The 72,089-nt window shown below is 30.6% G+C and overlaps 1 protein-coding gene across 22 annotated transcripts; it reads left to right on the top strand.

Annotated features, from left to right (window-relative positions):
* The first annotated feature begins 17,076 nt into the window (after positions 1 to 17,076).
* On the top strand, positions 17,077 to 62,196 carry LOC118205801 (uncharacterized). Of its 22 annotated transcripts, none has more exons than XM_085825666.1 (21): positions 17,079 to 20,672; positions 22,528 to 22,647; positions 24,517 to 24,636; positions 34,550 to 34,622; positions 34,732 to 34,847; positions 35,872 to 35,991; positions 37,861 to 37,980; positions 40,350 to 40,418; positions 44,343 to 44,462; positions 45,483 to 45,602; positions 47,575 to 47,694; positions 50,074 to 50,142; positions 50,252 to 50,371; positions 51,396 to 51,515; positions 52,871 to 52,939; positions 53,049 to 53,168; positions 54,193 to 54,312; positions 56,182 to 56,301; positions 58,662 to 58,730; positions 58,840 to 58,960; positions 59,985 to 60,104. In XM_085825666.1, the coding sequence occupies exons 2-20, from the start codon at positions 22,564 to 22,566 to the stop codon at positions 58,861 to 58,863; spliced, it is 1,893 nt and encodes a 630-aa protein (XP_085681792.1). In that variant the 5' UTR covers positions 17,079 to 20,672; positions 22,528 to 22,563; the 3' UTR covers positions 58,864 to 58,960; positions 59,985 to 60,104. The 22 variants fall into 22 exon arrangements, with proteins under 22 accessions (XP_085681801.1, XP_085681800.1, XP_085681802.1 ...); XM_085825665.1 differs by lacking the exon at positions 59,985 to 60,104 and adding an exon at positions 62,077 to 62,196 and having other exon boundaries at positions 17,080 to 20,672; positions 34,550 to 34,618; positions 34,728 to 34,847; XM_085825664.1 differs by lacking the exon at positions 40,350 to 40,418 and adding an exon at positions 44,165 to 44,233 and having other exon boundaries at positions 17,080 to 20,672; positions 34,550 to 34,618; positions 34,728 to 34,847.
* Positions 62,197 to 72,089: the final 9,893 nt, after the last annotated feature.

The following is a 72,089-nucleotide window of genomic DNA, read 5'->3' as shown; positions in this document are numbered from 1 at the left end:
CATGAAGAATGTGACAGAGAGGTTAGTGAAAACGAAAAAATTTCGATTGACAAGTTAGTCGGCATTCTCGGCACAGCAATTAACGGGATTTGAACAGCGAAACTTTGTAACTGAACAAGAAATTATGTCTGTTTATAGAATTAAAGAGAAAGTATTATCACATAAAACGAAGCAACTTAAACAACTTACATTGAAAGAAATGTTTAATAAAGTAAACAAATAAATATTAAGCTCTTTTTTTTTTTTTTTTTTTTTTTTTTTTTGTAAATTTTGATGCTCTTTATAATAATTATCATAATTGTTCTTTATTTCATAAATTGCGGTTTCATATTTTTAATTTTAGAATTTCTGCGTGCCATCTTACGAGATTTAAACTGATGATCTATAATCCGGAATCATCGAAGTCCCGACGAGTCCGGATTAACGACTTTTGACTGTATATGAATTTCTGGAATAATGTAACATATTAAAAGAAGATAAATTATGTATTGAAGTGAATTATGCATTCAGTATTTCAATAAATTTTCCATTTTATACATTCTTAAATCAATATAAGAATTATCAGTATTTTTAAAATCATTAGTGTAGTTGTTTTAAGAAAACTTTGGTTTAAATTCAGGCTTAGATACTAAGAGTTCTGTTTTATGAAGCAAAAGTATCTATATTTGTTTTGCAATTAAGTTGAGCTCAAATCATTAAATGTGAATGACATAATAGAAAAAAAAATCAGAGTTATTTTAATGACTGTGATGATGATATGTTATCCCTTATCACAGGAAAATACTTGGTATTTTATTTCAAGAAAAAAAAAAAACCAGCTGGGATGTTCTGTGGAGCAAGGTTTTTAAATTTTTAAATCCTGTTCCTAGAGCAGACTTGCTAGTTCTTGGTTGTAGGTAAAGTTCAAATGGTATTTTAAGAACCTGAGGCTTAAAAAAAGTGGGGAATAAATAAAGGTTAGTTTTTTATAGAAAAATTCATTTATATTTCAGTAGTTGTTATTATATTGTGTGGCTATTCAATTTCTTCACTAAAACATTCTCCAGTACTTACGTATTATCTCATCGACTGTGAAAGTTAGGGAGATGCTACCAAATTTCTGTTAGTTGTTCCTGTGGAACTGAAAACCTGACGCATCTTTATTTAACAAAAAATCAGTGTTCAACCTGCTTTGTAAAAAAGCTTTCATCAATTTCTGTTAGTTTGTTTTGCCTTCCTGATTTTACTTGAAGCTCTGTTTAGAATGCTATGAGTGCAGACTTTCTGCAGGTAGTTTACTGTTTTGTTGAACATATTGTATAGGTTACACTTTTTTATGTCAGATTTCATAACTTTGAAAGCAATCTGCTGCTTGCTGTTCCGTAGAAATGTTTCCTAATTAAATTTTTTTTAGCTTAAAATCTTACTGCATACTATCAGGGTCGAATTTATGTATAAGCTACACGAGCTATAGCTGAGAGCCCCCACTTTCTTGGGGGGGGGCCCAAAAATTAAGATATAGTATAAATAATATTAAAATATATTACAGTACAAAGTCCATAATCCGGACCTCAAAGCCACAAACTTACGCATGCGCTTAAAGCCAGTAAAGCGTTTACCCATGCGCAACTTCCGATAGCGAAGAAAGTAACAAAGAACGTTATTGAAAATGAAAAAATTTCGATTGACAAGTTAGTCGGTATTCTCGACACAGCAATTACAGGACTTAAACAATGGAACTTTGTATCTGAACAAGAAGTTATGTCTGTTTATAGAATTATAGAGAAAGTATTAGCACAAAAAAACAAAGCAACTTAAACAACTTACATTGAAAGAAATGTTTACTAAACAAATAAATATTAAGCTTTTTTTTTTTTTGTAAATTTTGATATGGATTAGATCATAATTGCTCTTTATTCCATAAATTACGGTTTCATATTTTTAATTGTATAATTTCTGCATGCCATCATGCCAGATTTAAATTGATGATCTATAATCCGGAATAACCAAAGTCCCGATGAGTCCAGATTACGGATTTTGTACTGTATAACAGACTTATAAAGGGCCCCATATCTCAAATAGCTTAGAACCTTATTAAGTCTAAATATGGTTCTGCATACTGTTAAGCACGAAGTTGGAAGCAAAATGGTTTGTATATTTCTCGCTGCTCCTGGAATGGGAAATTTACTTTTGTAGGGTTTTTTTTTTTTTTTTTTTTTTTTTAAATTTTAAACAGCTTTCCTGTATTTTCTTGTTTTCCACCTACAACTCCCTACCAAAATGATTTTTCAAAATCCCGTTTTATATAAACGAGGTGGAACCAGTATTTAATAAGAAGTCTCAGGGAAAAATAATGACCACATCAATTTTTTTTCTTCTACGGAAGTACGGAAGTTACTTCCATAGAGTTAGTTAGCATTAGTTTCTTATTTTCTATCTTAAGTTAAAGCCCAAGTGGAGACTTCATGTAAGCCCAGGATTGGCCAACTGTAAATGGTCTCAAGTTAAATAAAAGGATATTTAAACCCTACTTTGGACTTGTTGCTCTAGACTTTTAGAAGTCAATGAATAGTCGCTACACAATTCTCAAGTATTCTAGATACCAAAGGCAACCAATTCTACTAGAATCTTGTATCATTTATAGTGGAAAATTATATAGATCAGTATATAACTATTATGAAAATTTGAAAGCATCTGCAAGAAAATTGGAATGCAAAATACATTCATGTTTTATCAGGATAACGATTCTAAACATGCAGCCCTAAATGTTCACATGTGGTTTTAACTGTCCAGAAGTTATCACAACTTCTTCCTTCATTTAGTCTTCAGACTTAAATCAAATTGAACATGTATTGAGTGAGTTGGAGAAAAGAATAAGTAAAGTAACATTTCTTCAAAAGTTCTATTTAAAGCTATTCTTGTGAAGGAATGGAACAACAGTTACTCAAAAAATATAGATAAATGCATGTGAAAAGTGTAACTTTAGCTAAAAGATATCTAACCATTATGAGTATTGAATGTCCCATTATTTTATTATTTTATTTTATTTTTTTATTGACTCTTTCTTCAAAGTATTCGAATACTTATATGAGTTCAATTTCAAAACATTTTGAATATCTTTTCTTAACCAAAAACGCTTAGACCTTTTTTTTTTTTTTTTTTTTTTTTTTCAAAATAAGGAACAATAGTACATGTGAAAGAAAAGACATTTTACTTATTATTATTAACTGATATTTGGAAATAAAATCAAAGAATGCAAGTGTTACAAAATTAATTTCATAGGTTTTATAATTTCATGAGTTAAAACTGATATTTTAAATTTAAAAATACAAAAACATGAATATTTGTCTTATTCAAAACATGTTTGTAAGTGCAAGTATGTATGTCTAAATGGCTGGCAGTTACATAAGGCATAAGAACTTTTAAAGACATACGATATGTTAAACTTCATATCTTAAAATAATTTACATTAATGTCATAGTAGAAAGACAATTTGACTGCACTATATGTGATTTCTTTAGGGTAATTAAAGAAAATTACACCACATGTGCTCTTTCCCACCTTTCCATCTTATTTTGCAAATAAATTGAGCAGAACGTAATTTTTTTAGCCATATGATACCTTCGGTATGACATACCAGGCTCTATCTAGTAATGCAGAAGTGGCACTTGTAGTAGTTCATTCAGGAGAAGGAAAATCTCGTAGAAGATTGAAGGGGGAAAATTGATCGCAATCAGGCATACTGGTGGTCCTGGTACGTACGATGAGACAACAGTTCAGTGATTCTTAACACAAGTTGATTTTTATGTTATAATGTAACCTGCTTGTAAACAAGATTTTTCTGAAACACAAAATAAATATAACAGCACAGAAGGGCTATTTAAGTCCCAGAAGTATGTTGATAAGTATGTTTTTCATTCAATCTTAGCCATTTGGTTAGGTGAACGGATCAACATAATATCATGGAGAGAGAGGAGGCTTTTAGAAGGACCGAGCAATGGTGTTTAAATCATACTATAGAATTACATCCATCTAATCTTATGCTTATTATGCAAAAACTAGAGGAAGAATATTACTCACTTAGAGATGTTCCCAATCAGTCCGAGGAATAATTAGCTTATCTTAATGATCTCAAAAATCAAATCGCAGCACTAAGCCAGTACGTTATTGAACTCAAACTGAGGATGAACCCACTAATTACTCCCAGCTACTATGGAAACTCAATCTACCGAATCTCATCAATAAATCTACCGAATCTACTAACGCTAAAATTAAGCGTAAGAAAAACATAACGGATAAAGAAGGTTTTACTACACCTCGCATAACACATAAACGCACTCTTTCAAAAGCAGAGATTAATGAACCAGCACAGAAAAACAAATTCCAGAAATTAAATCTCGAAGACAATATGTATTCTACTAACGAGCAGGGTGATTTTATAGCCCCAACAAAAACGACAGGGCATATCCCCCTCCCACTGTCCTAGCCGATTTCAGGCGACTGGGACAAATTAAAAGATGCTATTGAAGAAAAGTTACGAATCAAAAATTTCCGCGGAAATTTATCCGGTGGAACTCTTACCATCAGAGTTTACGACTCTGAACATTACAGAATGCTCACTGATAATTTTTAGATAAACTTGAACTCCCCTACTATACTTTTAAAATGAACATCGAGAAACCGATTAAAGCTATAATCGAGAAACTGCCAAAGACTGCTAATATTGAACGTATCAAATCTGAAATAAAAGAAATGGAAATACCCATCCTAAAAAACCGTCAAATCACTCATGTTATTGAGGGGAAAATTATCCATTTACCTGTATACTTAGCTGAATGCACCCGCAATAAAGAAAGTAAAGCTATATATGACATAAAGAAATTAAGAGGACTCGACGTGTTCGTGGAAACCTTACAAATCTCGCCCTGGCCCCATGCAATGCCATAAGTGCCAGCGGTACGGACATACGCGGGATCGCCGCAAATACAAAGCATGCTGTTTAAAATGTACAAAACCTCACGAGACCTATACTTGCTCCCAAACAAAAAATGATGAAGATAAACCTCCAGTCTGTGTCCTCTGCGGAGCAGATCACATTTCTTCTTTTAAAGGTTGCCCTAAGCACCCACTTAATATACAGAAACAGATTGAAGAAATTAAAGCCAAAATAGAAGCGACGAAGAATCAATTCCATTACGACAAAAATGAATTCCCGGCCTCAATCCGAAGGAGATCCCTAAACGTAGTCCTGCCTGGCAACAGCCATCCAGAGATGAAAGCCAACCGAAAGGATCAAAAACTAGCCAATTAGGATTTTATGAGAGGTTAAAGTTACAAATTAAAGATTTCTTCTAAAAATTTTAAAATGCTAAAGGAATATTTGAAAAATTAGAGGTCGGCATGGCCGTTTTTGATTATCTGTCAAATATTGATTATGAATTTTAAGCCGATTCATAATATTCCTAATCTTATTTCAGCTACCAAAAGCTTTATAAAAATTAATTTCTTCAGTGCTAACGGTATCCGTAAGCAACAACCTCAGCTCATCTCTTATTAGGGTATGGATAAACATGTAGTGGTAAAGGCTATCGGGTTGAACATCACTTAACGAATGATGATCTCCGATCTCCGACTTCCAAAAACATGACATTGATGTCATGTTAGTCAATGAAACACATCTTCGAGCTTGTGACAGATTCAGAATTCATGGCTATCAGAGAGGATAGACCCCCACAACAGAGGAGGCGAAAATGCTATCATAATTAAAAGCCATAATAAAGCCACTAAATTATCAACAACGTAAAGCCAAGGCTTTGATAATATCTCAAATGAAGGGCTACAAGCACTGCCTAACAGATGTATAGTACTTATCACTAATATTTTCAACGCATGCATTCGTCACTGCTATTTTCCCTCTCAGTGGAAGCATTCAATAATTATTAACATCTTGAAACCTGGAAAAGACCTTAAATATGCCAAAAATTATAGACCCATCAGCCTGTTACCGGCTCTCTGCAAAGTTTTTGAACGTGTGATCAGTACAAGACTTACCAAATTAGTATTGATAGGAACCAATTTGGTTTCCGAAAGGGACACTGTACTACTCATCAGATACTCCACCTGGTAGAATTTATCGCCCAAGAATTTAGAAAAAAGAATGGAGTAGCAGCATGCTTTCTCGATTTTGAGAAGGCATTTGACCGAGTCTGGCATGCTTGGCTTACTCCACAAATTGTCAAATTTCCTTCTGCCTAATAGCTTCATTAAACCTACCTACTCTTATCTCTAGTGTCGCACGTTTCAAGTAAAGATGTGGAGAAATTCTCTCATCAAGAAAGAGATTTTCCGAGGCGTCCCTCAAGGGTCTGTTTTAGGACCGAAATATTTTAATATTTTTATAAATGACATGTCTTTCCCACTACACTCAAGTATTTATAAATATGCGGACAATACAGTTATCTTAACCAACTCTAGAAATCCACAAAATGGTCTTGACAAACTCCAAATGCAAGCTAATCTAATCAACAAATATTGTGAAATTTGGAAAATTAAACTTAACGCAGAAAAATGTTGTGTTGTTTTATATCGCAGATACAGAAAAAAATTTCCAGTTAATTCCAATATTAAAATAGATAATTCACCTGTTCCAGTAGCAAGCTCATATAAATACCTAGGAGTGTACGTCGACAAAGCTTTAAATTTCAAGGACCTTATCCAGTATACCATCAATAAAGCTAATGCAGCGTTTATGTCTCTTTACTCCCTGCTTGGAAGGAAATCTAAATTAAATCTGAATACTAAGAGAAATCTTTATATCACCCTCATCAGACCAATTCTACTCTATGGAGTTCCTACATGGGCAGCTGCCGGATACATTGAACTCTAGAAAAAAAACGTCTTACCTAATAAGATTCTCCGTAGCATAACAAATGCACCTTGGTTTGTGCGGAACGCGCAAATCCATAAGGGTTTAAAAATTCTCCCGATTCATGAGCAAATACTAACTACAGCACACAACTTCTTTGAAAAACTCACAATACCTAGCCATTAAAGAACCCACAGATAAAAGACCGCGAACTATACATCATAATGCATTATGGGTGGTAGTGTACAGTGTATATCTTTTATTTCTACTTATTTTACGTATCTTATTACTCTTCATTACTCAAGATCAGTTTACGTTATGGACTATGCTCTGACAAAGCTTATGGACTTTGATTGCAACTTATATTTCTTACCTTTTATTTTTATTTAACCAAGAATTTATTTAGTACTGTGTAGTGTTTTAAAGCAAAGACTTTGCTTTCAGTGAAAATTTTAGTTCGCGGTCTTATGACTCCTTCACTCGCTATTGGCCACCTCGCATCACGTGGTGTTTACTGTGCAACTTTAAAGAAATTAATTTTCTAGCATGATTACTTAATTTTACTGTACCCAAATTGTGTTTCTGAAGAATAAGGACAATTTTTTTTTTTTTTTTTTGAACTCTACAGACTTATTTGGGCTACAATGAACCTCTGGTTGAGGGGATACCCCCATTTTAATGGATAATAAAGAGCGAAATAATGAAATATATCATTATTTCGCTCTTGGAGACTCGCATGCCATGGCTGAAGCTATGGCAGCGGTATTATAAATATAACAAATAAAATACTTCACGGACATAATTGATGTTTTCTAAAATCAAAGTTTTTTAGGGTACTTGAAAAGAATCTTTATTTAACACGTGGGTGTGTAATCTTTATTTAACACAGTGCCACAGCAAAATCTGGTAAAATAGTCTGTCGGATCATTTTTTTAATTCTAGTGGTTTCGTGTCTTTTTTATCCTAAAAATCAGTTCAGCACCTAATCTGAATATATTTTTATGAATATTTAATAAATAGATAAACAAATAACAGGTTTAAAATATAAATTCTATTTATATTTTAAACAATAAATTTATTACATTTCAGTTCATTGTAAATTAACACAAGAGTTCTATGTCTCAATAGGAAAAATTGGTAAAATTAGACAAATACTGTATTACAATATAAATAATAAAACATAATACATAACCAAAAATAAATAACTTAGGGAATGTGTAAACATCTTAAAAAATATCGCTAGTCTTGTATTCTTTCAATAAACAACACAATCCCATTTAATTATAACTTCGTTGTTTTACTTCATAAATAATGATTACTTATTGCAGCAAAATCTATATTAAAATCAGATAATAATCTATGAAAAAAAGCTTCCAGAAGCCGAAACCAAGAATACGAAGAACTTTCTGAATGTAGAAATAATTTTAACCATATAAATTGATCCATTTGTGAAGCACCGATGACTCACACAGCTTCAAACAACACAAAATTTGAGTCACATTCGATGAGCATGGCTCCGAAAAGTAAGGCCTCTATGAATCATCGATGATGTACATGGCAGTCAATGTGTTAAAGTGCATGTACAAACTCAATTACTAAAATAAAATAATTTTTTAGCTAATCGTGCATAGTTTAATATTTGTACAGCTTAAAAAGAACGGTGTAAACTGTTTCATTTGACTTATGAATAATTTAATGGGCAGTTTTTTTATTACGCACATTGGTGCTACATAAACTGCCATAAAAATCAGCAAGACTAAGCTAATGTTTGGTCTTCATGACAGCTGGACGTGCTAGTCATGAGAACAGGCAAAGGCCAAATGCGATAATTCTTTATATCATGACCTGCATTCTCAAATATAATTTTTTAAAACTGTTTTCGATAATTCGAATAATGTTATATACCAAGCTCGCAATGCCAAAAATGAAAAAAGTGCCAAGCATATTAAAAAAAAGTGTTTAAATTATAGCGATTTAAAAATCTGGTTAACTGATAAATGTACGAATTATTCAAAGTTATTTAAAATTTATAAAAAGTATTGTCAGTCTGTTATTGAACAGTTACATTATTTATTATATTTTTGAGACGAAAATGCGTAGTTTCTAGAGATTCTTAGATTCAATAACGGTAACTGTTAAAAGTTAGCTGTGGATATTGTCTTTAAATATGGTTAAAAAATGGGATAACATTTGCATCATATTCAAATATCACACGAAATAATTTTTAAAAAGTTTCCCTTTATTTAATTATAATTAACAGGGCATAACATAAAATCATTCACAAATTTTCGAACGTGATGAAATCGTTCATCACCTTATTTGTGACGGAATAAAACAAAATGCAGTAAACTCTCTAGTTGCGTCCATCTCTGAAAAGAACAAAATATTTCTAAGTCTAATATCGGTACTGAAAATCACTTTCGCACAAGATCGAAATCATATGGAACCTTGAGAAGTAGAGAGGATCACCTCAAAAACAGGTAAGATCCTGAATACTGTTAATTTTTTAAAAAGTTGAAATAATTTTTTAGAACTATCCTGAAACTGAAAGCGAAACTAATGATATATTATTTCAGTTAGGTGTTGCGTTGTTTAGAATAAAGACATAAATACAAGAGAACTTCATTAATGTTTCTTAAACTTTCTATTTACACAGGAGTTCATCTGTCAAATTTATTGTAAATCACTTAAAATCGCTGAATATGAATTATTTTAAAATTACGCTATGAATATACATTTATAACAGAGAAAGGAATGTGACATTCCAAGTCATTTTATGTCTCATGATTATCAATAAAGCTCTAAATAAACATCGGTAAAATAAATTAACATCTCTCTAAGATCTAATATGAGGTATGGTCTTTTCTATAGCCAGACAGGTCGTGTAGCGTGACGGCATACTAGACAGGACGCAGATGAAGAGCCCCTATGGCAGTCGGTCTCATTCCTGCAACAAGACAGTTTTCAACTCCAGGATGGTTCTTGGAAGGGGGAAAATTGCCCTTCTAAGAGCGTCCCAGACATGCTTTATAGGGATATAATATTTCAGTTAGGTTTTGCGTTGTTTAGCCAGGTGGCGAATATCCTCACTTTCCAGGTTACTGTTCACCAGCTGAGCCCTATGTGGACGAGCTTTGTCATCCATTAACAGGAACACCGGACCAGCTGCGCTCCTGAAACATACGATCTAAGATTGCCTCTCTATACCTCATAGAAATCAGAAAGCCTTTGTCAAACACATGAAGGGGGGTGTGGGGCCGTTCAGCATAATACCTACCCAATTATTACACCTCCACCACCGTAATGATCCTTTCTCATGATGAGGGAGGGATGGTATCGTTTTCCAGGCTCTTTCCAGATGCAGGCACAATAAGAATCAATGGCCAGGCATATCTCGGCTCGTGTAAAAAGCACGCACTGAAGTCTGTGTATTGAAGTGAGCGGAACGCAAATAGCAGGTCTTTTGGCATACAGCCCTATCTCATGAAGCCTTCAGACAACTGTAAACCGTGAAATTCGGATTTCAGCGGCAGCATAGAGCTCAGGTGAGAGTTGTGAATCTGTAGCAGTTCTGTGTCGCAGCGCTGAAAGAGGCAAATAGTGAACTTCAATCGTCGTTGTGGATTTTGGTCGGCCTTGGACCTTGGTTGTGGATCTTGGTTGAACTTTTCAAAGTCCTGAAACTGTTTCCATAAATTGCTGACGACACTGGGTGTCACATTGAGCTCTTTAACTACCTGCGCTTCTGATTGATCTGGCGACAATTTACCGTTAATCGCCGAGCGTGGCTTTGAAACAGGCATGTAACTAACTGGCTTTTACCCGAATCTGGGAGAACTCTTCTAGGCCATTGGCTTTATACATACACACCGTAATCGACGAAACTCTATAGCAAATTACTGTGGCTACCATTGCATTTAACTCTTTGATTCCATCGCAAAAGTGGATGCTAGTCCGAACTGGTGATAAAAAATTTTCCAACATGCAGATAGGTGATTTACTGTAATGTGGTGCCAACTTGTGGTTATAGAACACATGAAATGGAGGGATGAAAAAATCCTCGAAGTCTCTGATATACACAGCAAAGGGGCAATGAAATAAGAATACAAATGAAGTGTAATACAATTTAGATATTAAAAAAAGAGATATCAAATATACACAAATACATACAGGTGCAATCACAGTGCAGATTAATATCCAGTATTGTTGATAACCCCTCGTGCGCTGACATTCTTTTCACGATCATAGCTCCGCAGATACGCACATGTACGGTTACGTATTCGACTCTGAATATTTGCATAATTCTTTGGCGGCATAATTAGTACCTTAGATTCAAAACTTTTCTTAAAAATAAACATAATTTGCAAATTCTCTTAATTTTGCCCACGAGTGACTTAATGAAAAGTTCATTGAATTAAATTCGGTAATTTTTTTTTTAAATTTCCTGTGCTATAGTCATTAAGTTTGTCAATTAAGGATGCAAAAATATCATTTCAAACAATTAATAGTAATCAAAGTGTGACATAATTCATGAAATTTTTCATTAAATCAGGATATTGTAGTCGAGGTTATTTTTACTTAATCATATTTTAGGAAAATGCTAAAACTTTAGTATATGTTTCCAAACTGCCCAGGTCTTTTATGCATGCAAATAAAAATATTGTTTTTCTTTTTTTATTTTAATATAAGATAAATTTTCCCGATTTCATACACTTCAGATCAAATTAATAAAATAAATTGTTAATTCAAAGTTGAAAACAGCATTCAAACTCTGGAGCTTAATGAAATGACAATTCTCTTTCAGTATTGTCAGTGTATGGTGTCTAAAACACAGGACTAGTCACCTGGTGAAGTACAGGTGACATAATTTTTAGAATTCAGGAAGTTACTTGATGGCAAAATCTTGAAGATATATAGATTACATTGGGAAGCCAGTCAGAACGTTCTCTTCCGTTTTTAAGCCTCTTGCTACTGAACAAGGACCAAAATTCTTATGCATATATGACATGTTCTTGTATTGCCTTCTTTATAGATCTTAATAAATTTTAAAACAAATTGCAGTTATATTCCTTTGAAGAATTCTATCTCTTAATTATTATAAAAATCAAAATGAAATAAAGATATAAAAAAGGATGCTCATTATTTTTGAAGTTTTAATGTGAAAGATAAATTAAATATTACACTACACTGAATTATAACTTCTGAAAACTGGCAATTACAGTCAAAAGTCGTTAATTCGGACACCCATAATCCGGAATGATCTATAATCCGAACCTCAAAGCTAAAAACTTTCTTTGTATGCGTCGCGTTCACGCATGCGCATAGGCGTTTACGCGTGCGCGTAAGACCTTTACGGCTGCGAATATACATGTGCGCATGGGTATAATACGTTTACGCATGCGCGTTTAATGTATAACGGACGGTATAAGCTAAAATTATCTAATTATCTATTTCAGTTAATGTTGCAGATTGCGTTGTTCTTTAATCTTCGAATTGGATCCTGCTTATTATTTTTTGCAGACTGTTAGAGCAATTTTATAAAAGTAAGCTTGAACTTCCGATTATGTCAAATAAAATTTCCGATATATATTTACTAATATGTAAAGGATCTACAAAGCAAAAGTATGTTTCGAAGTCCATTAAACAGAAAGTGGAATTGCTGCAAAAACTGGATAAAGACATATCCTTTGATTATCTAATCATTCCGAAATATGTTTATCAATTTCACGCTGCTCTGCGGGCGAAAGGAAACGACACGGCGCGTAATGATTTGGAAGTTGATCTGTCAGCACTATCCTTATCTTCAGGGCAGATGTTTTTATTTTATTTGGCTTATAATTCTTTACTAAATGTAGTATTTCATCTCGATGTACTCGGTCTTTGATATGATTTAAATCAAGTTCCTCGTCATTATAATTCGCTTCCGATAGTGAAGAAAGTGACTCAGAGGTTATAGAAAACGAAAAAATTTCGATTGACAAATTAGTCGGTATTCTCGACACAGCAATTATAGGACTTGAACAGCGGAACTTTGTAATTAAACAAGAAATTATGTCTGTTTAATAGCATTGAAGAGAAAGTATTATCACATGAAACGAAGCATATTAAACAACTTACATTGAAAGAAATGTTTAATAAAGTTAACAAATAAATATTTAGCTTTTTCTTTTTGTAAATTTTGATACCCTTTAGATCATAATTGCTCTTTATTTCATAAATTACGGTTTCATATTTTTAATTTTATAATTTCTGCATGCCATCTTACCAGATTTAAACTGGTGATCTATAATCCGGAAAAATCGATAATCCGGAATCGCCGAAGTCCCGACGAGTCCGGATTAACGACTTTTGACTGTATTATGCAGCAAGGATGATAAATACTTCAATAGAATAACAAAATGTAGCCCAATGAAGATTCAAGAAAAAGATTAAGAAATTCTCATGTTTTTTATTACATTGTTCCTTAAGCTAAAAAAAAATTAGAACTACCACGAGTGATTTGTTTTCTCATAAGCTCAAGATTTGATTATCTCTGAAAACAATCATCTTGCAGAGGTAAAATGGCAGTATCGAATTAAAAATTTTAGTGAATCCAAAGTAAAATGAAATAAGTTTTGTACACACACTGCGGTTAAAAAAAAAAAAAAAAAAAAGTTGTCGTTGGATAAAAATGCACTTGAGTTACATACGCGGCATTAAACTGACATTTCAAGTTTAATAATTAAATGCAAAAACAAATTTAGATGGAAAAATCAAAATTTTATGCATGCATACACACACACAGGGGGGAGGGTAAAGATGAAACTTATTTGTTTATTTTTATTAACAACAATTTATCCTTGCACTGTAATACATAAGAATTATAACTATCTATGCCATATTCACTAAATGGAAAAAAATGAATAAAAGTTTAGATTAGGATATTTGAATACAGCAAAGAACACGAGGGCTATCTGCCTCCCCTAAGGAAAAACGGCTCACATTTACGTTACACACAGAAAAAACCATACAGCCAGTACTTTCACCTATGATCAAACTTCCAGCATTCAGCAGTCTTAACTCAGCTACGTGTGGGACTAAATGAATAATCAGAATTAATATTTAGATATTCTATGACTTGAACCTAAGTATAATATATAGTGTTCATTAAAATGTTTTAAATAAATCTAATATATATATTTATATAAAAAACTTAAATGTGTCATTTACTGATATTTTATGTATGAAATATATGTCTTTTAGAAAAATTTTAATTGCTTAGATAAGGAGAAGTCTTTTGAGCAAAAAAAAAAAAAAAAATCAGTATGTTGGGGTTCTCCATCCACACATTAATAGTTCAAAGCACATTAAAATCATTAGAAATGGGCTAGCCATAAAGGTGGCTTTGTGGTTTTTCTGGATCCTAAATAGAATACCAGCCATAAAGGTAATTTTTATCTTTAGATAGTTAAGTCACTGTGTGCTTTTTCATAATCATTAAATGTTATGTTACAGAAATTTAGGTCAGTTATTTAATTTGTGATTATATTGCTCAAATGTGTAAAGCTTAGTTAAAATTTTGATGTAAGCACAATATCAAGATACCACACTATCTTGAACTTTTAATTATATCAGTCTTTGGAAGTTTTAAGGTATTTATTTTTTAAATGTGTGAGTAGTAAACTAATACATATCCATGTCATAATACATTTTAAGCTAATAATGCCTCCCCTAAGGAAAGATCATCACAAAGAAATTGGATTATTTTTATAATTTAACTCAGACACATTAAATCATTATTTAGCATTTTAATGTACATTTTTGAAAAAGAAACTTGATTGTACACAGATCTAATGCTTTTTTAGAATGAATTATAAATAATTAAGGACATCAGCATCTCCTCAGCTGGAAATGGAACCAAAATTAACGAAACCACAGCATTAACAATTCTGTTATTAAATCAGCTATTAAATAGCAAATATAATTACTAATTTTTCAATAATTTAAAGTGATTATAAAAATATTTCACATTATAATATAAATGTTTCTCCCTACAAAATGGCAAAAAGCATTAAAATTATTGACTAGCTTTTGAACAATTAAGTACTATGTGACATCATTAGATTATTTTGAAGCAGGAGGTGTGAAAAATGTGCAATGTTCTCACAGGAACCCTGAAACTCTAGAATATGCATCGAGTCTGTTTTCAATTACACCATGAAGACATGTGGAAGGACAGGAGAAAATACTTTATTTTATAACTATCTTACAAGTAAATGATCAACAAACATTTTGAAAGGAACAGAATACATCTACAAATAATATATCAGGACAAACTGGTAATATTTGAGTTGATCTTCATTACTAAAACAACCTTAAAATACAAGTTCTAGTAACCCAGTAGAAACATAAAATCATTATTTACCATCTTAATGTACATTTTTTTAAAAAGAAAATTAACTATACAAAGATCTAATGCTTCCTTAGAATGAATTATAAATAGCTAAGGATGTCAGCATTTTCTCGCCTAGCACAGGAACCCATAAATTCAAGAAATCAGTGTTACCTACTCTGCTATTAAATCAGTTGCACGTTAAAGTTTTAATCTTTAATTTGCACACATTTAATCAATATATATACTAATTTTCCAATAACTGGAATAAAATCTTTAAATCTGTTTATTTTTATAGAGTCAATCAACAGTTTATTTTTGTATTTCTTATATCAAGTGCCCAGAAAATACCCAGTATGATCATTATGTATTAGTTTCTATACTATATTAACTTATTAGTTGTATTTTGCTGTTTAACTTGAAGAGAAAAATTAAAAAATTAAAATAAATGATAATTAGCTTTCAGTTGCCTTTCATTTTTTAATTAATCTCAAATCAAACATAGTTCAGTTTGCTTTATAAATGAAGCTAGCTATTCAACAGAAAATTCTTCAGCATGTGAGTGCTATTTGTCAAAAGGGAGGAGTGCTTTTGTGGAGGACTTGCTAGAGTGGTATCCAAGTTACAGATTGGAAATTTGCAAAAATGCTCATGTAGCCAACCCTTTCGATTGGAATCCAACTCAGGTCAAACTATTAGTATTCAGTAACTTTACTGCTTGGCCACTGATGGGATCCAAATCAAACATATGTTTAATTATTAAAATGAGCTATTGAACAGAAAATTCTAAAAGAAACGATAATTACTTATCCAAAACAAAAGTAACATAAATTTATCCAAACCATTTTAATTTGCTAATTAAAGGAGATTTAAACAGTTTATTTATAATTTGAAACCATGCAATATGATTTCTTAATTTTTTACAAAGTTTAACCATATACAACATGATACACCATTTACTTATTATTAACTAGTTGTATGAGGTGCATAGAAATTTGATGAAAATCTCAATTATAAAGTATAATTTATATATCACAATGACAAGTTTACATAAGTAAGTTGAATCAAGGATATTTTGTTGTTGCAAATCTGTTACAATATAAAAACAGATCAAATTAAATTAAGATAAATTAAAATTATTAAACATTTATTATTATACTTGTTTTGTGTTATAAAAACCTCCTGAAATCGGTGTAGAGTAATAGCTATTCTGATCATTCACAATTTACGAATTTTATTTGAGAAAAGATAACGTAAGTTCAAAATTATAAAAGATCTAACTATGAGATGTTAGAAAATAAAATTACGACTAATATTTTGAAACTACATTTGTTCAAAGATTAATAAACCATGCTTCATATCGAAAGACTTTTGATGATCCTGATAAAAACTTAATTCAGGAAACACTGAAAAATATTTCAGTGATACGAATTATTGTTATAGTATTAAGTGATTAAAAAATATTTCAGAGTATATCGTAAATGCTTCTCCTTATAAAATAGCGTTTAATACGTTAAAGCATTAAAATTAGTGATTAGCTTATGGAAAATTTCTGTCTGCATACGAACAAAAAATTTCAGTAAAGAACAAAGAAAATGCTCGAAGATCCCAAAATCATGACAAATTGGCGATATTTGAGTTGCTCTTCATTACAATGACATACATAAAGTACTTCTTCTAGTAACCCGGAGCCCAAACTCTTCATCTCAACGTCATGCCTGATTGACTTTCATTATAACCAATGAGAGGGTTCCATTTAGTGGGAGGAGCGAGAAGAGGTCCGGTTAATAACGTGTCCCTTAACTTGTATGGATATTTTTTGTTGCATGAAAGGTGAGTTTAGTTGCAATACTTGTATGTTTACTTTTTTTGCTTTTCGAATTTATGTCATTTTGACAGTTAAATGTTTCACAGCTTTATGAATTGTTACCATTCTGTCGTGAATTACGTGTATCTCAATGGCTAGCTGTCTTTTCAAATATCTAATTTGCCCTGCTATCCAAATGTTTATGACTGAATTTTTTTAGTATAGTTTATGCATTCAGTTTCAAAATAATATGTGTGATCAGATTGCTTATTATTTTATTGCAGCAATAAATTTATGTTAAATAGTTTGAACAATTGTATAAAAATAAGAGTTTGCATTGTTTTGTCCAAAATATGTATGGTTGAAACATTATCTTAATCTAGTTTGTAATTCAAGTTTTTTTGGGGGTACTGTTCTGTTATTGGGACCAGAATCGGAAATGTATGAACCTGTGTTCGTAAGTATGTGCATAGATGTGTATATGTAGACACACAAACATACAAATATACAAGCATACATAAATACAATTCTGAACCCGGTCCTGATAACAGAACAGTACCTTTTTTTAATCTTTTTTGAATATTTTTTAAAAGGATTAAGCATTTTTCAAACTGCATATCATTTTAAGATTCGACTTGCAGGAAGACAAAATATGGTCATTCAATCAAATGTTTATGATTGCTTTTAACATTTTCTCATAAATATTGTTTGCATTTTTATTGTATTTTAGATACTTTAGTTATGTAAAGTGAACGTGAGAATATTAGGAAAGCTGAAGAATATGAATAGCTACCATAATACATGTATTTTTTCATCGAGCCCATCGTTTTAGAAACCAATGCACCATTATTATATGCTGGCTTATTTCATAGTTATATGCAGTTTAATTTTATGTTCATGTTACTGTAGTATTGTCATTATAATAAAAGTATTTATAATTTTTGTTGAATCTTGCAAGTTACCTAACATTCAGAATTATTACTACCGAATTTTACTGATAGGTTTTTTTCGAGTTGACATAATCTGTCTGATAAATAAAATAAACTGGTGTTTAAATTATATGCATTTCTCTTAATGTTTCATTGAAAGTGAGATGGAAATATAAATGCTATCCAGAAAAGTGAATTCTTTTTGCAGGAAATAACAAACTGTACTAAATGATTAATGTTTATATCATTTTAGAAATGTCAATATTAAAGTTTCTCCCCCTTCTCTTCTTTGATTTTAAAATAATTTATAATAAAATAATATATGCATAAGTGTAATTAATGTAAAGTGTCATTCAATAATATAATTTATTTTTACTGATATTTTTATATTTCTTTTGGTGTTAGAAGGAGGAAAAGACTGTAATGTTTTAATTAAGGAAATAATTAAAACATTACAGTCTTTTAAATAACACAGTTACAGTAATGTTTATTGAAGCAATCAGTACTGTGTGATTGCCAGTGATTGAATAATGTTAAAATGCATTGTTCATAAGGAAATTTGCTTATCTTTGTGTTATAGATTTTATTTTGACACAAGCTGAAATTTGAATTATTGGAAGCACTTTGAAAACCCGAATTATTTCCTGAATCATTAATCAGGCCAATATATAACATACAAATTTTCATACAAAATTATTTCTTTGAGCATATTATAAAGAGCTCATTTAATTTTATTATTTGTACAAATTTTAGACAAAAGTAGCATGTAACAGTTAAAGATTTATTGAAGCCTACTTGTTACTTGTGGTAACAAAGAAGTGTGAAAGATATTGCCACATTAGCGAACATGACGATCATTGATGCTTAGTTTAGTAATTTAATAATATATTGAGAAATGCTGGGAACTTTCAGAAGTAGACATTTCGGAAATGATGGCGATAAGAAATTGATGATTCTTATCAAGCGATAAGAAATTTACATGGTTTTATTATTTATTCTTTAGTTAAGAATGGATTTTAGATGTTCATGTGAAAGAATTCTGTTTAATTATATGTGAAAGAATTGTTAAAGTTCGGCATTTAAAAAAATGAATTAATAATATGCAATTATCTTTTTATTATACATATATTACTATATATTTCTAATGCGCTAGGTAAATGTCAGTGCTTAACAATTGAGATACTATTGTCAGGGCAATCTTTTCTTATACATGAAAAATTCTGATACTTTCTTATCATCTTCCCTCACAGCTTCAACTTATGCTAAACAGCAAGAGTATGCACACGATAATAGCAAACTATGAATATGCATACCACACACATGTATTTACATGCTTTATATTTAATCTTTATTTCTGAATAGTATTCCATTGGATGAAAAATATGTGAATATTGACCCAATGTGTATATTTTTGTGTGTGTGCATCCTAAAATTTCTTGTTTCTTATAAAGTGCTTATTTGAATTACTACTTGTGAACAGAGCAGTAGATATGAACCATAAACTAACCATTTTGCCAATTTTCACAGCTTTGCAGGTAGTCAGAAAGCACCAAAATTTGTAATAATGTTAAGTTTAAATGATGTTCTATACTTTTGTGTTAATTTTTCTATTCTACAGTCAAAAGTCGTTAATCCGGACTCGTCGGGACTTCGGCGATTCCGGATTATCGATTTTTCGGGATTACAGATCATCAGTTTAAATCTGGTAAGATGGCATGCAGAAATTACAAATTTAAAATATGAAACCGTAATTTATGAAATAAAGAACAATTATGAACTAAAGAGTATCAAAATTTACAAAAAGAAAAAGCTTAATATTTATTTGTTTACTTTATTAAACATTTCTTTCAATGTAAGTTGCTTCGTTTCATGTGATAATACTTTCTCTTTAATTCTATTAAGCAGACATAATTTCTTGTTTAGTTACAAAGTTCCGCTGTTTAAGTCCTATAATTGCTGTGTTGAGAATACCGACTAATTTGTCAATCGAAATGTTTTCGTTTTCAATAACCTCTGGGTCACTTTCTTCACTATCGGAAGTGAATTATAATGACGAGGAACTTGATTTAAATCATATCAAAGACGGAGTACATCGAGATGAAATACTAGACTTAGTAAGGAATTATAAGCCAAATAAAATAAAAACATCTGCTCTGAAGATAAGGATAGTGTTGACAGATCAACTTCCAATCCGCAGCGTGAAATTCATAAACAGATTTCGGATTTCAAAACATACTTTCGCTTTGTAGATACAAATTACATATTAGTAAATATATATCGGAAATTCTATTTGACATAATCGAAAGTTCAAGCTTACTTTCATGAAATTGCTCTAACAGTCTGCAAAAAATAATAAGCCGGATCCAATTCGAAGATTAAGGAACAACGCAATCTGCAACATTAAGTGAATTTTTAGCTTAGCTTATCCCGTCCGTCACACATTAAACGCGCATGCGCACAAACATATTCGCAGACGTAAAGGTCTTACGCGCACTATTAAACGCCTGTGCGCATGCGTGAACGCGATGCATGCGCAGAAAGTTTGTAGCTTTGAGGTCCGGATTATGGGTGTCCAAATTAACGACTTTTGACTGTATTAATTCTATTACTGTGTTATCAAACTTTTTGCAGGAATTTCAACTGGTTAAGATGTTATTACCATGTGGAGAAGAATTTGGTTTTCAAGCTAGAAAAAATTTCAGCTGAAGGATTTTGTAGAAGGTCAGTCAAACTGGTTTTAGTTAATTATAATTTAATTTTGGGTGAAGAATTCTCAAATTTATTTATCATAAGTGTCTAAAGGTCTTCTAAATTAAATTCTGCTTGTTTTTGAAATTTTTCATGACATTCATTCTTTGATTATTATTATTATTATTTTTTAATTTACTAACTTATATTCAGGCACATAATGTTGCATTTAATGCCATACCTTAAATATTGTAAAATGTTAAAATAATACATTTCACTTAAAAATGTGGTTGTGACAGTAAATTTTCTATTACATTTAATCATATCTATCCGGTTTTTAAACTAATCAAAGAAGTTTCCTCCGTGTTCTTTGCCATTCACCCAGAGTTGGAAAATCATTCTTGTTGAGATTAAATTTTGACTTTGGTTCATTTTCAGTGGGAGAGGGTTCGCTTCTTTTAATTTTGGGGTATATCTCACATCCCTTATACGAGGACACTTTACTTCCTCAAAAAGGGCACAGCGCGCCAGTAATTTCTTCTTGGGAACTTTTGCATGTGAAAGTTTCATGCATATTTGCACAGTTCATGCAGTGAGTTTTATAATTTACAATGTTCCCTCGCGTGACCGTAGCGCTGGCACTTGTGACATTGCACTGGCCTCGGCTTTTTTTCATAATTCCTGACTGCGATGTCTAATCCTCTTAATTTTTCAACTTTCCAAATTTTCTTTCCCGCTTCGTTTCTTTTCGTTTCTAGCAAGAACAAGGGTAGGTTGACAATGCTATTCCATAAATCTTTAATGTTTTAATAGAGAAACAAGAAATAAAATTACAAATATACTTACTAATGCATGTTTAGATAGTAGTTAAAATTAAAAAGCAAAAATCTTCCCTAAACAGGGAGAAGGCTAATAGATCTATATGAATTTAAATCTTTTGGATTTTTTCCTGGATTTACAAATATAATAATACTGGCATGTTTCAATTGTCCTGGAAAATAATTTGAACGTAGACATGCATTATTACAGGAGGGGAAAGACTACCTACTTTCTCGACGCGTAATACGTCTTGCTTGAATTTCTCAGGAAAGAGCCAGCGTTTTTGTTTTTCTTACTCGATTTAATAGGTCATTATATATAATGCCTTGAATATTCATTATATATAATGACACAGGCATTATATTTTGGTATATAATGTATTTACTTTACACATAATGCAATTATATATGTAATTTATAAATAAGTATATCTTTTTACTTTAATTAATGTAATTATATATAATGTGTAACGTGATCAGTAACGGATATCCAGCCACTGGGGGTCTTTCCTTGATCACTTTCCAGTAATCGTGGACGCTGTTTTCGATTTAGAAAAACATGAAGTTTTCTAATATACTACAGCATTGTGTACCATAAAATGCGAGCGTGCTTCATGTAAAACGAGTACAACACTTACCGACTAACCCATATTTGCTTGTTAGAATTAAACCAACTAGACCTAGACAGACACACTACAATTAAATCTCAGCCTGAGGTGCTGATGCTAGTGAAAATTAAGTTAGAGTTGGCTGGAGAGCCTAACATTTTACTTTACATTTATTCTCAATTTATCTTAACTTTCTTTTAGTACTTTTCATAAGTAACATAGACTACACTTTCATTCAAAGCACAGTTTCAAGCATACAAAATACTTTAAGTATTTAAGAATTCAAACATTTTCACATAATTAATTTCTTACTTTACTCCACTGAAAATAAGCATAGATTAATTACATACACAAATTTCTAACACTTTGAGTAACGGAGTTTGTTTTCTTGATATCATACAAACATTTTCCTACCACAGTCTCTACGGCCTACATTTAAAATTAATAGACTTATTTTTTTCAGCGAGAACAAAATAGACGAACTAAGGAAACCTGTTGTATGGAGGAAAGTAATATTCAAGGACCTGAAAGACAGTCTAGAGACCGTCTAGACCATAGAGATAGTCTAGGAAATTCCACTGTTGTAAGTTCAATATATTGTTTTGTCTTTTATATTTATAATATTATGACAGAAATTATAACAGAAAGGCACGGACTTCGTGCTTGAAAGTAATATTTGTTACATTTTTCAGGGCTATTAGATGAGACATTGATATGCCTGGAAAAAAATATCTAGTGGATTTGAAATTAAGTTTAATAATTTTAAAAACTATTTTTCTAAGACTCCAACAATTGAGCGCACAGGATAACTTGCATAAATTCGTCATAATCTGCAGAAAATTAACGCTGAATTAGAGCTATTGATCTAATTATTCATGTGAAGTAAAATCTTTTAATTAGTTCAACTTTTAAATATAAAATTGAGCTTTAATTTTTAAAAAATAATTTTTTGTTAATTTTTTACGTACAATTTTACTGAAAATTTTTTTAACGTATCTTTATAATTAAGAGTCTATTTTAATTACTGTCTTGATATTTATTTGTGCTGTAAATTTCAATGCTGTATCTTATGCGGTTTCATAGATATCTTGCGCACAAGTCTGAGGAACAGCGTTTTGAGAAAAAGCTCTTTAAAGTTAATTTTTATGATACTCATCATTACAATAGTAATAGAAGTAATTAATACTGTTCTATTAATACTATATACTAAAAGCATTCAGCAATCTTTCCAGTTTCGGTACTGTTTTATTAACATGGACGTTCCAGCTCAATTTACTATCAAACCACATGCCCAGAATTTTAATGGGATCTTTCGTAGGGATACTAATACCGTCAAGCTTCAAAAGATTCTCTTCACTATTCCTTGTCCCACCGAAAATAATCGATTTACTTTTCTCTGGGGAAATGCCCAGAGAAAGTTCCACCCTTTGCAGTCGACATCAGCCGGGATAATTTCATAGATATCATGCATGAAAATTGTGAAGAAAATAGGAGACAAAATGAGGGACACCGCTGATAAGTTCATAGCTTCTTGAAAGGACCTCTCTCCACTTTACTCTAATAGTTCTCTGGTTTAAGAAATTGGCAATCCACAGGTTACTATTTCCTTTAACTCCGAATCACATGATTTTATAGAGCAGGCCATCATGCCAAACTGAATCAAATGCAGCTTTGAGATCTAGGGCCACCAGCTGAACAACTTTCCTTTGCTTCCTGTGGTGCAGGATACTACTGAACAATTTATTAAGCAGGTCCAGGCAACTTCTATTTGGAATAGAGCCGTAATGCATGTTTGAGAGTCTTTTACTTTGCTGGATCCTCAGAAGTAATCTATTGAGAATCATCCTTTCCATTACTTATTCTGGCAAGAATTTGCGTTAAAGAAATTGGCCTGTAGCTGGAAATCAGCGCAGTGTCTCCCCCAGGTTTCAAAAACGGAATAACAATAGCTTCTTTCGAATTCTTAGGAATCAGACCCGAATTCCATGACTTGTTGCAGGCCTCAAGGAGTGTTTGCTTGCAATCATCAGCTAAAACTGTGATAGCATATCTTGTAAGGTCATCTTATCCCGGGTCGACCAGCGGCCGAGCGGTAAAGTCGCTGAACACTGGTAGTTCGGTCCAAGGTTCGAATCCCGCGAACGGGCTGGCTGCATGGGCATTTTCGTGGTTTTCCCCATGTGTAACGTGTATATGAGCCAGTTTCCCTTAGAAAGTCCTCCACGAAGGCATCCCTCCCCGTAGGCAGATAGCCCTCGAGGTTTTAAGAATTCAAACATTTTTACATAATTAATTTCTTACTTTACTCCACTGAAAATAAGCATAGATTAATTACATACACAAATTTCTAACACTTTGAGTAACGGAGTTTGTTTTCTTGATATCATACAAACATTTTCCTACCACAGTCTCTACGACCTACATTTAAAATTAATAGACTTTTTTTTTTCAGCGAGAACAAAATAGACGAAATAAGGAAACCTGTTGTATGGAGGAAAGTAATATTCAAGGACCTGAAAGACAGTCTAGAGACCGTCTAGACCATAGAGATAGTCTAGGAAATTCCGCTGTTGTAAGTTCAATATATTGTTTTGTCTTTTATATTTATAATATTATGACAGAAATTATAACAGAAAGGCACGGACTTCGTGCTTGAAAGTAATATTTGTTACATATCGTTCTAAATCTGCAAAGATTATTTGCTAAACTTTACTGCTTTACATTTAAAGCTACTTGCTTAATACAAAATTTTTAAATTACTTGCATAATGCAAAAGCAACTTTTTTTAGATTCTTTGCTAAACACAAAATTGTAAATTTTTTACTAAATATAAAATTGGAAGCTTCTTGCTAAATTAAACAAATATTGTCCTCTTCCCGAGGGAAAACTGAAATAAGTCTTTTTAACCAACTTCGTACTAGATTTTGAAATAAATTTAAATAGACTTTAATTTTGACTTTAGTTTGGCGTACTCTGTCAATCTCTTTTCCTCATGCTAATCAGTGTTTTTTAATCTATGTTCTTAGCGACGTTACAAAAATCAACGCCTTAGCAATCTAACTGCACTCTTCTCCAGACGTGAGTCTTCATGAACTCATCTTTCATCCTGTATTTATATACAACAAAACTGCACAACAAGGGGTCAGTACACCTTTAACGGAGAGAAAATACGAAATATTTAGCATATACTACACAATTTTTAAAAAACTAACTGTTGTGCCTAGTTTCATAATTTTTTCAGGGCTATTAGATGAGACATTGATATGCCTGGAAAAAAATATCTAGTGGATTTGAAATTAAGTTTAATAATTTTAAAAACTGTTTTTCTAAGACTCCAACAATTGAGCGCACAGGATAGCTTGCTTAAATTCGCCATATTCTGCAGAAAATTAACGCCAAATTAGAGCTATTGATCTAATTATTCATGTGAAGTAAAATCTTTTAATTAGTTCAACTTTTAAAAACAAAATTGAGCTTTAATTTTTAAAAAATAATTTTTTGTTAATTTTTTATGTACAATTTTACTGAAAATTTTTTAACATATCTTTATAATTAGAGTCTATTTTAATTACTGTCTTGATATTTATTTGTGCTGTAAATTTCAATGCTGTATCTTATGCGGTTTCATAGATATCCTGCGCGCAAGTCTGAAAAACAGCGTTTTGAGAAAAAGCTCTTTAAAGTTAATTTTTACTTTTGGAACATAAATTTCAATCATATAGCAATAAAATCACTTTTGGCATGATAACTTAACACTTAAAATAGTATCTTTTGATATTTATGTAGGTGAAAATAAAATAATTAATAAAATTGCATAAAATACACAATTAAACATAAAAAATTATTAAACGTAATCTTAAGATTATGATACTCATCATTACAATAGTAATAGAAGTAATTAATACTATTTGCCATATTGCAAAACTTACCTCCACATAATACTTGTGACAAGAATCTCAATAAGGTAAAATTTTATCTGACATAAAATTTATATATATTCTATAAAATTTTCATATAAACAATTTTTATTCAAAATTTTCTGCTTTCATATACCTGTACAACAGTTGAGTCGTGTCCAACATTTGCAATCTTATTTTACTGATTACAACTTCCATTTTCCTGCTGTCGACTTGATCTTCCTTAATAGTATTTCACAGTGTTTGAGGATGAAATATTTCTGAGTGTCTTTTGAAGTTTTGTGATATGTGTTGCGGTTATATTCAGTTTATTCCGTTAGCCATGGCTAAGAGACCTTACTTAAGAATTTAAAATTCTGTCCAAAAAGACGGTTTCCGAAAATTTACGCCGACGGAGGCGGTAATAAAGGTAGGAGAAGATGCGTTGTATGTGCTAAAACCATGGAAAAGCGAAAGCAAATGTTTCTTGAGTCCGAAATATGCAATGTAGGGCTGTGGTGTCGATCCTCGTTTTGAATTATTTCACACACGGCAGAATTTTTAAACTGGAATTTAATTACATGCACGTAATTCTTGTTTAGTTTTTTTTTAATTTCATATTTGTAAATTATTTTCATGTTTATATTATTTATTTCTGTGTGTATAGTTATGATTTTTGCAATTTTCCTGTTTAATTTATTACTATTAATGTGATATTCTTTATATTACTACACATTGAAAACAAGTACATTAAATACGCAACTTCAAAAATTGAAGTCATAATATCAAAATGCTGATTTTATAATTTTTTTTTTTTTTTTTTTTTGTAAAATTAGGCTTAACTGCTGAAAATGCACGGGGAGATGTAATTTGGAGAAAGTGAAAAAAAAAATAGTCTATTAAAAATAGAACTAAGTTTCTTAATATTTAATATTTTTAATGAATTTTATTTTTTTAATTTAATTAATAATATTAAAAATAATTGAGTGATTTTTCTTGGTTTCAGATGTATAATCCCAACATTTATGGTACAAGTTGCCTTTTGCAAATAGCAACCATATGCCCCAGTTTACCTGTAAGTGCAACATAATAGAAGAAAGTCTAATAATAGATTAATTTAGACTAATTTTCTTAATATTTTTAAATTTAATTCATAATAAAATTAATAGACTTATTTTTTTGAGGGAGAACGAAAACAGAACAACTAAAGAAACCTGTTGTATGGAGGAAAGTCAATTTCAAGAACCTGAAAAACCATCTAGAGACCGTCTAGACCGTAGAGATCGTCTAGGAAATTCCACTGCTGTGAGTTCAATATATTGTTTTGTCTTTTATATTTATAATATTATGACAGAAATTATAACAGAAAGGCACGGACTTTGTGCTTGAAAGTAATATTTGTAATCTTTCCTGTAAAATTTTGAGAATGTGAGGGGAAGTTGAACAGGTACTCACCTTAAAATAAATTTGTTATGCAAAATAAGGAAAACTTTACAATTTCCCTCACCAGAATTTAATTATCGCATAACAAGGCTTTAAATGCCTGAATAAGATAGCTAAGTTCTAAATTTACATGCGAGTTCACCTTTAAAATCTTAATCTACATTTTAACTAAATTTAAAATTTTATAGATAAACAAATGTAGCACATATTTACAATATCTTCCTTCTTCAGCAATTCTTGTTCTAACTTGGAAGGAGAAAAATTTAATATGTGCTTACGCATATCTAACACTTGCCACACTTTCAATATGTTTTTTTTTTCTTTTAACAGTTCAACCTTTCGTACATTTACTCAATTCAATCTTTATATCCACATTAAGACTCCTCCTTCCTCTACAGCATTGTGTACCATAAAATGCGAGCGTGCTTCATGTAAAACGAGTACAACACTTACCGACTACCCCATATTTGCTTGTTAGAATTAAACCAACTAGACCTAGACAGACACACTACAATTAAATCTCAGCCTGAGGTGCTGACGCTAGTGAAAATTAAGTTAGAGTTGGCTGGAGAGCCTAACATTTTACTTTACATTTATTCTCAATTTATCTTAACTTTCTTTTAGTACTTTTCATAAGTAACATAGACTACACTTTCATTCAAAGCACAGTTTCAAGCATACAAAATACTTTAAGTATTTAAGAATTCAAACATTTTTACATAATTAATTTCTTACTTTACTCCACTGAAAATAAGCATAGATTAATTACATACACAAATTTCTAACACTTTGAGTAACGGAGTTTGTTTTCTTGATATCATACAAACATTTTCCTACCACAGTCTCTACGACCTACATTTAAAATTAATAGACTTATTTTTTTCAGCGAGAACAAAATAGACAAACTAAGGAAACCTGTTGTATGGAGGAAAGTAATATTCAAGGACCTGAAAGATAGTCTAGAGACCGTCTAGACCATAGAGATAGTCTAGCAAATTCCACTGTTGTAAGTTCAATATATTGTTTTGTCTTTTATATTTATAATATTATGACAGAAATTATAACAGAAAGGCATGGACTTCGTGCTTGAAAGTAATATTTGTTACATATCGTTCTAAATCTGCAAAGATTATTTGCTAAACTTTACTGCTTTACATTTAAAGCTACTTGCTTAATACAAAATTTTAAAATTACTTGCATAATGCAAAAGCAACTTTTTTTAGATTCTTTGCTAAACACAAAATTGTAAATTTTTTACTAAATATAAAATTGGAAGCTTCTTGCTAAATTAAACAAATATTGTCCTCTTCCCGAGGGAAAACTGAAATAAGTCTTTTTAACCAACTTCGTACTAGATTTTGAAATAAATTTAAATAGACTTTAATTTTGACTTTAGTTTGGCGTACTCTGTCAATCTCTTTTCCTCATGCTAATCAGTGTTTTTTAATCTATGTTCTTAGCGACGTTACAAAAATCAACGCCTTAGCAATCTAACTGCACTCTTCTCCAGACGTGAGTCTTCATGAACTCATCTTTCATCCTGTATTTATATACAACAAAACTGCACAACAAGGGGTCAGTACACCTTTAACGGAGAGAAAATACGAAATATTTAGCATATACTACACAATTTTTAAAAAACTAACTGTTGTGCCTAGTTTCATAATTTTTTCAGGGCTATTAGATGAGACATTGATATGCCTGGAAAAAAATATCTAGTGGATTTGAAATTAAGTTTAATAATTTTAAAAACTGTTTTTCTAAGACTCCAACAATTGAGCGCACAGGATAGCTTGCTTAAATTCGCCATATTCTGCAGAAAATTAACGCCAAATTAGAGCTATTGATCTAATTATTCATGTGAAGTAAAATCTTTTAATTAGTTCAACTTTTAAAAACAAAATTGAGCTTTAATTTTTAAAAAATAATTTTTTGTTAATTTTTTATGTACAATTTTACTGAAAATTTTTTAACATATCTTTATAATTAGAGTCTATTTTAATTACTGTCTTGATATTTATTTGTGCTGTAAATTTCAATGCTGTATCTTATGCGGTTTCATAGATATCCTGCGCGCAAGTCTGAAAAACAGCGTTTTGAGAAAAAGCTCTTTAAAGTTAATTTTTACTTTTGGAACATAAATTTCAATCATATAGCAATAAAATCACTTTTGGCATGATAACTTAACACTTAAAATAGTATCTTTTGATATTTATGTAGGTGAAAATAAAATAATTAATAAAATTGCATAAAATACACAATTAAACATAAAAAATTATTAAACGTAATCTTAAGATTATGATACTCATCATTACAATAGTAATAGAAGTAATTAATACTATTTGCCATATTGCAAAACTTACCTCCACATAATACTTGTGACAAGAATCTCAATAAGGTAAAATTTTATCTGACATAAAATTTATATATATTCTATAAAATTTTCATATAAACAATTTTTATTCAAAATTTTCTGCTTTCATATACCTGTACAACAGTTGAGTCGTGTCCAACATTTGCAATCTTATTTTACTGATTACAACTTCCATTTTCCTGCTGTCGACTTGATCTTCCTTAATAGTATTTCACAGTGTTTGAGGATGAAATATTTCTGAGTGTCTTTTGAAGTTTTGTGATATGTGTTGCGGTTATATTCAGTTTATTCCGTTAGCCATGGCTAAGAGACCTTACTTAAGAATTTAAAATTCTGTCCAAAAAGACGGTTTCCGAAAATTTACGCCGACGGAGGCGGTAATAAAGGTAGGAGAAGATGCGTTGTATGTGCTAAAACCATGGAAAAGCGAAAGCAAATGTTTCTTGAGTCCGAAATATGCAATGTAGGGCTGTGGTGTCGATCCTCGTTTTGAATTATTTCACACACGGCAGAATTTTTAAACTGGAATTTAATTACATGCACGTAATTCTTGTTTAGTTTTTTTTTAATTTCATATTTGTAAATTATTTTCATGTTTATATTATTTATTTCTGTGTGTATAGTTATGATTTTTGCAATTTTCCTGTTTAATTTATTACTATTAATGTGATATTCTTTATATTACTACACATTGAAAACAAGTACATTAAATACGCAACTTCAAAAATTGAAGTCATAATATCAAAATGCTGATTTTATAATTTTTTTTTTTTTTTTTTTTTGTAAAATTAGGCTTAACTGCTGAAAATGCACGGGGAGATGTAATTTGGAGAAAGTGAAAAAAATAATAGTCTATTAAAAATAGAACTAAGTTTCTTAATATTTAATATTTTTAATGAATTTTATTTTTTTAATTTAATTAATAATATTAAAAATAATTGAGTGATTTTTCTTGGTTTCAGATGTATAATCCCAACATTTATGGTACAAGTTGCCTTTTGCAAATAGCAACCATATGCCCCAGTTTACCTGTAAGTGCAACATAATAGAAGAAAGTCTAATAATAGATTAATTTAGACTAATTTTCTTAATATTTTTAAATTTAATTCATAATAAAATTAATAGACTTATTTTTTTGAGGGAGAACGAAAACAGAACAACTAAAGAAACCTGTTGTATGGAGGAAAGTCAATTTCAAGAACCTGAAAAACCATCTAGAGACCGTCTAGACCGTAGAGATCGTCTAGGAAATTCCACTGCTGTGAGTTCAATATATTGTTTTGTCTTTTATATTTATAATATTATGACAGAAATTATAACAGAAAGGCACGGACTTTGTGCTTGAAAGTAATATTTGTAATCTTTCCTGTAAAATTTTGAGAATGTGAGGGGAAGTTGAACAGGTACTCACCTTAAAATAAATTTGTTATGCAAAATAAGGAAAACTTTACAATTTCCCTCACCAGAATTTAATTATCGCATAACAAGGCTTTAAATGCCTGAATAAGATAGCTAAGTTCTAAATTTACATGCGAGTTCACCTTTAAAATCTTAATCTACATTTTAACTAAATTTAAAATTTTATAGATAAACAAATGTAGCACATATTTACAATATCTTCCTTCTTCAGCAATTCTTGTTCTAACTTGGAAGGAGAAAAATTTAATATGTGCTTACGCATATCTAACACTTGCCACACTTTCAATATGTTTTTTTTTTCTTTTAACAGTTCAACCTTTCGTACATTTACTCAATTCAATCTTTATATCCACATTAAGACTCCTCCTTCCTCTACAGCATTGTGTACCATAAAATGCGAGCGTGCTTCATGTAAAACGAGTACAACACTTACCGACTACCCCATATTTGCTTGTTAGAATTAAACCAACTAGACCTAGACAGACACACTACAATTAAATCTCAGCCTGAGGTGCTGACGCTAGTGAAAATTAAGTTAGAGTTGGCTGGAGAGCCTAACATTTTACTTTACATTTATTCTCAATTTATCTTAACTTTCTTTTAGTACTTTTCATAAGTAACATAGACTACACTTTCATTCAAAGCACAGTTTCAAGCATACAAAATACTTTAAGTATTTAAGAATTCAAACATTTTTACATAATTAATTTCTTACTTTACTCCACTGAAAATAAGCATAGATTAATTACATACACAAATTTCTAACACTTTGAGTAACGGAGTTTGTTTTCTTGATATCATACAAACATTTTCCTACCACAGTCTCTACGACCTACATTTAAAATTAATAGACTTATTTTTTTCAGCGAGAACAAAATAGACAAACTAAGGAAACCTGTTGTATGGAGGAAAGTAATATTCAAGGACCTGAAAGATAGTCTAGAGACCGTCTAGACCATAGAGATAGTCTAGCAAATTCCACTGTTGTAAGTTCAATATATTGTTTTGTCTTTTATATTTATAATATTATGACAGAAATTATAACAGAAAGGCATGGACTTCGTGCTTGAAAGTAATATTTGTTACATATCGTTCTAAATCTGCAAAGATTATTTGCTAAACTTTACTGCTTTACATTTAAAGCTACTTGCTTAATACAAAATTTTAAAATTACTTGCATAATGCAAAAGCAACTTTTTTTAGATTCTTTGCTAAACACAAAATTGTAAATTTTTTACTAAATATAAAATTGGAAGCTTCTTGCTAAATTAAACAAATATTGTCCTCTTCCCGAGGGAAAACTGAAATAAGTCTTTTTAACCAACTTAGTACTAGATTTTGAAATAAATTTAAATAGACTTTAATTTTGACTTTAGTTTGACGTACTCTGTCAATCTCTTTTTCTCATGCTAATCAGTGTTTTTTAATCTATGTTCTTAGCGACGTTACAAAAATCAACGCCTTAGCAATCTAACTGCACTCTTCTCCAGACGTGAGTCTTCATGAACTCATCTTTCATTATTTCACGACATGAGTCTTCATGAACTCATCTTTCATCCTGTATTTATATACAACAAAACTGCACAACAAGGGGTCAGTACACCTTTAACGGAGAGAAAAGACGAAATATTTAGCATATACTACACAATTTTTAAAAAACTAACTGTTGTGCCTAGTTTCATAATTTTTTCAGGGCTATTAGATGAGACATTGATATGCCTGGAAAAAAATATCTAGTGGATTTGAAATTAAGTTTAATAATTTTAAAAACTGTTTTTCTAAGACTCCAACAATTGAGCGCACAGGATAACTTGCTTAAATTCGCCATATTCTGCAGAAAATTAACGCCAAATTAGAGCTATTGATCTAATTATTCATGTGAAGTAAAATTGTTTAATTATTTCAACTTTTAAAAACAAAATTGAGCTTTAATTTTTTTAAAAAATTTTTTTGTTAGTTTTTTACGTACAATTTTACTGAAAATTTTTTAACATATCTTTATAATTAGAGTCTATTTTAATTACTGTCTTGATATTTATTTGTGCTGTAAATTACAATGCTGTATCTTATGCGGTTTCATAGATATCCTGCGCGCAAGTCTGAAAAACAGCGTTTTGAGAAAAAGCTCTTTAAAATTAATTTTTACTTTTGAAACATAAATTTCAATCATATAGCAATAAAATCACTTTTGGCATGATAACTTAACACTTAAAATAGTATCTTTTGATATTTATGTAGGTGAAAATAAAATAATTAATAAAATTGCATAAAATACACAATTAAACATAAAAAATTATTAAACGTAATCTTAAGATTATGATACTCATCATTACAATAGTAATAGAAGTAATTAATACTATTTGCCATATTGCAAAACTTACCTCCACATAATACTTGTGACAAGAATCTCAAATAAGGTAAAATTTTATCTGACATAAAATTTATATATATTCTATAAAATTTTCATATAAACAATTTTTATTCAAAATTTTCTGCTTTCATATACCTGTACAACAGTTGAGTCGTGTCCAACATTTGCAATCTTATATTACTGATTACAACTTCCATTTTCCTGCTGTCGACTTGATCTTCCTTAATAGTATTTCACAGTGTTTGAGGATGAAATATTTCTGAGTGTCTTTTGAAGTTTTGTGATATGTGTTGCGGTTATATTCAGTTTATTCCGTTAGCCATGGCTAAGAGACCTTACTTAAGAATTTAAAATTCTGTCCAAAAAGACGGTTTCCAAAAATTTACATCGACGGAGGAGGTAATAAAGGTAGGAGAAGATGCGTTGTATGTGCTAAAACCATGGAAAAGCGAAAGCAAATGTTTCTTGAGTCCGAAATATGCAATGTAGGGCTGTGGTGTCGATCCTCGTTTTGAATTATTTCACACACGGCAGAATTTTTAAACTGGAATTTAATTAGATGCACGTAATTCTTGTTTAGTTTTTTTTTAATTTCGTATTTGTAAATTTTTTTCATGTTTATATTATTTATTTCTGTGTGTATAGTTATGATTTTTGCAATTTTCCTGTTTAATTTATTACTATTAATGTGATATTCTTTATATTACTACACATTGAAAACAAGTACATTAAATACGCAACTTCAAAAATTGAAGTCATAATATCAAAATGCTGATTTTATAAGATTTTTTTTTTTTTTTTTGTAAAATTAGGCTTAACTGCTGAAAATGCACGGGGAGATGTAATTTGGAGAAAGTGAAAAAAATAATAGTCTATTAAAAATAGAACTAAGTTTCTTAATATTTAATATTTTTAATGAATTTTATTTTTTAAATTTAATTAATAATATTAAAAATAATTGAGTGATTTTTCTTGGTTTCAGATGTATAATCCCAACATTTATGGTACAAGTTGCCTTTTGCAAATAGCAACCATATGCCCCAGTTTACCTGTAAGTGCAACATAATAGAAGAAAGTCTAATAATAGATAAATTTAGACTAATTTTCTTAATATTTTTAAATTTAATTCATAATAAAATTAATAGACTTATTTTTTTCAGGGAGAACAAAACAGAACAACTAAAGAAACCTGTTGTATGGAGGAAAGTCAATTTCAAGAACCTGAAAAACCATCTAGAGACCGTCTAGACCGTAGAGATCGTCTAGGAAATTCCACTGCTGTGAGTTCAATATATTGTTTTGTCTTTTATATTTATAATATTATGACAGAAATTATAACAGAAAGGCATGGACTTCGTGCTTGAAAGTAATATTTGTAATCTTTCCTGTAAAATTTTGAGAATGTGAGGGGAAGCTGAACAGGTACTCACCTTAAAATAAATTTGTTATGCAAAATAAGGAAAACTTTACAATTTCCCTCACCAGAATTTAATTATCACATAACAAGGCTTTAAATGCCTGAATAAGATAGCTAAGTTCTAAATTTACATGCGAGTTCACCTTTAAAATCTTAATCTACATTTTAACTAAATTTAAAATTTTATAGATAAACAAATGTAGTACATATTTACAATATCTTCCTTCTTCAGCAATTCTTGTTCTAACTTGGAAGGAGAAAAATTTAATATGTGCTTACGCATATCTAACACTTGCCACACTTTCAATATGTTTTTTTTTTCTTTTAACAGTTCAACCTTTCGTACATTTACGCAATTCAATCTTTATATCCACATTAAGACTCCTCCTTCCTCTACAGCATTGTGTACCATAAAATGCGAGCGTGCTTCGTGTAAAACGAGTACAACACTTACCGACTACCCCATATTTGCTTGTTAGAATTAAACCAACTAGACCTAGACAGACACACTACAATTAAATCTCAGCCTGAGGTGCTGACGCTAGTGAAAATTAAGTTAGAGTTGGCTGGAGAGCCTAACATTTTACTTTACATTTATTCTCAATTTATCTTAACTTTCTTTTAGTACTTTTCATAAGTAACATAGACTACACTTTCATTCAAAGCACAGTTTCAAGCATACAAAATACTTTAAGTATTTAAGAATTCAAACATTTTTACATAATTAATTTCTTACTTTACTCCACTGAAAATAAGCATAGATTAATTACATACACAAATTTCTAACACTTTGAGTAACGGAGTTTGTTTTCTTGATATCATACAAACATTTTCCTACCACAGTCTCTACGACCTACATTTAAAATTAATAGACTTATTTTTTTCAGCGAGAACAAAATAGACGAACTAAGGAAACCTGTTGTATGGAGGAAAATAATATTCAAGGACCTGAAAGACAGTCTAGAGACCGTCTAGACCATAGAGATAGTCTAGGAAATTCCACTGTTGTAAGTTCAATATATTGTTTTGTCTTTTTTATTTATAATATTATGACAGAAATTATAACAGAAAGGCACGGACTTCGTGCTTGAAAGTAATATTTGTTACATTTTTCAGGGCTATTAGATGAGACATTGATATGCCTGGAAAAAAATATCTAGTGGATTTGAAATTAAGTTTAATAATTTTAAAAACTATTTTTCTAAGACTCCAACAATTGAGCGCACAGGATAACTTGCATAAATTCGTCATAATCTGCAGAAAATTAACGCCGAATTAGAGCTATTGATCTAATTATTCATGTGAAGTAAAATCTTTTAATTAGTTCAACTTTTAAATATAAAATTGAGCTTTAATTTTTAAAAAATAATTTTTTGTTAATTTTTTACGTACAATTTTACTGAAAATTTTTTTAACGTATCTTTATAATTAAGAGTCTATTTTAATTACTGTCTTGATATTTATTTGTGCTGTAAATTTCAATGCTGTATCTTATGCGGTTTCATAGATATCTTGCGCGCAAGTCTGAGGAACAGCGTTTTGAGAAAAAGCTCTTTAAAGTTAATTTTTATGATACTCATCATTACAATAGTAATAGAAGTAATTAATACTGTTCTATTAATACTATATACTAAAAGCATTCAGCATTCTTTTCAGTTTCGGTACTGTTTTATTAACATGGACGTTCCAGCTCAATTTACTATCAAACCACATGCCCAGAATTTTAATGGGATCTTTCGTAGGGATACTAATACCGTCAAGCTTCAAAAGATTCTCTTCACTATTCCTTGTCCCACCGAAAATAATCGATTTACTTTTCTCTGGGGAAATGCCCAGAGAAAGTTCCACCCTTTGCAGTCGACATCAGCCAGGATAATTTCATAGATATCATGCATGAAAATTGTGAAGAAAATAAGAGACAAAATGAGGGACGCCGCTGATAAGTTCATAGCTTCTTGAAAGGACCTCTCTCCACTTTACTCTAATAGTTCTCTGGTTTAAGAAATTGGCAATCCACAGGTTACTATTTCCTTTAACTCCGAATCACATGATTTTATAGAGCAGGCCATCATGCCAAACTGAATCAAATGCAGCTTTGAGATCTAGGGCCACCAGCTGAACAACTTTCCTTTGCTTCCTGTGGTGCAGGATACTACTGAACAATTTATTAAGCAGGTCCAGGCAACTTCTATTTGGAATAGAGCCGTAATGCATGTTTGAGAGTCTTTTACTTTGCTGGATCCTCAGAAGTAATCTATTGAGAATCATCCTTTCCATTACTTATTCTGGCAAGAATTTGCGTTAAAGAAATTGGCCTGTAGCTGGAAATCAGCGCAGTGTCTCTCCCAGGTTTCAAAAACGGAATAACAATAGCTTCTTTCGAATTCTTAGGAATCAGACCCGAATTCCATGACTTGTTGCAGGCCTCAAGGAGTGTTTGCTTGCAATCATCAGCTAAAACTGTGATAGCATATCTTGTAAGGTCATCTTATCCCGGGTCGACCAGCGGCCGAGCGGTAAAGTCGCTGAACACTGGTAGTTCGGTCCAAGGTTCGAATCCCGCGAACGGGCTGGCTGCATGGGCATTTTCGTGGTTTTCCCCATGTGTAACGTGTATATGAGCCAGTTTCCCTTAGAAAGTCCTCCACGAAGGCATCCCTCCCCTTAGGCAGATAGCCCTCGAGGTTTTAAGAATTCAAACATTTTTACATAATTAATTTCTTACTTTACTCCACTGAAAATAAGCATAGATTAATTACATACACAAATTTCTAACACTTTGAGTAACGGAGTTTGTTTTCTTGATATCATACAAACATTTTCCTACCACGGTCTCTATGACCTACATTTAAAATTAATAGACTTATTTTTTTCAGCGAGAACAAAATAGACGAACTAAGGAAACCTGTTGTATGGAGGAAAGTAATATTCAAGGACCTGAAAGACAGTCTAGAGACCGTCTAGACCATAGAGATAGTCTAGGAAATTCCGCTGTTGTAAGTTCAATATATTGTTTTGTCTTTTATATTTATAATATTATGACAGAAATTATAACAGAAAGGCACGGACTTCGTGCTTGAAAGTAATATTTGTTACATATCGTTCTAAATCTGCAAAGATTATTTGCTAAACTTTACTGCTTTACATTTAAAGCTACTTGCTTAATACAAAATTTTTAAATTACTTGCATAATGCAAAAGCAACTTTTTTTAGATTCTTTGCTAAACACAAAATTGTAAATTTTTTACTAAATATAAAATTGGAAGCTTCTTGCTAAATTAAACAAATATTGTCCTCTTCCCGAGGGAAAACTGAAATAAGTCTTTTTAACCAACTTCGTACTAGATTTTGAAATAAATTTAAATAGACTTTAATTTTGACTTTAGTTTGGCGTACTCTGTCAATCTCTTTTCCTCATGCTAATCAGTGTTTTTTAATCTATGTTCTTAGCGACGTTACAAAAATCAACGCCTTAGCAATCTAACTGCACTCTTCTCCAGACGTGAGTCTTCATGAACTCTTTCATTATTTCACGACATGAGTCTTCATGAACTCATCTTTCATCCTGTATTTATATACAACAAAACTGCACAACAAGGGGTCAGTACACCTTTAACGGAGAGAAAATACGAAATATTTAGCATATACTACACAATTTTTAAAAAACTAACTGTTGTGCCTAGTTTCATAATTTTTTCAGGGCTATTAGATGAGACATTGATATGCCTGGAAAAAAATATCTAGTGGATTTGAAATTAAGTTTAATAATTTTAAAAACTGTTTTTCTAAGACTCCAACAATTGAGCGCACAGGATAGCTTGCTTAAATTCGCCATATTCTGCAGAAAATTAATGCCAAATTAGAGCTATTGATCTAATTATTCATGTGAAGTAAAATCTTTTAATTAGTTCAACTTTTAAAAACAAAATTGAGCTTTAATTTTTAAAAAATAATTTTTTGTTAATTTTTTACGTACAATTTTACTGAAAATTTTTTAACATATCTTTATAATTAGAGTCTATTTTAATTACTGTCTTGATATTTATTTGTGCTGTAAATTTCAATGCTGTATCTTATGCGGTTTCATAGATATCCTGCGCGCAAGTCTGAAAAACAGCGTTTTGAGAAAAAGCTCTTTAAAGTTAATTTTTACTTTTGGAACATAAATTTCAATCATATAGCAATAAAATCACTTTTGGCATGATAACTTAACACTTAAAATAGTATCTTTTGATATTTATGTAGGTGAAAATAAAATAATTAATAAAATTGCATAAAATACACAATTAAACATAAAAAATTATTAAACGTAATCTTAAGATTATGATACTCATCATTACAATAGTAATAGAAGTAATTAATACTATTTGCCATATTGCAAAACTTACCTCCATATAATACTTGTGACAAGAATCTCAATAAGGTAAAATTTTATCTGACATAAAATTTATATATATTCTATAAAATTTTCATATAAACAATTTTTATTCAAAATTTTCTGCTTTCATATACCTGTACAACAGTTGAGTCGTGTCCAACATTTGCAATCTTATTTTACTGATTACAACTTCCATTTTCCTGCTGTCGACTTGATCTTCCTTAATAGTATTTCACAGTGTTTGAGGATGAAATATTTCTGAGTGTCTTTTGAAGTTTTGTGATATGTGTTGCGGTTATATTCAGTTTATTCCGTTAGCCATGGCTAAGAGACCTTACTTAAGAATTTAAAATTCTGTCCAAAAAGACGGTTTCCGAAAATTTACGTCGACGGAGGAGGTAATAAAGGTAGGAGAAGATGCGTTGTATGTGCTAAAACCATGGAAAAGCGAAAGCAAATGTTTCTTGAGTCCGAAATATGCAATGTAGGGCTGTGGTGTCAATCCTCGTTTTGAATTATTTCACACACGGCAGAATTTTTAAACTGGAATTTAATTACATGCACGTAATTCTTGTTTAGTTTTTTTTTAATTTCGTTTTTGTAAATTTTTTTCATGTTTATATTATTTATTTCTGTGTGTATAGTTATGATTTTTGCAATTTTCCTGTTTAATTTATTACTATTAATGTGATATTCTTTATATTACTACACATTGAAAACAAGTACATTAAATACGCAACTTCAACAATTGAAGTCATAATATCAAAATGCTGATTTTATAAGATTTTTTTTTTTTTTTTTTTTTTTGTAAAATTAGGCTTAACTGCTGAAAATGCACGGGGAGATGTAATTTGGAGAAAGTGAAAAAAATAATAGTCTATTAAAAATAGAACTAAGTTTCTTAATATTTAATATTTTTAATGAATTTTATTTTTGTAATTTAATTAATAATATTAAAAATAATTGAGTGATTTTTCTTGGTTTCAGATGTATAATCCCAACATTTATGGTACAAGTTGCCTTTTGCAAATAGCAACCATATGCCCCAGTTTACCTGTAAGTGCAACATAATAGAAGAAAGTCTAATAATAGATTAATTTAGACTAATTTTCTTAATATTTTTAAATTTAATTCATAATAAAATTAATAGACTTATTTTTTTCAGGGAGAACAAAAACAGAACAACTAAAGAAACCTGTTGTATGGAGGAAAGTCAATTTCAAGAACCTGAAAAACCATCTAGAGACCGTCTAGACCGTAGAGATCGTCTAGGAAATTCCACTGCTGTGAGTTCAATATATTGTTTTGTCTTTTATATTTATAATATTATGACAGAAATTATAACAGAAAGGCACGGACTTCGTGCTTGAAAGTAATATTTGTAATCTTTCCTGTAAAATTTTGAGAATGTGAGGGGAAGTTGAACAGGTACTCACCTTAAAATAAATTTGTTATGCAAAATAAGGAAAACTTTACAATTTACCTCACCAGAATTTAATTATCGCATAACAAGGCTTTAAATGCCTGAATAAGATAGCTAAGTTCTAAATTTACATGCGAGTTCACCTTTAAAATCTTAATCTACATTTTAACTAAATTTAAAATTTTATAGATAAACAAATGTAGCACATATTTACAATATCTTCCTTCTTCAGCAATTCTTGTTCTAACTTGGAAGGAGAAAAATTTAATATGTGCTTACGCATATCTAACACTTGCCACACTTTCAATATGTTTTTTTTTTTCTTTTAACAGTTCAACCTTTCGTACATTTACTCAATTCAATCTTTATATCCACATTAAGACTCCTTCCTCTACAGCATTGTGTATTATAAAATGCGAGCGTGCTTCATGTAAAACGAGTACAACACTTACCGACTACCCCATATTTGCTTGTTAGAATTAAACCAACTAGACCTAGACAGACACACTACAATTAAATCTCAGCCTGAGGTGCTGACGCTAGTGAAAATTAAGTTAGAGTTGGCTGGAGAGCCTAACATTTTACTTTACATTTATTCTCAATTTATCTTAACTTTCTTTTAGTACTTTTCATAAGTAACATAGACTACACTTTCATTCAAAGCACAGTTTCAAGCATACAAAATACTTTAAGTATTTAAGAATTCAAACATTTTTACATAATTAATTTCTTACTTTACTCCACTGAAAATAAGCATAGATTAATTACATACACAAATTTCTAACACTTTGAGTAACGGAGTTTGTTTTCTTGATATCATACAAACATTTTCCTACCACAGTCTCTACGACCTACATTTAAAATTAATAGACTTATTTTTTTCAGCGAGAACAAAATAGACAAACTAAGGAAACCTGTTGTATGGAGGAAAGTAATATTCAAGGACCTGAAAGATAGTCTAGAGACCGTCTAGACCATAGAGATAGTCTAGCAAATTCCACTGTTGTAAGTTCAATATATTGTTTTGTCTTTTATATTTATAATATTATGACAGAAATTATAACAGAAAGGCATGGACTTCGTGCTTGAAAGTAATATTTGTTACATATCGTTCTAAATCTGCAAAGATTATTTGCTAAACTTTACTGCTTTACATTTAAAGCTACTTGCTTAATACAAAATTTTAAAATTACTTGCATAATGCAAAAGCAACTTTTTTTAGATTCTTTGCTAAACACAAAATTGTAAATTTTTTACTAAATATAAAATTGGAAGCTTCTTGCTAAATTAAACAAATATTGTCCTCTTCCCGAGGGAAAACTGAAATAAGTCTTTTTAACCAACTTAGTACTAGATTTTGAAATAAATTTAAATAGACTTTAATTTTGACTTTAGTTTGGCGTACTCTGTCAATCTCTTTTTCTCATGCTAATCAGTGTTTTTTAATCTATGTTCTTAGCGACGTTACAAAAATTAACGCCTTAGCAATCTAACTGCACTCTTCTCCAGACGTGAGTCTTCATGAACTCATCTTTCATTATTTCACGACATGAGTCTTCATGAACTCATCTTTCATCCTGTATTTATATACAACAAAACTGCACAACAAGGGGTCAGTACACCTTTAACGGAGAGAAAAGACGAAATATTTAGCATATACTACACAATTTTTAAAAAACTAACTGTTGTGCCTAGTTTCATAATTTTTTCAGGGCTATTAGATGAGACATTGATATGCCTGGAAAAAAATATCTAGTGGATTTGAAATTAAGTTTAATAATTTTAAAAACTGTTTTTCTAAGACTCCAACAATTGAGCGCACAGGATAACTTGCTTAAATTCGCCATATTCTGCAGAAAATTAACGCCAAATTAGAGCTATTGATCTAATTATTCATGTGAAGTAAAATTGTTTAATTAGTTCAACTTTTAAAAACAAAATTGAGCTTTAATTTTTAAAAAAAATTTTTTTGTTAGTTTTTTACGTACAATTTTACTGAAAATTTTTTAACATATCTTTATAATTAGAGTCTATTTTAATTACTGTCTTGATATTTATTTGTGCTGTAAATTACAATGCTGTATCTTATGCGGTTTCATAGATATCCTGCGCGCAAGTCTGAAAAACAGCGTTTTGAGAAAAAGCTCTTTAAAATTAATTTTTACTTTTGAAACATAAATTTCAATCATATAGCAATAAAATCACTTTTGGCATGATAACTTAACACTTAAAATAGTATCTTTTGATATTTATGTAGGTGAAAATAAAATAATTAATAAAATTGCATAAAATACACAATTAAACATAAAAAATTATTAAACGTAATCTTAAGATTATGATACTCATCATTACAATAGTAATAGAAGTAATTAATACTATTTGCCATATTGCAAAACTTACCTCCACATAATACTTGTGACAAGAATCTCAAATAAGGTAAAATTTTATCTGACATAAAATTTATATATATTCTATAAAATTTTCATATAAACAATTTTTATTCAAAATTTTCTGCTTTCATATACCTGTACAACAGTTGAGTCGTGTCCAACATTTGCAATCTTATATTACTGATTACAACTTCCATTTTCCTGCTGTCGACTTGATCTTCCTTAATAGTATTTCACAGTGTTTGAGGATGAAATATTTCTGAGTGTCTTTTGAAGTTTTGTGATATGTGTTGCGGTTATATTCAGTTTATTCCGTTAGCCATGGCTAAGAGACCTTACTTAAGAATTTAAAATTCTGTCCAAAAAGACGGTTTCCGAAAATTTACGTCGACGGAGGAGGTAATAAAGGTAGGAGAAGATGCGTTGTATGTGCTAAAACCATGGAAAAGCGAAAGCAAATGTTTCTTGAGTCCGAAATATGCAATGTAGGGCTGTGGTGTCGATCCTCGTTTTGAATTATTTCACACACGGCAGAATTTTTAAACTGGAATTTAATTACATGCACGTAATTCTTGTTTAGTTTTTTTTTTAATTTCGTATTTGTAAATTTTTTTCATGTTTATATTATTTATTTCTGTGTGTATAGTTATGATTTTTGCAATTTTCCTGTTTAATTTATTACTATTAATGTGATATTCTTTATATTACTACAAATTGAAAACAAGTACATTAAATACGCAACTTCAACAATTGAAGTCATAATATCAAAATGCTGATTTTATAAGATTTTTTTTTTTTTTTTTTTTTTTGTAAAATTAGGCTTAACTGCTGAAAATGCACGGGGAGATGTAATTTGGAGAAAGTGAAAAAAATAATAGTCTATTAAAAATAGAACTAAGTTTCTTAATATTTAATATTTTTAATGAATTTTATTTTTTAAATTTAATTAATAATATTAAAAATAACTGAGTGATTTTTCTTGCTTTCAGATGTATAATCCCAACATTTATGGTACATGTTGCCTTTTGCAAATAGCAACCATATGCCCCAGTTTACCTGTAAGTGCAACATAATAGAAGAAAGTCTAATAATAGATAAATTTAGACTAATTTTCTTAATATTTTTAAATTTAATTCATAATAAAATTAATAGACTTATTTTTTTCAGGTAGAACAAAACAGAACAACTAAAGAAACCTGTTGTATGGAGGAAAGTCAATTTCAAGAACCTGAAAAACCATCTAGAGACCGTCTAGACCGTAGAGATCGTCTAGGAAATTCCACTGCAGTGAGTTCAATATATAGTTTTGTCTTTTATATTTATAATATTATGACAGAAATTATAAAAGGCATGGACTTCGTGCTTGAAAGTAATATTTGTAATCTTTCCTGTAAAATTTTGAGAATGTGAGGGGAAGCTGAACAGGTACTCACCTTAAAATAAATTTGTTATGCAAAATAAGGAAAACTTTACAATTTCCCTCACCAGAATTTAATTATCACATAACAAGGCTTTAAATGCCTGAATAAGATAGCTAAGTTCTAAATTTACATGCGAGTTCACCTTTAAAATCTTAATCTACATTTTAACTAAATTTAAAATTTTATAGATAAACAAATGTAGTACATATTTACAATATCTTCCTTCTTCAGCAATTCTTGTTCTAACTTGGAAGGAGAAAAATTTAATATGTGCTTACGCATATCTAACACTTGCCACACTTTCAATATGTTTTTTTTTTCTTTTAACAGTTCAACCTTTCGTACATTTACGCAATTCAATCTTTATATCCACATTAAGACTCCTCCTTCCTCTACAGCATTGTGTACCATAAAATGCGAGCGTGCTTCGTGTAAAACGAGTACAACACTTACCGACTACCCCATATTTGCTTGTTAGAATTAAACCAACTAGACCTAGACAGACACACTACAATTAAATCTCAGCCTGAGGTGCTGACGCTAGTGAAAATTAAGTTAGAGTTGGCTGGAGAGCCTAACATTTTACTTTACATTTATTCTCAATTTATCTTAACTTTCTTTTAGTACTTTTCATAAGTAACATAGACTACACTTTCATTCAAAGCACAGTTTCAAGCATACAAAATACTTTAAGTATTTAAGAATTCAAACATTTTTACATAATTAATTTCTTACTTTACTCCACTGAAAATAAGCATAGATTAATTACATACACAAATTTCTAACACTTTGAGTAACGGAGTTTGTTTTCTTGATATCATACAAACATTTTCCTACCACAGTCTCTACGACCTACATTTAAAATTAATAGACTTATTTTTTTCAGCGAGAACAAAATAGACGAACTAAGGAAACCTGTTGTATGGAGGAAAATAATATTCAAGGACCTGAAAGACAGTCTAGAGACCGTCTAGACCATAGAGATAGTCTAGGAAATTCCACTGTTGTAAGTTCAATATATTGTTTTGTCTTTTTTCTTTATAATATTATGACAGAAATTATAACAGAAAGGCACGGACTTCGTGCTTGAAAGTAATATTTGTTACATTTTTCAGGGCTATTAGATGAGACATTGATATGCCTGGAAAAAAATATCTAGTGGATTTGAAATTAAGTTTAATAATTTTAAAAACTATTTTTCTAAGACTCCAACAATTGAGCGCAATGGATACTTGCATAAATTCGTCATAATCTGCAGAAAATTAACGCCGAATTAGAGCTATTGATCTAATTATTCATGTGAAGTAAAATCTTTTAATTAGTTCAACTTTTAAATATAAAATTGAGCTTTAATTTTTAAAAAATAATTTTTTGTTAATTTTTTACGTACAATTTTACTGAAAATTTTTTTAACGTATCTTTATAATTAAGAGTCTATTTTAATTACTGTCTTGATATTTATTTGTGCTGTAAATTTCAATGCTGTATCTTATGCGGTTTCATAGATATCTTGCGCGCAAGTCTGAGGAACAGCGTTTTGAGAAAAAGCTCTTTAAAGTTAATTTTTATGATACTCATCATTACAATAGTAATAGAAGTAATTAATACTGTTCTATTAATACTATATACTAAAAGCATTCAGCATTCTTTCCAGTTTCGGTACTGTTTTATTAACATGGACGTTCCAGCTCAATTTACTATCAAACCACATGCCCAGAATTTTAATGGGATCTTTCGTAGGGATACTAATACCGTCAAGCTTCAAAAGATTCTCTTCACTATTCCTTGTCCCACCGAAAATAATCGATTTACTTTTCTCTGGGGAAATGCCCAGAGAAAGTTCCACCCTTTAGCCCATCTATGCACATTGAACAGCGCACGCTGCAAATTACTGACTACCTTGGGGTACGAAACATCTGCACTGTAGAGGAATATCTCGTCCGCACACACGTAGCAGTCGACATCAGCCGGGATAATTTCATAGATATCATGCATGAAAATTGTGAAGAAAATAGGAGACAAAATGAGGGACACCGCTGATAAGTTCATAGCTTCTTGAAAGGACCTCTCTAATAGTTTTACTCTAATAGTTCTCTGGTTTAAGAAATTGGCAATCCACAGGTTACTATTTCCTTTAACTCCGAATTACATGATTTTATAGAGCAGGCCATCATGCCAAACTGAATCAAATGCAGCTTTGAGATCTAGGGTCACCAGCTGAACAACTTTCCTTTGCTTCCTGTGGTGCAGGATAATACTGAACAATTTATTAAGCAGGTCCAGGCAACTTCTATTTGGAATAGAGCCGTAATGCATGTTTGAGAGTCTTTTACTTTGCTGGATCCTCAGAAGTAATCTATTGAGAATCATCCTTTCCATTACTTATTCTGGCAAGAATTTGCGTTAAAGAAATTGGCCTGTAGCTGGAAATCAGCGCAGTGTCTCCCCCAGGTTTCAAAAACGGAATAACAATAGCTTCTTTTGAATTCTTAGGAATCAGACCCGAATTCCATGACTTGTTGCAGGCCTCAAGGAGTGTTTGCTTGCAATCATCAGCTAAAACTGTGATAGCATATCTTGTAAGGTCATCTTATCCCGGGTCGACCAGCGGCCGAGCGGTAAAGTCGCTGAACGCTGGTAGTTCGGTCCAAGGTTCGAATCCCGCGAACGGGCTGGCTGCATGGGCATTTTCGTGGTTTTCCCCATGTGTAACGTGTATATGAGCCAGTTTCCCTTAGAAAGTCCTCCACGAAGGCATCCCTCCCCTTAGGCAGATAGCCCTCGAGGTTTTAAGAATTCAAACATTTTTACATAATTAATTTCTTACTTTACTCCACTGAAAATAAGCATAGATTAATTACATACACAAATTTCTAACACTTTGAGTAACGGAGTTTGTTTTCTTGATATCATACAAACATTTTCCTACCACAGTCTCTACGACCTACATTTAAAATTAATAGACTTATTTTTTTCAGCGAGAACAAAATAGACAAACTAAGGAAACCTGTTGTATGGAGGAAAGTAATATTCAAGGACCTGAAAGACAGTCTAGAGACCGTCTAGACCATAGAGATAGTCTAGGAAATTCCACTGTTGTAAGTTCAATATATTGTTTTGTCTTTTATATTTATAATATTATGACAGAAATTATAACAGAAAGGCACGGACTTCGTGCTTGAAAGTAATATTTGTTACATATCGTTCTAAATCTGCAAAGATTATTTGCTAAACTTTACTGCTTTACATTTAAAGCTACTTGCTTAATACAAAATTTTTAAATTACTTGCATAATGCACAAGCAACTTTTTTTAGATTCTTTGCTAAACACAAAATTGTAAATTTTTTACTAAATATAAAATTGGAAGCTTCTTGCTAAATTAAACAAATATTGTCCTCTTCCCGAGGGAAAACTGAAATAAGTCTTTTTAACCAACTTCGTACTAGATTTTGAAATAAATTTAAATAGACTTTAATTTTGACTTTAGTTTGGCGTACTCTGTCAATCTCTTTTCCTCATGCTAATCAGTGTTTTTTAATCTATGTTCTTAGCGACGTTACAAAAATCAACGCCTTAGCAATCTAACTGCACTCTTCTCCAGACGTGAGTCTTCATGAACTCTTCTTTCATTATTTCACGACATGAGTCTTCATGAACTCATCTTTCATCCTGTATTTATATACAACAAAACTGCACAACAAGGGGTCAGTACACCTTTAACGGAGAGAAAATACGAAATATTTAGCACATACTACACAATTTTTAAAAAACTAACTGTTGTGCCTAGTTTCATAATTTTTTCAGGGCTATTAGATGAGACATTGATATGCCTGGAAAAAAATATCTAGTGGATTTGAAATTAAGTTTAATAATTTTAAAAACTGTTTTTCTAAGACTCCAACAATTGAGCGCACAGGATAGCTTGCTTAAATTCGCCATATTCTGCAGAAAATTAACGCCAAATTAGAGCTATTGATCTAATTATTCATGTGAAGTAAAATCTTTTAATTAGTTCAACTTTTAAAAACAAAATTGAGCTTTAATTTTTAAAAAATAATTTTTTGTTAATTTTTTACGTACAATTTTACTGAAAATTTTTTAACATATCTTTATAATTAGAGTCTATTTTAATTACTGTCTTGATATTTATTTGTGCTGTAAATTTCAATGCTGTATCTTATGCGGTTTCATAGATATCCTGCGCGCAAGTCTGAAAAACAGCGTTTTGAGAAAAAGCTCTTTAAAGTTAATTTTTACTTTTGGAACATAAATTTCAATCATATAGCAATAAAATCACTTTTGGCATGATAACTTAACACTTAAAATAGTATCTTTTGATATTTATGTAGGTGAAAATAAAATAATTAATAAAATTGCATAAAATACACAATTAAACATAAAAAATTATTAAACGTAATCTTAAGATTATGATACTCATCATTACAATAGTAATAGAAGTAATTAATACTATTTGCCATATTGCAAAACTTACCTCCACATAATACTTGTGACAAGAATCTCAAATAAGGTAAAATTTTATCTGACATAAAATTTATATATATTCTATAAAATTTTCATATAAACAATTTTTATTCAAAATTTTCTGCTTTCATATACCTGTACAACAGTTGAGTCGTGTCCAACATTTGCAATCTTATATTACTGATTACAACTTCCATTTTCCTGCTGTCGACTTGATCTTCCTTAATAGTATTTCACAGTGTTTGAGGATGAAATATTTCTGAGTGTCTTTTGAAGTTTTGTGATATGTGTTGCGGTTATATTCAGTTTATTCCGTTAGCCATGGCTAAGAGACCTTACTTAAGAATTTAAAATTCTGTCCAAAAAGACGGTTTCCGAAAATTTACGTCGACGGAGGAGGTAATAAAGGTAGGAGAAGATGCGTTGTATGTGCTAAAACCATGGAAAAGCGAAAGCAAATGTTTCTTGAGTCCGAAATATGCAATGTAGGGCTGTGGTGTCGATCCTCGTTTTGAATTATTTCACACACGGCAGAATTTTTAAACTGGAATTTAATTACATGCACGTAATTCTTGTTTAGTTTTTTTTTAATTTCGTATTTGTAAATTTTTTTCATGTTTATATTATTTATTTCTGTGTGTATAGTTATGATTTTTGCAATTTTCCTGTTTAATTTATTACTATTAATGTGATATTCTTTATATTACTACACATTGAAAACAAGTACATTAAATACACAACTTCAACAATTGAAGTCATAATATCAAAATGCTGATTTTATAAGATTTTTTTTTTTTTTTTTTTTTTTTTTTTTGTAAAATTAGGCTTAACTGCTGAAAATGCACGGGGAGATGTAATTTGGAGAAAGTGAAAAAAATAATAGTCTATTAAAAATAGAACTAAGTTTCTTAATATTTAATATTTTTAATGAATTTTATTTTTTAAATTTAATTAATAATATTAAAAATAACTGAGTGATTTTTCTTGCTTTCAGATGTATAATCCCAACATTTATGGTACATGTTGCCTTTTGCAAATAGCAACCATATGCCCCAGTTTACCTGTAAGTGCAACATAATAGAAGAAAGTCTAATAATAGATAAATTTAGACTAATTTTCTTAATATTTTTAAATTTAATTCATAATAAAATTAATAGACTTATTTTTTTCAGGTAGAACAAAACAGAACAACTAAAGAAACCTGTTGTATGGAGGAAAGTCAATTTCAAGAACCTGAAAAACCATCTAGAGACCGTCTAGACCGTAGAGATCGTCTAGGAAATTCCACTGCTGTGAGTTCAATATATAGTTTTGTCTTTTATATTTATAATATTATGACAGAAATTATAACAGAAAGGCATGGACTTCGTGCTTGAAAGTAATATTTGTAATCTTTCCTGTAAAATTTTGAGAATGTGAGGGGAAGCTGAACAGGTACTCACCTTAAAATAAATTTGTTATGCAAAATAAGGAAAACTTTACAATTTCCCTCACCAGAATTTAATTATCACATAACAAGGCTTTAAATGCCTGAATAAGATAGCTAAGTTCTAAATTTACATGCGAGTTCACCTTTAAAATCTTAATCTACATTTTAACTAAATTTAAAATTTTATAGATAAACAAATGTAGTACATATTTACAATATCTTCCTTCTTCAGCAATTCTTGTTCTAACTTGGAAGGAGAAAAATTTAATATGTGCTTACGCATATCTAACACTTGCCACACTTTCAATATGTTTTTTTTTTCTTTTAACAGTTCAACCTTTCGTACATTTACGCAATTCAATCTTTATATCCACATTAAGACTCCTCCTTCCTCTACAGCATTGTGTACCATAAAATGCGAGCGTGCTTCGTGTAAAACGAGTACAACACTTACCGACTACCCCATATTTGCTTGTTAGAATTAAACCAACTAGACCTAGACAGACACACTACAATTAAATCTCAGCCTGAGGTGCTGACGCTAGTGAAAATTAAGTTAGAGTTGGCTGGAGAGCCTAACATTTTACTTTACATTTATTCTCAATTTATCTTAACTTTCTTTTAGTACTTTTCATAAGTAACATAGACTACACTTTCATTCAAAGCACAGTTTCAAGCATACAAAATACTTTAAGTATTTAAGAATTCAAACATTTTTACATAATTAATTTCTTACTTTACTCCACTGAAAATAAGCATAGATTAATTACATACACAAATTTCTAACACTTTGAGTAACGGAGTTTGTTTTCTTGATATCATACAAACATTTCCCTACCACAGTCTCTACGACCTACATTTAAAATTAATAGACTTATTTTTTTCAGCGAGAACAAAATAGACGAACTAAGGAAACCTGTTGTATGGAGGAAAATAATATTCAAGGACCTGAAAGACAGTCTAGAGACCGTCTAGACCATAGAGATAGTCTAGGAAATTCCACTGTTGTAAGTTCAATATATTGTTTTGTCTTTTTTATTTATAATATTATGACAGAAATTATAACAGAAAGGCACGGACTTCGTGCTTGAAAGTAATATTTGTTACATTTTTCAGGGCTATTAGATGAGACATTGATATGCCTGGAAAAAAATATCTAGTGGATTTGAAATTAAGTTTAATAATTTTAAAAACTATTTTTCTAAGACTCCAACAATTGAGCGCACAGGATAACTTGCATAAATTCGTCATAATCTGCAGAAAATTAACGCCGAATTAGAGCTATTGATCTAATTATTCATGTGAAGTAAAATCTTTTAATTAGTTCAACTTTTAAATATAAAATTGAGCTTTAATTTTTAAAAAATAATTTTTTGTTAATTTTTTACGTACAATTTTACTGAAAATTTTTTTAACGTATCTTTATAATTAAGAGTCTATTTTAATTACTGTCTTGATATTTATTTGTGCTGTAAATTTCAATGCTGTATCTTATGCGGTTTCATAGATATCTTGCGCGCAAGTCTGAGGAACAGCGTTTTGAGAAAAAGCTCTTTAAAGTTAATTTTTATGATACTCATCATTACAATAGTAATAGAAGTAATTAATACTGTTCTATTAATACTATATACTAAATATTTCTGAGTGTCTTTTGAAGTTTTGTGATATGTGTTGCGGTTATATTCAGTTTATTCCGTTAGCCATGGCTAAGAGACCTTACTTAAGAATTTAAAATTCTGTCCAAAAAGACGGTTTCCGAAAATTTACGTCGACGGAGGAGGTAATAAAGGTAGGAGAAGATGCGTTGTATGTGCTAAAACCATGGAAAAGCGAAAGCAAATGTTTCTTGAGTCCGAAATATGCAATGTAGGGCTGTGGTGTCGATCCTCGTTTTGAATTATTTCACACACGGCAGAATTTTTAAACTGGAATTTAATTACATGCACGTAATTCTTGTTTAGTTTTTTTTTAATTTCGTATTTGTAAATTTTTTTCATGTTTATATTATTTATTTCTGTGTGTATAGTTATGATTTTTGCAATTTTCCTGTTTAATTTATTACTGTTAATGTGATATTCTTTATATTACTACACATTGAAAACAAGTACATTAAATACGCAACTTCAACAATTGAAGTCATAATATCAAAATGCTGATTTTATAAGATTTTTTTTTTTTTTTTGTAAAATTAGGCTTAACTGCTGAAAATGCACGGGGAGATGTAATTTGGAGAAAGTGAAAAAAATAATAGTCTATTAAAAATAGAACTAAGTTTCTTAATATTTAATATTTTTAATGAATTTTATTTTTTAAATTTAATTAATAATATTAAAAATAACTGAGTGATTTTTCTTGCTTTCAGATGTATAATCCCAACATTTATGGTACATGTTGCCTTTTGCAAATAGCAACCATATGCCCCAGTTTACCTGTAAGTGCAACATAATAGAAGAAAGTCTAATAATAGATAAATTTAGACTAATTTTCTTAATATTTTTAAATTTAATTCATAATAAAATTAATAGACTTATTTTTTTCAGGTAGAACAAAACAGAACAACTAAAGAAACCTGTTGTATGGAGGAAAGTCAATTTCAAGAACCTGAAAAACCATCTAGAGACCGTCTAGACCGTAGAGATCGTCTAGGAAATTCCACTGCTGTGAGTTCAATATATAGTTTTGTCTTTTATATTTATAATATTATGACAGAAATTATAACAGAAAGGCATGGACTTCGTGCTTGAAAGTAATATTTGTAATCTTTCCTGTAAAATTTTGAGAATGTGAGGGGAAGCTGAACAGGTACTCACCTTAAAATAAATTTGTTATGCAAAATAAGGAAAACTTTACAATTTCCCTCACCAGAATTTAATTATCACATAACAAGGCTTTAAATGCCTGAATAAGATAGCTAAGTTCTAAATTTACATGCGAGTTCACCTTTAAAATCTTAATCTACATTTTAACTAAATTTAAAATTTTATAGATAAACAAATGTAGTACATATTTACAATATCTTCCTTCTTCAGCAATTCTTGTTCTAACTTGGAAGGAGAAAAATTTAATATGTGCTTACGCATATCTAACACTTGCCACACTTTCAATATGTTTTTTTTTTCTTTTAACAGTTCAACCTTTCGTACATTTACGCAATTCAATCTTTATATCCACATTAAGACTCCTCCTTCCTCTACAGCATTGTGTACCATAAAATGCGAGCGTGCTTCGTGTAAAACGAGTACAACACTTACCGACTACCCCATATTTGCTTGTTAGAATTAAACCAACTAGACCTAGACAGACACACTACAATTAAATCTCAGCCTGAGGTGCTGACGCTAGTGAAAATTAAGTTAGAGTTGGCTGGAGAGCCTAACATTTTACTTTACATTTATTCTCAATTTATCTTAACTTTCTTTTAGTACTTTTCATAAGTAACATAGACTACACTTTCATTCAAAGCACAGTTTCAAGCATACAAAATAATTTAAGTATTTAAGAATTCAAACATTTTTACATAATTAATTTCTTACTTTACTCCACTGAAAATAAGCATAGATTAATTACATACACAAATTTCTAACACTTTGAGTAACGGAGTTTGTTTTCTTGATATCATACAAACATTTTCCTACCACAGTCTCTACGACCTACATTTAAAATTAATAGACTTATTTTTTTCAGCGAGAACAAAATAGACGAACTAAGGAAACCTGTTGTATGGAGGAAAATAATATTCAAGGACCTGAAAGACAGTCTAGAGACCGTCTAGACCATAGAGATAGTCTAGGAAATTCCACTGTTGTAAGTTCAATATATTGTTTTGTCTTTTTTATTTATAATATTATGACAGAAATTATAACAGAAAGGCACGGACTTCGTGCTTGAAAGTAATATTTGTTACATTTTTCAGGGCTATTAGATGAGACATTGATATGCCTGGAAAAAAATATCTAGTGGATTTGAAATTAAGTTTAATAATTTTAAAAACTATTTTTCTAAGACTCCAACAATTGAGCGCACAGGATAACTTGCATAAATTCGTCATAATCTGCAGAAAATTAACGCCGAATTAGAGCTATTGATCTAATTATTCATGTGAAGTAAAATCTTTTAATTAGTTCAACTTTTAAATATAAAATTGAGCTTTAATTTTTAAAAAATAATTTTTTGTTAATTTTTTACGTACAATTTTACTGAAAATTTTTTTAACGTATCTTTATATTTAAGAGTCTATTTTAATTACTGTCTTGATATTTATTTGTGCTGTAAATTTCAATGCTGTATCTTATGCGGTTTCATAGATATCTTGCGCGCTAGTCTGAGGAACAGCGTTTTGAGAAAAAGCTCTTTAAAGTTAATTTTTATGATACTCATCATTACAATAGTAATAGAAGTAATTAATACTGTTCTATTAATACTATATACTAAAAGCATTCAGCATTCTTTCCAGTTTCGGTACTGTTTTATTAAGATGGACGTTCCAGCTCAATTTACTATCAAACCACATGCCCAGAATTTTAATGGGATCTTTCGTAGGGATACTAATACCGTCAAGCTTCAAACGATTCTCTTCACTATTCCTTGTCCCACCGAAAATAATCGATTTACTTTTCTCTGGGAAAATGCCCAGAGAAAGTTCCACCCTTTGCAGTCGACATCAGCCGGGATAATTTCATAGATATCATGCATGAAAATTGTGAAGAAAATAAGAGACAAAATGAGGGACACCGCTGATAAGTTCATAGCTTCTTGAAAGGACCTCTCTCCACTTTACTCTAATAGTTCTCTGGTTTAAGAAATTGGCAATCCACAGGTTACTATTTCCTTTAACTCCGAATCACATGATTTTATAGAGCAGGCCATCATGCCAAACTGAATCAAATGCAGCTTTGAGATCTAGGGCCACCAGCTGAACAACTTTCCTTTGCTTCCTGTGGTGCAGGATACTACTGAACAATTTATTAAGCAGGTCCAGGCAACTTCTATTTGGAATAGAGCCGTAATGCATGTTTGAGAGTCTTTTACTTTGCTGGATCCTCAGAAGTAATCTATTGAGAATCATCCTTTCCATTACTTATTCTGGCAAGAATTTGCGTTAAAGAAATTGGCCTGTAGCTGGAAATCAGCGCAGTGTCTCCCCCAGGTTTCAAAAACGGAATAACAATAGCTTCTTTCGAATTCTTAGGAATCAGACCCGAATTCCATGACTTGTTGCAGGCCTCAAGGAGTGTTTGCTTGCAATCATCAGCTAAAACTGTGATAGCATATCTTGTAAGGTCATCTTATCCCGGGTCGACCAGCGGCCGAGCGGTAAAGTCGCTGAACACTGGTAGTTCGGTCCAAGGTTCGAATCCCGCGAACGGGCTGGCTGCATGGGCATTTTCGTGGTTTTCCCCATGTGTAACGTGTATGTGAGCCAGTTTCCCTTAGAAAGTCCTCCACGAAGGCATCCCTCCCCTTAGGCAGATAGCCCTCGAGGTTTTAAGAATTCAAACATTTTTACATAATTAATTTCTTACTTTACTCCACTGAAAATAAGCATAGATTAATTACATACACAAATTTCTAACACTTTGAGTAACGGAGTTTGTTTTCTTGATATCATACAAACATTTTCCTACCACAGTCTCTACGACCTACATTTAAAATTAATAGACTTATTTTTTTCAGCGAGAACAAAATAGACGAACTAAGGAAACCTGTTGTATGGAGGAAAGTAATATTCAAGGACCTGAAAGACAGTCTAGAGACCGTCTAGACCATAGAGATAGTCTAGGAAATTCCGCTGTTGTAAGTTCAATATATTGTTTTGTCTTTTATATTTATAATATTATGACAGAAATTATAACAGAAAGGCACGGACTTCGTGCTTGAAAGTAATATTTGTTACATATCGTTCTAAATCTGCAAAGATTATTTGCTAAACTTTACTGCTTTACATTTAAAGCTACTTGCTTAATACAAAATTTTAAAATTACTTGCATAATGCAAAAGCAACTTTTTTTAGATTCTTTGCTAAACACAAAATTGTAAATTTTTTACTAAATATAAAATTGGAAGCTTCTTGCTAAATTAAACAAATATTGTCCTCTTCCCGAGGGAAAACTGAAATAAGTCTTTTTAACCAACTTCGTACTAGATTTTGAAATAAATTTAAATAGACTTTAGTTTGGCGTACTCTGTCAATCTCTTTTCCTCATGCTAATCAGTGTTTTTTAATCTATGTTCTTAGCGACGTTACAAAAATCAACGCCTTAGCAATCTAACTGCACTCTTCTCCAGACGTGAGTCTTCATGAACTCTTCTTTCATTATTTCACGACATGAGTCTTCATGAACTCATCTTTCATCCTGTATTTATATACAACAAAACTGCACAACAAGGGGTCAGTACACCTTTAACGGAGAGAAAATACGAAATATTTATCATATACTACACAATTTTTAAAAAACTAACTGTTGTGCCTAGTTTCATAATTTTTTCAGGGCTATTAGATGAGACATTGATATGCCTGGAAAAAAATATCTAGTGGATTTGAAATTAAGTTTAATAATTTTAAAAACTGTTTTTCTAAGACTCCAACAATTGAGCGCACAGGATAGCTTGCTTAAATTCGCCATATTCTGCAGAAAATTAACGCCAAATTAGAGCTATTGATCTAATTATTCATGTGAAGTAAAATCTTTTAATTAGTTCAACTTTTAAAAACAAAATTGAGCTTTAATTTTTAAAAAATAATTTTTTGTTAATTTTTTACGTACAATTTTACTGAAAATTTTTTAACATATCTTTATAATTAGAGTCTATTTTAATTACTGTCTTGATATTTATTTGTGCTGTAAATTTCAATGCTGTATCTTATGCGGTTTCATAGATATCCTGCGCGCAAGTCTGAAAAACAGCGTTTTGAGAAAAAGCTCTTTAAAGTTAATTTTTACTTTTGGAACATAAATTTCAATCATATAGCAATAAAATCACTTTTGGCATGATAACTTAACACTTAAAATAGTATCTTTTGATATTTATGTAGGTGAAAATAAAATAATTAATAAAATTGCATAAAATACACAATTAAACATAAAAAATTATTAAACGTAATCTTAAGATTATGATACTCATCATTACAATAGTAATAGAAGTAATTAATACTATTTGCCATATTGCAAAACTTACCTCCATATAATACTTGTGACAAGAATCTCAATAAGGTAAAATTTTATCTGACATAAAATTTATATATATTCTATAAAATTTTCATATAAACAATTTTTATTCAAAATTTTCTGCTTTCATATACCTGTACAACAGTTGAGTCGTGTCCAACATTTGCAATCTTATTTTACTGATTACAACTTCCATTTTCCTGCTGTCGACTTGATCTTCCTTAATAGTATTTCACAGTGTTTGAGGATGAAATATTTCTGAGTGTCTTTTGAAGTTTTGTGATATGTGTTGCGGTTATATTCAGTTTATTCCGTTAGCCATGGCTAAGAGACCTTACTTAAGAATTTAAAATTCTGTCCAAAATGACGGTTTCCGAAAATTTACGTCGACGGAGGAGGTAATAAAGGTAGGAGAAGATGCGTTGTATGTGCTAAAACCATGGAAAAGCGAAAGCAAATGTTTCTTGAGTCCGAAATATGCAATGTAGGGCTGTGGTGTCGATCCTCGTTTTGAATTATTTCACACACGGCAGAATTTTTAAACTGGAATTTAATTACATGCACGTAATTCTTGTTTAGTTTTTTTTTAATTTCGTATTTGTAAATTTTTTTCATGTTTATATTATTTATTTCTGTGTGTATAGTTATGATTTTTGCAATTTTCCTGTTTAATTTATTACTATTAATGTGATATTCTTTATATTACTACACATTGAAAACAAGTACATTAAATACGCAACTTCAACAATTGAAGTCATAATATCAAAATGCTGATTTTATAAGATTTTTTTTTTTTTTTTTTTTTTTGTAAAATTAGGCTTAACTGCTGAAAATGCACGGGGAGATGTAATTTGGAGAAAGTGAAAAAAATAATAGTCTATTAAAAATAGAACTAAGTTTCTTAATATTTAATATTTTTAATGAATTTTATTTTTTAAATTTAATTAATAATATTAAAAATAATTGAGTGATTTTTCTTGGTTTCAGATGTATAATCCCAACATTTATGGTACAAGTTGCCTTTTGCAAATAGCAACCATATGCCCCAGTTTACCTGTAAGTGCAACATAATAGAAGAAAGTCTAATAATAGATTAATTTAGACTAATTTTCTTAATATTTTTAAATTTAATTCATAATAAAATTAATAGACTTATTTTTTTCAGGGAGAACGAAAACAGAACAACTAAAGAAACCTGTTGTATGGAGGAAAGTCAATTTCAAGAACCTGAAAAACCATCTAGAGACCGTCTAGACCGTAGAGATCGTCTAGGAAATTCCACTGCTGTGAGTTCAATATATTGTTTTGTCTTTTATATTTATAATATTATGACAGAAATTATAACAGAAAGGCATGGACTTCGTGCTTGAAAGTAATATTTGTAATCTTTCCTGTAAAATTTTGAGAATGTGAGGGGAAGTTGAACAGGTACTCACCTTAAAATAAATTTGTTATGCAAAATAAGGAAAACTTTACAATTTCCCTCACCAGAATTTAATTATCGCATAACAAGGCTTTAAATGCCTGAATAAGATAGCTAAGTTCTAAATTTACATGCGAGTTCACCTTTAAAATCTTAATCTACATTTTAACTAAATTTAAAATTTTATAGATAAACAAATGTAGCACATATTTACAATATCTTCCTTCTTCAGCAATTCTTGTTCTAACTTGGAAGGAGAAAAATTTAATATGTGCTTACGCATATCTAACACTTGCCACACTTTCAATATGTTTTTTTTTTCTTTTAACAGTTCAACCTTTCGTACATTTACTCAATTCAATCTTTATATCCACATTAAGACTCCTCCTTCCTCTACAGCATTGTGTACCATAAAATGCGAGCGTGCTTCGTGTAAAACGAGTACAACACTTACCGACTACCCCATATTTGCTTGTTAGAATTAAACCAACTAGACCTAGACAGACACACTACAATTAAATCTCAGCCTGAGGTGCTGACGCTAGTGAAAATTAAGTTAGAGTTGGCTGGAGAGCCTAACATTTTACTTTACATTTATTCTCAATTTATCTTAACTTTCTTTTAGTACTTTTCATAAGTAACATAGACTACACTTTCATTCAAAGCACAGTTTCAAGCATACAAAATACTTTAAGTATTTAAGAATTCAAACATTTTTACATAATTAATTTCTTACTTTACTCCACTGAAAATAAGCATAGATTAATTACATACACAAATTTCTAACACTTTGAGTAACGGAGTTTGTTTTCTTGATATCATACAAACATTTTCCTACCACAGTCTCTACGACCTACATTTAAAATTAATAGACTTATTTTTTTCAGCGAGAACAAAATAGACGAACTAAGGAAACCTGTTGTATGGAGGAAAGTAATATTCAAGGACCTAAAAGACAGTCTAGAGACCGTCTAGACCATAGAGATAGTCTAGGAAATTCCACTGTTGTAAGTTCAATATATTGTTTTGTCTTTTATATTTATAATATTATGACAGAAATTATAACAGAAAGGCACAGACTTCGTGCTTGAAAGTAATATTTGTTACATTTTTCAGGGCTATTAGATGAGACATTGATATGCCTGGAAAAAAATATCTAGTGGATTTGAAATTAAGTTTAATAATTTTAAAAACTATTTTTCTAAGACTCCAACAATTGAGCGCACAGGATAACTTGCATAAATTCGCCATAATCTGCAGAAAATTAACGCCGAATTAGAGCTATTGATCTAATTATTCATGTGAAGTAAAATCTTTTAATTAGTTCAACTTTTAAATATAAAATTGAGCTTTAATTTTTAAAAAATAATTTTTTGTTAATTTTTTACGTACAATTTTACTGAAAATTTTTTTAACGTATCTTTATAATTAGAGTCTATTTTAATTACTGTCTTGATATTTATTTGTGCTGTAAATTTCAATGCTGTATCTTATGCGGTTTCATAGATATCTTGCGCGCAAGTCTGAGGAACAGCGTTTTGAGAAAAAGCTCTTTAAATTTAATTTTTATGATACTCATCATTACAATAGTAATAGAAGTAAATAATACTGTTCTATTAATACTATATACTAAAAGCATTCAGCATTCTTTCCAGTTTCGGTACTGTTTTATTAACATGGACGTTCGAGCTCAATTTACTATCAAACCACATGCCCAGAATTTTAATGGGATCTTTCGTAGGGATACTAATACCGTCAAGCTTCAAATAATTCTCTTCACTATTCCTTGTCCCACCGAAAATAATCGATTTACTTTTCTCTGGGGAAATGCCCAGAGAAAGTTCCACACTTTAGCCCATCTATGCACATTGAACAGCGCACGCTGCAAATTACTGACTACCTTGGGGTACGAAACATCTGCACTGTAGAGGAATATCTCGTCCGCACACACGTAGCAGTCGACATCAGCCGGGATAATTTCATAGATATCATGCATGAAAATTGTGAAGAAAATAGGAGACAAAATGAGGGACACCGCTGATAAGTTCATAGCTTCTTGAAAGGACCTCTCTAATAGTTTTACTCTAATAGTTCTCTGGTTTAAGAAATTGGCAATCCACAGGTTACTATTTCCTTTAACTCCGAATTACATGATTTTATAGAGCAGGCCATCATGCCAAACTGAATCAAATGCAGCTTTGAGATCTAGGGCCACCAGCTGAACAACTTTCCTTTGCTTCCTGTGGTGCAGGATACTACTGAACAATTTATTAAGCAGGTCCAGGCAACTTCTATTTGGAATAAAGCCGTAATGCATGTTTGAGAGTCTTTTACTTTGCTGGATCCTCAGAAGTAATCTATTGAGAATCGTCCTTTCCATTACTTATTCTGGCAAGAATTTGCATTAAAGAAATTGGCCTGTAGCTGGAAACCAGCGCAGTGTCTCCCCCAGGTTTCAAAAACGGAATAACAATAGCTTCTTTCCAATTAATAGGGATCAGACCCGAATTCCATGACTTGTTGCAGGCCTCAAGGAGTGTTTGCTTGCAATCATCAGCTAAAACTGTGATAGCATATCTTGTAAGGTCATCTTATCCCGGGTCGACCAGAGGCCGAGCGGTAAAGTCGCTGAACACTGGTAGTTCGGTCCAAGGTTCGAATCCCGCGAACGGGCTGGCTGCATGGGCATTTTCGTGGTTTTCCCCATGTGTAACGTGTATATGAGCCAGTTTCCCTTAGAAAGTCCTCCACGAAGGCATCCCTCCCCTTAGGCAGATAGCCCTCGAGGTTTTAAGAATTCAAACATTTTTACATAATTAATTTCTTACTTTACTCCACTGAAAATAAGCATAGATTAATTACATACACAAATTTCTAACACTTTGAGTAACGGAGTTTGTTTTCTTGATATCATACAAACATTTTCCTACCACAGTCTCTACGACCTACGTTTAAAATTAATAGACTTATTTTTTTCAGCGAGAACAAAATAGACGAACTAAGGAAACCTGTTGTATGGAGGAAAGTAATATTCAAGGACCTGAAAGACAGTCTAGAGACCGTCTAGACCATAGAGATAGTCTAGGAAATTCCGCTGTTGTAAGTTCAATATATTGTTTTGTCTTTTATATTTATAATATTATGATAGAAATTATAACAGAAAGGCACGGACTTCGTGCTTGAAAGTAATATTTGTTACATATCGTTCTAAATCTGCAAAGATTATTTGCTAAACTTTACTGCTTTACATTTAAAGCTACTTGCTTAATACAAAATTTTAAAATTACTTGCATAATGCAAAAGCAACTTTTTTTAGATTCTTTGCTAAACACAAAATTGTAAATTTTTTACTAAATATAAAATTGGAAGCTTCTTGCTAAATTAAACAAATATTGTCCTCTTCCCGAGGGAAAACTGAAATAAGTCTTTTTAACCAACTTCGTACTAGATTTTGAAATAAATTTAAATAGACTTTAGTTTGGCGTACTCTGTCAATCTCTTTTCCTCATGCTAATCAGTGTTTTTTAATCTATGTTCTTAGCGACGTTACAAAAATCAACGCCTTAGCAATCTAACTGCACTCTTCTCCAGACGTGAGTCTTCATGAACTCTTCTTTCATTATTTCACGACATGAGTCTTCATGAACTCATCTTTCATCCTGTATTTATATACAACAAAACTGCACAACAAGGGGTCAGTACACCTTTAACGGAGAGAAAATACGAAATATTTAGCATATACTACACAATTTTTAAAAAACTAACTGTTGTGCCTAGTTTCATAATTTTTTCAGGGCTATTAGATGAGACATTGATATGCCTGGAAAAAAATATCTAGTGGATTTGAAATTAAGTTTAATAATTTTAAAAACTGTTTTTCTAAGACTCCAACAATTGAGCGCACAGGATAACTTGCTTAAATTCGCCATATTCTGCAGAAAATTAACGCCAAATTAGAGCTATTGATCTAATTATTCATGTGAAGTAAAATCTTTTAATTAGTTCAACTTTTAAAAACAAAATTGAGCTTTAATTTTTTAAAAATAATTTTTTGTTAATTTTTTACGTACAATTTTACTGAAAATTTTTTAACATATCTTTATAATTAGAGTCTATTTTAATTACTGTCTTGATATTTATTTGTGCTGTAAATTTCAATGCTGTATCTTATGCGGTTTCATAGATATCCTGCGGGCAAGTCTGAAAAACAGCGTTTTGAGAAAAAGCTCTTTAAGAAAAAGCTCTTTTTTTTAAGTTAATTTTTACTTTTGGAACATAAATTTCAATCATATAGCAATAAAATCACTTTTGGCATGATAACTTAACACTTAAAATAGTATCTTTTGATATTTATGTAGGTGAAAATAAAATAATTAATAAAATTGCATAAAATACACAATTAAACATAAAAAATTATTAAACGTAATCTTAAGATTATGATACTCATCATTACAATAGTAATAGAAGTAATTAATACTATTTGCCATATTGCAAAACTTACCTCCACATAATACTTGTGACAAGAATCTCAAATAAGGTAAAATTTTATCTGACATAAAATTTATATATATTCTATAAAATTTTCATATAAACAATTTTTATTCAAAATTTTCTGCTTTCATATACCTGTACAACAGTTGAGTCGTGTCCAACATTTGCAATCTTATTTTACTGATTACAGCTTCCATTTTCCTGCTGTCGACTTGATCTTCATTAATAGTATTTCACAGTGTTTGAGGATGAAATATTTCTGAGTGTCTTTTGAAGTTTTGTGATATGTGTTGCGGTTATATTCAGTTTGTTCCGTTAGCCATGGCTAAGAGACCTTACTTAAGAATTTAAAATTCTGTCCAAAAAGACGGTTTCCGAAAATTTACATCGACGGAGGAGGTAATAAAGGTAGGAGAAGATGCGTTGTATGTACTAAAACCATGGAAAAGCGAAAGCAAATGTTTCTTGAGTCCGAAATATGCAATGTAGGGCTGTGGTGTCGATCCTCGTTTTGAATTATTTCACACACGGCAGAATTTTTAAACTGGAATTTAATTACATGCACGTAATTCTTGTTTAGTTTTTTTTTAATTTCGTATTTGTAAATTTTTTTCATGTTTATATTATTTATTTCTGTGTGTATAGTTATGATTTTTGCAATTTTCCTGTTTAATTTATTACTATTAATGTGATATTCTTTATATTACTACACATTGAAAACAAGTACATTAAATACGCAACTTCAAAAATTGAAGTCATAATATCAAAATGCTGATTTTATAAGATTTTTTTTTTTTTTTTTGTAAAATTAGGCTTAACTGCTGAAAATGCACGGGGAGATGTAATTTGGAGAAAGTGAAAAAAATAATAGTCTATTAAAAATAGAACTAAGTTTCTTAATATTTAATATTTTTAATGAATTTTATTTTTTAAATTTAATTAATAATATTAAAAATAATTGAGTGATTTTTCTTGGTTTCAGATGTATAATCCCAACATTTATGGTACAAGTTGCCTTTTGCAAATAGCAACCATATGCCCCAGTTTACCTGTAAGTGCAACATAATAGAAGAAAGTCTAATAATAGATTAATTTAGACTAATTTTCTTAATATTTTTAAATTTAATTCATAATAAAATTAATAGACTTATTTTTTTCAGGGAGAACAAAACAGAACAACTAAAAAAACCTGTTGTATGGAGGAAAGTCAATTTCAAGAACCTGAAAAACCATCTAGAGACCGTCTAGACCGTAGAGATCGTCTAGGAAATTCCACTGCTGTGAGTTCAATATATAGTTTTGTCTTTTATATTTATAATATTATGAGAGAAATTATAACAGAAAGACATGGACTTCGTGCTTGAAAGTAATATTTGTAATCTTTCCTGTAAAATTTTGAGAATGTGAGGGGAAGTTGAACAGGTACTCACCTTAAAATAAATTTGTTATGCAAAATAAGGAAAACTTTACAATTTCCCTCACCAGAATTTAATTATCGCATAACAAGGCTTTAAATGCCTGAATAAGATAGCTAAGTTCTAAATTTACATGCGAGTTCACCTTTAAAATCTTAATCTACATTTTAACTAAATTTAAAATTTTATAGATAAACAAATGTAGTACATATTTACAATATCTTCCTTCTTCAGCAATTCTTGTTCTAACTTGGAAGGAGAAAAATTTAATATGTGCTTACGCATATCTAACACTTGCCACACTTTCAATATGTTTTTTTTTTCTTTTAACAGTTCAACCTTTCGTACATTTACTCAATTCAATCTTTATATCCACATTAAGACTCCTCCTTCCTCTACAGCATTGTGTACCATAAAATGTGTATGTGTATCATAAAATTGTGTACCATAAAAAGCATTGTGTATCATAAAAAGTACACAGCATTGTGTACCATAAAAAGTGATGTATTTAATTTAATTTAATGTAGTATTGCCAATAACTTTTTTGAAATATTGAATGTTTAATTTATATGAATTTTTTAGTACTGAAATTGAGGTAGCATGTTTTGTCATACAGTAGGGACTTTTTGTAGTTAATTATTTAAGATCTAGATAGTCGATTATGTTTTGTGAAGTATTTGTTTTATTAAGAGTAAGGCATTCTGGGTAAATCTCTAAATTTTCGATCTTGTTAAAATTATTAAATGTAATAAGATCGATCATCTATATATCTGTAAGTTTGGGCATAGTAAGTTAAATCATGTAAGTTTTTTTAGAAGGTAAATTCTTTGATGAATAAAAAGATATTACAGACGGAAGTATTTGAGTGCACACTCATTGGGTTACCCCTGATTTTCTTAAAAAGTTGATTTTGAAATTTAATGGTGTTATGAAAAGTAGTGCATTTGAGGAAGGTTTTCCATCTATTCAAGTTCTGTAACTGTAAGCATAGCAGGAAAGAGTTTAGGCAGATTTAAGGAGGCTAGTATAGATTTCTTCTAATGGAAGTAGGGGTATATAAGTTTTCAAAGTCATACCAGTTAATATTTTGTATGATCCAGCAATATTTATGCTGAGTTTTACAAGCATTGAAGAATAATTTTAATTTTTTTATATATATGTATTTTTTTAAAGATGAAGTTCAAAATTTAGATTGGTCTAGATTTTCTTGTAATTATTTGTGCCATTTGCAAGGAATCTGAATTTTAGTGGTGTTTTATGGAATTTTGGAAGAGTATACATGTTAGTAAATCTGTTGAACCGTGGGATTGATAGTGATATAAAGTTTTTTATGAAAAGTTTTAATTCTGTTAATTATGCAGGTTTTTGTAGTGTTTGTAAGCATTTGGGTTAGAGTTCTTTACTAATAATTGTTGTGTAGAATAGTTTTCATAGAATACTAAAGTTATTGTTTGCTTTTATCAGTTTTGGTAATAGTGAAGAGTTTTCGTAAATTCTTAATAGCTCACAGTAGTTGAGACCAATTTAATTGACTTTGAAATTTTATTAGTATTAGCTCAGTAGTAATTTATCTAAAGATTTCATCTTTCCATTTTAAAAATGTATCAATAGGTAAATTAATCTGATAGATGGCCGTAACGATAAATTCGTTAATGCTATTTTCTAAATTTTTGTAACCGTAATTTTTTTTGACGTGTCTGACTGGTCTATACTTCATAACTCGCAAGTTCTTTAAGCTGCTCGTTTTGAATGATATCCAAGTTTCCAGTAATTATGTGCTGGTGATGATCATCTGCATATGGACTGAATTTACGCAATTTGCAATGTCATTTAGCCGACTCTGCTATTTCATGGTGGTTAGTAAGTAAGCTGCTTAATGGTTATATATATATTTAAATGCAACTACTAGTCTGATGTCTCTAGCTAGGAAGAAAACATTTGTTGAAAATATCAGAGAAATGTAAAGTGACAAACTATGGATGTAGAAAATTGATTTTAATATAAATTTTGTGTTTAGTATTAGTATTTACAGTAAATCAAGAACTAGGTCTTTAATAATTTGTAGATGATTGTATTGTATTGTGCAAGAAAATATTTTCCAAGTATTAAAATAAATTTATTATTACAAGAGTGTAACCAGGTAATTTGTTTCTTGGGGAAGTTTTCAGAATCAAAATAATTTTTTAATAGCTTCATCAATTTAATTGTATACAAAGTAAATATCTTTTATTGTTGATTCTACTTCCTCTTTTGCCTCTTTGCATTTTGGTGCTGTAGAGTTTAAATTGGCTGAATATACAGATTTATTGGAATGATCTTTGTGATTTTAAATGCAAATATTAAGTCCGTATGGATAAAAGCGTATGTTGTTTGATAATATATAGTATTTCTTGAAAATAATTGTTCTTTATAATTAGGTACTATGCCCAAAGTCTGAATTTTTATATTGTGTAAGTCATAGTGTTTAAAATGTTCTAATTCTGCTATTATTTTATTTGTATATGTGCATTATAAGCTTTCTTCGTGGTTAATGGCATTTTAATTATTTCATATTACTGAATATTTTAAAGCTATGTCATCAAGTTGTGCACCAATAAAACTTGAAAAAATTACACTGTATTTATGCCTAAATTGCATGTAATTTTACATGAGTGATGTTCTTGCAACTTAGCTTTTACACAGGGTGTGTGGCTTACGAGTGCTTATTAATCCTTATATTTGAAAATAAATTATGAAGGCTCATATAGGTTCTTTTTCCCTCTAAAGTACTAAATTTTTAATTTTAGTGCCTTTTATATATATAAATATATTTTTTAAATGAGTGTGCATTTTCTTTTGTATAAAAGCCAAAACTAAATAAGACTACACTTTCCCTTAACTTGAATGTCAAATGGTGAAACATACTCCAGAAAATGGTTTTTCTCCCCTTTCTGTGCATTAATGTAGCTCTTGATTTGCATGAGTACAGACAAGTGCATGACAGACCAGTGAATATTAAGAGATGCTAAAATTAGTTCATTACATAAAAAAACTGTTCTAGGTTTATATTTTCCTTTGACTGAAACAATTTGTTTTCCCTACAAACAGTTTTGTCACTAAGAAAATCCTCTGCTTCTTTAATAAAATATTGATTGGTAAATGGGTACTTTTATCTTACTGCTTAAAGCACATCAGTGTAGTTCTCATGGACTCTTTGAGCCAGATATGTAATTGTGTATTTTAATAAAACAATACACTTAATTGCAGATGTCCTTTTGACACTCTGTATATTATTGTGCCTAGGCATATGAATGCAGATACACACATTTCAATTTACGTAGGGGGTAGTTTTACTGTATCTTTAAAATTTTGCTGACAAAATTAGCACAAGTAATTATTAAGTTTGAAATATTTTGACATTTATTTGAATAAGTATATTAGAAGTTTACTTTCAGAAATGTGATTAATTAATATTTTAATGTATAATGCTAATATATATGTTATATATTCCAGTTAATCCATGTATTCATTAAAATTCTGTACAGTGTGACAGCTGCTAACTATTCTGGTTTTTCATGATATCTCCTGATTTTTTAATTTTTAGCTTTTTACGAAGGAAAATGTTTCCCAGCAATAAATGAAATTTATTGAATTAATAAAACTGAAATTAGGTAAACTCCAGTGCATGTGCATAAGCAGACAAGCCATAAATCCGCAGAAGGATTTGTTCGAATCCTGGCAAACAGGCTGGCTGCCTAGGCATTTTTGTGGTTTTTCTCAGAATTTCATGTAACGTGTATATAAACCGGTTTTCCTTAAAAAGTCCTTCCCCAAAACATCCTTTCCCTTGGTCGATAGCCATCAAGTGCTTTGCCATAATCAAATAAACCAAACGAAACCTCTAATGATTTTCAGAATAGTGTTTCTTTATTTCTTTTAAAGCCTGTACTTTTTATTATTATATTTTATTGATCTTTGTCTCATTAAATTTCATCTATTATTAATCTGTAGATATTTATAAATTTTTTACATGAAGATTCAAGCAATGTTTTGATCAGTTAATATTCACATTTAATTTTATTTCAATATATGGTACATTACTACAAAATCTATGCACATTAATTGTTAATTCTATTTCCAATACATTCAGAAGTGAATTTGTATTAAAAAAGAAGACTCGTTCACTACTCTGCGTTTTCTGAGTATAGAAGGTGTAAGAAAATTAAAAAATGAAATTAATCAAATAACACAAAACTTATAGAATCCAATATATTTTACTTCAGAGTTGAATTGCAAATAATTCAGTAATCTGAATCATGCAATATAAAATGAATTAAAGTCAGTTTAGAGTTCCTTTGAAATGGTGTTGCCACACGGCATGGAAACTTCACAGTTTCTCTTGGTTTTCTCATGTAAACTTCCCAATTTTTAAAATTTCGAAATTAGCAGCTATTTAATCTGCTAAACTTATATTGGATGCTGTCTTGCTGTTTAGAACTAGAGCTTCTATGGCAAAATTGGTACTAATTTTGAAATCAATACTACAGATGTGACCAAAAATATGTATATGTTAGAAGGCCATTAGTTTTTACATACTCATACCTGCCAACTTTTACGAATTTTTCGTAATTTTTACGAAAATGTGTTTGTCTTTACGATTTTACGATCGTAATCCATTTTTTACGATTTTTTTCCTTTTTCAAGTGTTTTTAGTGATTTTTGTCGAAATTTTAGAATTTTTCGCCAATTCAGCGATTTTCGCCAATAGCATCGTGTTTTACCGCCGACTACTTCGAATCCAATAACCTGCGGTTTCTCCCAACTCGCCGCTTAACCAGCCAATCCAATGCGCTGAACTTGTTTCTCCGAATCTTTTCTTTGTGGGCGTCAGATTATTTTTTTCGCGTTCGCTTCAACAGCAAGGGAATTACTCAGCTCGGACTCAGCGAGCGTGGATTGTCGCATTCTTTTTCTTTTTTTTTTAATTTTTTTTTTTTTGTTTGCACGTGCTACGAATTTTCTTAATACGTTGTTGTTACGAAATGAGTTCAAAAAAACCGTATTCTCAATATTTTCGGCCTGCCTACAAAGCCGAATTTCCAACAATTAAAGAATCCTTCAAAGGAAATAACTATGCATTTTGCAACGTGTGCGTGTGTTACTTCATAATAAGTCACGGTGGAAGAAGCGACATTGTGAAACATGTTAAGTCTTAAAAAGCATGAAGTTAATGCTTCGGCTTCGACAACGTCAAAGAAAGTGGATGATTTTTTTTTCAAATTCGGCTACGAATTCGGATGCTGATGTCATTTTGGCAGAGTGTTTGTTTATTGCATTCCTCATCGAACATAACGTGCCGCTAAGCGCTGCCGATCATGCCAGTTAATTTTTCAGACGGATGTTTCCCGACTCCAAGATTGCTCAGAAATATGCTTGTGCTCGCACGAAAACATCTTCTATTGTGAACGAAACTGCTTGCGATGCACAAAGTAAAACGATAGCTGCACTCCAGAATTCAGCATTTTCGGTGTCAATCGATGGTAGCAACGACTGCGATTGGAAGCTTTACCCCATCGTTGTCACATATTTCTGTGATGTTTCTAATGAAATGAAAACTCATCTTTTGCGTCTTTCATTGTTAAATGGAGACGCTGCGGGGAAAAATATTGCCTCCTTGGTAATTAATGAGTTGAAACAACTTAACATCCCAATATCAAACTGCATTTCATTTGGTGCAGATAATGCTCATGTCATGGTGGGTGACAAAAAGGGTGTAGCCTCTTTCCTCAAAAAAGAACAAAATGAATTGTTATTGGATGCCCATGCCACTTAATTAATTTGGCAGCAGAAAAAGCTGCAGCTGTAATTCCACACAGTAATGCTGAGTGCGAGAGAGTCTTCAGAGTTGTAAAGAAAAACAAAACTATGTTTCGTTCTTCAATTTCACCAAATCTCTAGAAAACATTTTAATTGCTAAATGTTATGAGGAAACTAATTGTTATGACAGGAAATTTTCCAAAAAATTTTTGGCTAAAGCCAAAAAATGCACTCTAAATTCATTGCAATAATTTTTTTTGTGTAACATTAAGTTCTTGTTTTATGTTTCCTAATAAATTTTTTAGTTACTACTTAATTGAGATTTACTAATGCAAGTACAATTTTCTTGTTTCTATTTGTATAAATTGTTATTTTTTTAATATCAAAGCATGATATTAATTCTTCGTGTTCTTCTGAATTTTGGAGAAATCTTCTGAATTTGGGGAAGAAATCTTCTGAATTTTTATCTTTAGAGGTTGGTAGGTATGCATACTGTAATTAAATATCAATAAATAAATGTGAAAATGTATTAAAAAACAAGCAATGTAGTTACTGCCATTCATGATGGAAAAGAAGGATGCTTATGTATGTGACATCCTGTTTTACAAACTCTTAAATCTTTAAAAACAATTTGTTTCAGTTTGTAATCAATTTAATTTATATATATATATGTGTGTGTGTGTTGTGCACCTTTTTATTGTCATCTCAACCTCACAATTTAATTTTTGGTGTGTTTGAAAGAGAGAGAGAAATTCTTCAGTCTGTATTTCTAAATAAATCTTTTTTTAAATTTGTTTTTCAGTCATTCTTATAACTTTTTTCTTTTTGTAATTATGTAAAGGAAGTACTGGTCTTGCTCAGAAATGGTCATCAACTTCAGTAAAATATCGTCAAAACGGATTAGTCATTTCCAAAGGACGAGCTTGCGAAGGAAGTCATCGCACAAAGGGGCATAATTCATCTAGGCAAGAAATAAAGAAGTGGTCATAATTTAAAATCAAAATTTTATTTAGAAATGTAATTATATTGTGCTTTATGTGAAGAGTGCTTATTGTAGTCAATGTTACACATTATAACCCAAATTTTAATTATGAGGAGGCTGTGCTGTGTCATTTTACCTAAAAGACTCAATATAGTTGAACTTTATTGATATTTTCTACATGTGTGTAGTTCTAAAAAATGTCTAAAAATCTATCTGTATTATTTTTATATTTATATGTATTATATATATTATCTGTATTATATATATTATATGTATTATATGCGAGAATTAGATGTCTAATTTTATTA

The sequence above is a fragment of the Stegodyphus dumicola genome, chromosome 10 (genome assembly GCF_044657685.1).
Source record: "Stegodyphus dumicola isolate Sdum_Otavi_A_Nest chromosome 10, ASM4465768v1".
NCBI lineage: Eukaryota > Metazoa > Arthropoda > Arachnida > Araneae > Eresidae > Stegodyphus > Stegodyphus dumicola.
This window is presented reverse-complemented; position numbering and strand designations above follow the sequence as displayed.

Coding starts and splice junctions, on each gene's coding strand:
- LOC118205801 (XM_085825665.1), top strand. CDS start 22,564: ATGGAGGAAAGTAATATTCAAGGACCTGAAAGACAGTCTAGAGACCGT. Junction 51,516..52,870: donor GTCTAGGAAATTCCACTGTT/GTAAGTTCAATA, acceptor TCTTGCTTTCAG/ATGTATAATCCCAACATTTA. Junction 56,302..58,661: donor GTCTAGGAAATTCCGCTGTT/GTAAGTTCAATA, acceptor TCTTGGTTTCAG/ATGTATAATCCCAACATTTA.